The 54,761-nt window shown below is 42.0% G+C and overlaps 2 protein-coding genes across 6 annotated transcripts; one reads left to right on the top strand and one right to left on the bottom strand.

The window, feature by feature from the left end:
* Window positions 1-745: 745 nt before the first annotated feature.
* On the bottom strand, window positions 746-10,574 carry tmc5 (transmembrane channel like 5). Of its 5 annotated transcripts, none has more exons than XM_028400348.1 (21): window positions 10,529-10,574; window positions 8,672-8,839; window positions 8,194-8,402; window positions 7,957-8,034; window positions 6,305-6,415; window positions 6,084-6,186; window positions 5,697-5,772; window positions 5,362-5,622; window positions 4,904-5,046; window positions 4,680-4,824; window positions 4,415-4,567; window positions 3,988-4,154; window positions 3,754-3,829; window positions 3,574-3,671; window positions 3,392-3,487; window positions 2,910-2,985; window positions 2,310-2,443; window positions 2,039-2,212; window positions 1,875-1,953; window positions 1,701-1,793; window positions 746-1,614 (listed from the first exon to the last, which is right to left on the bottom strand). In XM_028400348.1, the coding sequence occupies exons 2-21, from the start codon at window positions 8,743-8,745 to the stop codon at window positions 1,081-1,083; spliced, it is 2,880 nt and encodes a 959-aa protein (XP_028256149.1). In that variant the 5' UTR covers window positions 8,746-8,839; window positions 10,529-10,574; the 3' UTR covers window positions 746-1,080. The 5 variants fall into 5 exon arrangements, with proteins under 5 accessions (XP_028256149.1, XP_028256144.1, XP_028256136.1 ...); XM_028400343.1 differs by lacking the exon at window positions 10,529-10,574 and adding an exon at window positions 10,225-10,369; XM_028400335.1 differs by lacking the exon at window positions 10,529-10,574 and adding an exon at window positions 10,108-10,241.
* LOC114432366 (nodal modulator 1-like) lies at window positions 10,152-30,890 on the top strand. Its single transcript, XM_028400360.1, is given in 48 exon segments — window positions 10,152-10,284; window positions 11,114-11,375; window positions 11,460-11,608; window positions 11,720-11,875; window positions 11,949-12,034; window positions 12,124-12,269; window positions 13,083-13,230; window positions 13,381-13,560; window positions 13,744-13,889; window positions 14,037-14,151; window positions 14,239-14,336; window positions 15,008-15,191; window positions 15,271-15,401; window positions 15,510-15,665; window positions 15,753-15,831; window positions 15,934-16,125; window positions 16,758-16,826; window positions 16,828-16,986; window positions 17,532-17,621; window positions 17,699-17,744; window positions 17,838-17,938; window positions 18,177-18,283; window positions 18,401-18,473; window positions 18,980-19,132; window positions 19,325-19,462; window positions 21,355-21,444; window positions 21,539-21,644; window positions 21,756-21,906; window positions 22,007-22,178; window positions 22,661-22,802; window positions 22,899-23,030; window positions 23,539-23,675; window positions 23,776-23,863; window positions 24,059-24,122; window positions 24,220-24,315; window positions 24,406-24,627; window positions 24,836-24,918; window positions 25,010-25,169; window positions 25,783-25,909; window positions 26,567-26,680; window positions 26,835-26,962; window positions 27,092-27,233; window positions 27,375-27,458; window positions 28,252-28,362; window positions 28,476-28,577; window positions 28,714-28,833; window positions 28,917-29,009; window positions 29,605-30,890. Coding segments are annotated over 48 exon segments (5,979 nt in total). The 5' UTR covers window positions 10,152-10,265; the 3' UTR covers window positions 29,737-30,890.
* The last annotated feature ends 23,871 nt before the right edge of the window (window positions 30,891-54,761 follow it).

Genomic DNA, 54,761 nt, shown 5'->3' with positions numbered 1-54,761 from the left:
TTCAAATAATGAAGTTTCTGTATGAGTTGGACAATGGTTTCTTCATTGGCTCATGTATCATCTTATTTACATTCATTTTCTTAAATGACAATGTGTTGACTTCCGTCAGCAACTATACAAAAATCATCAAGCAAAACAATCAGAATGCTTTTTTCATTTTTATTAGATTTTTCTGCTCTAATTGGAAGAAAATAAAAAGTCAGTGCTGTGGAAATTTATTCTTTTCTGAGTGTTTTAGGCAGTTATAGTGAATGTTAAAATCAATATTAAAGTTCAACCTTTTGTAAACTACTTGTAGAATTTGGCTCCTCCTCCTCTGATGAACAGAACTGATGAAGCCTTGCTTCAACTTTATGAATAAAAATGACCCGGATGACAGAATCTTCATCAGCACCCATTGAAAATGTGTTCGGATTCACTGTTACTACTCCCAGTGTACACAAACATATTCCATGTTTTAGAAACTCTTTCCAGAGTAAGTTGAGGGAAATGTAGATTTTACCATGTATTTTTTTAACCATTTAATGGAGTTTATGAACCAGCAGAGCATTGAATGAATGGATGATAAAACTCATTAATGTGCAGCGGACCACCACTAAAAACCACCCTCTAAGTATTTATTGAAATGTTTATGCACCAGTTTATAATATTTCCTTCGGGCCTTTGGATATTTTTATGCATAATCCTACAGAGGGCAGTGTTGTACTTAGGGATTACGTTCACAGATTACATTTTACTCTATTAATTGTGGTAAATATCCATTTATTATGATCATTTTCTCAAATGTATTTACATTTCACAAAGAGTACAATATTAACAGCTTACATTACAAATGGCACAGTGTTTTTTATATTAATCATTTCTCATGCACTGTCAAAGATACAGACTATATAACAATATACACGTAAAAAGATCTAACAAGAGGTGGGCCTGCACTCTCTTTTAGCCCAGCAACAGTATTTTCCTCCTTACCTCATATCTGGATTTACATGAATCCATTATGAGTGATGATATGAGTGTGTTTTCAGTCTTAAAACCCCATCCTGAAGTTCTTTTCCAGTCTGACCCCCAACATGTTGTTCAGTAACCATCATCAAACTCATTCTGTGCCTGCTGTCGGGCCAACATGGCCTGAATCAGAGCACTGGACCCTGAAGGAGCCAGGTTCTGAGGTGGAGCAGGGACCCACTGAAACCTCTCCTCTTCTTCTGCTTGCTGTCTGGCGTCCATGGCCTGCATCATAATACTTGATGCTGGTAGGTAATCTAAATCTTCCGCCTCCGCTCTGACTCTAGTCCTGATGGCACTGGATCCATATTCATCCGTGCTCCTCTCCCTGCCATCCACCCTCTGTCTGGCTGCCGTGCTGGAGGATGAGACATGTTCACCGGGCGTCTGGTACAAACCTTCACTGTGTGTCTCAGCTCTCTGACGGGCCATCATGGCCTGTATCAGGGCGCTGGAGGTGGAAATGTCAGAGGGAACAGGCACGCCCTCGATGCTGCGTCCTTCCTCCTCCTCCTCGAGCTGCTGCCGAGCGAGTAAAGCCTGCACCATGGCGTTGGAGTTGGACTGTCCGCCAGAGGGGTGGCCGTCTGAGCGTTGTTTTGTGAGCTGAAGAACAAAGGCAAGTATTGGGTGAAGCTGACAACAAATGCCTTGTGTGTGTGTGTTTTTTTAAACTAAAAAGCAGAACAAACCCCCTTTTGTTTCTTCTGTTTAGGATGTTTTTCAGGGTGAGATTTCTGAAGGTTCTGTAGTTTGTCTCGCAAGAAGTTTTTGTCTTTACCCTCCTGGTGAAAGAAAAATAAACACAGAAGCATAAAAACCAGACACAAAAACGACAAAAAACAAATGTTTCCAAACACACTCACGTTAACAATCTGTTGTCTCAGTAGGACAATCAGCTCCTTGCGACCCTGACTGACTTGCCAGAAGATGTAAATGATGACACTGAGTGGCAAAAACATGTTTTAGTACATTAGTACATAATTACACAACACAGTTGCACACGACACTAACTAATATTTGCACTTACAGGATGAAGAGAGTGAGAAGGAAGTAGAAGATTTCGCTCCTGATGACGTGCTGGTAGATCCAGACGGCCCACTCGGATCCAGGGATTTCCCTCAGACCGTCTATCCACTCTCCAACCACCTCAAAGGTGTTGTTGAGGCCCCGAAAAGGACCACACTGCTCTGAAGGAGTCAGCCTACAGAGAAGGGCGGGTCAACAAAAGTGTGTATAGAATACAGCATGCATTGTGTAGAAGGATTGTGTTGTTTTTTCTGATCCTATAGTCCTCTCACCTCCAGGCTGTGTACGCCACCATTGACAGGGCTCCCACAAAGAAAGGGAAGAAGAGGAGGAAGATGAAGATGGTTTGCATCTGAGCTGCCCTGCCTGATCGCCGCGGAGGCTGGCAGTTCTGTGTCAGGCTGACCTTTGGAGGTGCAACAACACACACATACACACACACATGAACAAACACACACACACCATTTAAGAAATTACTCTTCTAGTAACCACTACAATGCCATGTACAGTATGTTTAGTCATTTCAGATCCCTTTCTTTCTGTAATAGAAGCAGTGAATAGGACAGAATCTTCACACAGCTTTCAACAATGGATCCAGCCTGGATCAAATTACAAATCGTGCTGAAGCCATTTCATTTTTTAGGATTGATGACCTCATCTCATTCAACCAGAGGTCTGAAACCATGGCCGTCTTTTCCATAACACAAATAAAGCATGCAGTCTGCAATAAAAGGATTTGAATTAATGATTGACCTCGGTGACCAAACAAAGTAACACAAGCCTTAGTGGCACTAGCAGCAGTGGCATCGTATGTCCCTCTGGAAGTGCGTCATTTTGATTACAGTCTGTGTGGCATCTAAACCTGCACTTACCTTCTTTAAGTAAAATAGGATGAAGAATTTGAGAATCTGAATGGCAGGTAACAGAGGAGAGAAGTAGATTCCGATCCTGTGGAGAGACATGAGGATAATCTAAGGGTGGGTTTTGTGTCTTTGCAGAAAGCAAAAAATGACACCACTTCGGTCTTCAGTGACCACACACTGACATTTCAAGCATGAGCCACACCAAAAGGCATTCATAGATCCGGTCACAGCCTAACTGGATTTCTTTTATTCGATTCATTTAGATGCATTTGGTCTGACCGCACCAGAGCTCATTTGAAAGCGCACTTGTTGGGTCATCACATCACGGTTCAGATGGCAGCCTTCACCATTTGTACAAATGAAGCACATGAGAGCAATCACACCAGAGTTCATTTTAATCAAATCTAACCTGCCAAGTGGTAAATTAGAGACCAAAAGAGTGAGACATGCTCCACTGAGCCACTGTTAGAATTCAACTGCATTGTTCTTACCAGGCCAGAGTCTGTGCGTAGATGAGCTCCAGGACATTTCTGGCTACATCAAACTCCGGAACCCCGAGACCTGGCAGTAATCTGGTCCCAATTACACTGTTACACAGAAATTAATCATATCATCTAAGGTCAGCTTTCCCCATTACAGTGATTGTGAGGAATATAAACAAATTGAAACTCACTTGCTAAGAAACTCTCCAAAAAACGACCCCAACATCAGAAAAAAGAAATCGAAAATGACCAGGCGGTACAAAGACTGTCCAACCATAGACTCCCAGCACTGACAGAACATCACAGATCCATCAGTTAAATTCCATGTGTAGTGGTGACACTTATTAATGAGTTATTTTTGTCAAACATACCGAAAAATTGTCAGGCAACACATTCATCCAGTAATAACATAAAACCCCCAGAATGGACATCCTGAGTATGACATTCCTGCAAACACAGAAAGGTTCAAATATTACTGATGCTTACACTGAATTATCACCATACAGGTGGCTCTGCTGCCACCAGGCTTTATGTCTTTATGCTAGGCTAGGCTGCAGCTAGTACCATACAATATGAGAAAAAAATACATGGCCCTGCTGTCTGACCTGAGCACCAAAGCGTAGATCTGCCTGCGCTGACTGGAGTAGTGTTCAAACTTGTTGAAGAGGGAGTAAAAGAGCGGGATGACCAGGTTCACCAGAGACACCACAAAAGGAACCAGGAGGGTCTCTGCCTCCTGCAGCAGAGACCAGGAGGCAGCGTCTGTCGCCCGCTGTAAAGATAACAGGTCGAATCAAGATAGCGCTCAATGACGTGTGCAATGAATCAGACCCTCACTGCCGGTAAATGACCTGACACATAACACAGAGAGTTTATGACACACAACGATGCGGACTTTGGAGAGTAAATACTTTAACATGCCATAAAGTGTTCATCATAGTTCTCTACACATTCTTACACACAGAAAGATAGAAGATATTAGCTGTTTCCTTTTCAACATTCCATCTAATTATTCATTCTGAACTGGTGTACCTGCTGTTCATATTGGCAGAGGTAGTAGATGCTGGCTCCGCAGCCGACAGCCAAGCCGGTGGAGAGGAGCCAGGAACCCAAATAAACTCCAAAGTGCATCACTTTTTCAGAGAGCGTTAGCAGCTCCCTCTGGCCCTTCTCTGATAAAGACTCCTGGAGAAAAGACAAGAAGATAAACACTCCAATATACAAAACAATGACATGTTTTTAGGATAATAAAGCAGCTTCCACAGATTCCACCTGAGTGTAATAGCTTTGACGTTACCTTGAGTTGAACACTGAGGTTGTTTGTGCGTTGTTTTACTGCTCTCTCATTGGTCACACTAAAATCCCAACTGCACAGAAGCTGCCATGCACTGTTTGAAGCCAGATCTGCCAGTGTGTAGTTTTTCTTGAAAGAGCTCGCCATGCTGCAGTAGGACAAAGAACATTACTAGAAATACACCGAGAATAAAACATGGTGTAGAGACCATTCAGTTATGCACTGACCTGAAGATGAGTGCAATTCCACACAGCACCATATAAACTGCGATGGTGAAGAAATAGGCCAGCTGCATGTCATACTCCACCAGACCAACCAGGGTTTCATTGCTGTAGCTTCCATAGTACATGACAGTATAACTGAAATAACCCTAAAGAAACCAAAGCACATGCAAAACCACGTTAAACTGAAATGTTTGCTCTTCTTTTAGCCGTGTGTTGGCCTTCAGCATCATATCTGTTTTTAGCTGCTAAATGCTCTGTTCACATGTTGGTCACTAACTGTGTCTGACAGCTGTCTGGTGCTTTTATTGTGAAAAACTGTGGTGGCTCAAAATAAGGTTGGATGAGAGTGCAACATGAGTTCTAGACCTTAAAATCCAAAACAATGAGCTAAAAGAAGCTAAAATACAAAGGTAGGTTCCAGTACAAACATCTTGTTTAAAGGTGAAGATGCCTCCACTTACAGCCCCGGTGAGTATCTCCAGTCCTCTGAAGTTCACATTTGGAGGTACGTTTGGCGTGTGGTTGTACACGAGCAGAGGGATGGTGATGAAGCCAAAGTTGATCAGGAAGGAGAAGATGTTAAACATGAGAAGCCACTTCAGGAACACGAAGTAGGAGAGAACGCTGGAGCCGAACTTGCCGCCGATCTCCTTCATGATGCCATGCCACAGTTCCAGGGTCTGCCTGGTTGACCTCACACTGTAACCGCACCTTCGCATGGACTGGAAGAACACACGAGCACAGATGGATCAGAGAGAGGGGCAGCTTTTTGATTTATATTTAATAAAACACTCACCAGTGACACATTTTCGGAGCACCCCTCAAAAATTGTGAAGTGGTGAGGTTTCCTGGAAAACGCCTGCACTTGGTTCCTGTGTAATTTATGAGACACAATTAGTATGATAAGTCCACAGCTCCATTAGAAGACAGTGACACGGTCATGCAGCATGCAGAAAAAAACCTTGGACTTTCATTTTAAGACCTTCTAAAACCAGATCATGGTGTATTTCTGCTCACATGTAACTCTCCCACCAATATTACAACATGACTAGGCAGCTCTCTGAACGCCTCAGCCTTTACATGTTGCTTGTTTTATGATTCCAAGCAGGATGTAATGATTAACTAGACACATATGCCAAAGTATTTGCTTATCACTTCTAATTGTTGGTCAATCTAAACCCACCGAATATGTTTCTTCTCTTCAAAGCTCATTGGAAGTTCCCGAATGGCCCGGATTCGCTCTCTAGTTGACATAGCAACAAGTTCATTGACCCGGTCCTGCTCCTCTGTCAGAGACAAGATGACAAGACAAGCGCTGCCCGTTACCTTTGCAAGGATGCGTATCAGGTGTCACTTGTGCGCGTATACAACAGGTATAATCCGACACCCGTCACGGGCGCTTACCATTTTCCATCTGATTCCTGATGGCATCTTCTGTGAAGGCCACATGAGCAGGATCAGTGTTTGGAAACATCCTCCTCATCGCCAGTCCTCTCCATCTCATCGTCATGTTACCTGGATATACACAAAAGAAAACAAAAATTACACTGGCAGCATTATCATTTCTTTTTTCCATTTCCTTATTATTGATGAGGTGCTTTTATTTGTTTCTCTAAGCTCCATAGAATAGAATAGAATAGAATAGAATAGAATAGAATGGGTGTTTATTGTCATTGTAACATGCCACATGTACTATGGTATTTCAAAGTGTAGTATAAAATAAATACATAAATAAATATAAGAAACAGAATTAAAGATGGCTAAAATACGTTTGCCTGATTAGCTGCACATTAACTGAGATATGAGTGTTACTGTAAGTATGCTGACCTGATGGGAGAACTACTGATAGCGGTACAACACAGCACAGTAGTACACATTATCAGCACTTCTGACTAGGACACTCAAACACTTATACATACAGATCACTACAGGAAATCTTTCCTGCCTCATGCCATAAGACTGTACCTATGTTTTATATTCTTATTTGCTGTAAATAATGATTATACTGTTATTTCTACTGTTAGAGGTATATTTTTAGTATGCTGTGCCTGTATTCCCCAGCCTCGGGGAAATAAAGTATTTCTATTCTATTCTATTCTATTCTATTCTATTCTATTCTATTCTAGTCTATTCTATTCTAAATGTTATCACATTAATCTAAATTTACCACAATCTTACCACAGCATGCAGTTGTATTTTGAGCTAAACCTCACAGTCATATTTCATGTTTGATGTGTTAGCATGTAGCATGCTACCACTTGCTGGATGGATGGATGGATTTATATAAAATTCATGAGAATATCCTTCTCAGATTGTGCACAGATAATCCCTGTTTGGAACTAGAAAAGCATTTCCTGAAGAAAATGCAAGTTTGATTGCTGCAGCTGAAGCATTGCTTTGAATGCTGATGTGAAGGATTGCTCTGAATTGCTGGAGAATCTGAGCAATTCAGAGCTAACTTAAAGAAGAATAAAAACGAAGAAGAAGAAAGAAAGAGGGTGAATAACAAGAGTTTGATTGCCTAGCAACGGCAATCAAACTAATAATATTTAAAAACCTCAAATTTCAACCACATAGAAGTGGTCCATCCTCTGGACACCGTGAATACACACGCCAAAATCTGCTTCAATTCAAACTGTAGATGTTGATTTAATCACTCAGAAAAGCAGAAAACATTTCTAGCATCTTGCATTTGAAAGACTGAGTGCTGTTTGTCTTCCATTTTTGCTTTTAAGCTGTAAGTCCCTCTGATTCTTTGCTTAAGTCCTTCAAATGAAGATAAACACCAATCCCTCTCTTACATATTCTTTGCCAACTTCCTTATCCTTCATGCCTTGTGTTGTTGTCTGCAGGCTACATTAATAATTATCCGGTATGATTCCCCAAGTTGGCCGATGCTCTAAGTCGTGGGATCAACAGGAATATTTATTCTAAATGTCTTATAATCCACTTTACAGCTTTATATACGTGTGTTTAGCTTTACGAGTACATTTAAAAAGACTGCATGTGTGAAAAGAAGCTTCTGTCCACAGAGTAAAGTTCGGTTTAACCATTACCTGACATGGAAGAAGGAAGTGGAATAGATGGTGATCCATCATACTGAGAGTCCAGAGCGATTTGAAATGTACTGTAATCTGGATTAAAAAAAACAAAAACAAAGTGAGCGAGAGAGGAAGTATCAACAGAGGCGTCACTTAGCAACAGAGACACATACGAAACAGGCATTGTCTAACCAGAATGCTGTTTCACAATAGCAGTGAATAAGTGTGTGAATGACATGGAATTTAACTCACGGAGGTCATGCTGGTGAGTGGAGACGGGGCCCATGGGGATGCCTTCGCCCCCTCTCCAGCTCTCCTCCTGCCAGCCTCCTCTGTGCGCCGTGCGTTGTTGTTCAGCATCATATCTGGGCGTCTGATCCGTCAGCTCAGTCCTTGCACCCCAGTTCCTGTATGGATCTTCTCCCGCATAGGGATTAGCATGGTGGGGTTTGCTGGAAGACCTGAAGGGCACACGGAGGAATGCTTAATCATTCAGGTCATTTATGTTTATGATACATAAGAGTGGCTGTGTTATCAGCTGAGAAAAGTAACCGGAATCCCATTGTGAAGCTTGTCTGCACTGTAAAAACCTTAAACTACCTGGAACCCTTAAATTAAACCAGCCTAAAGTCAGGATCAATACCTCAGGTTCCCCGAGGACATCCGGTTTCTTTTAACAACGCATACTTTAAATAACTGTCGCTCTCTATTGTTTTTTATTGACACTAACCTTTTATCGATTTCCAGCGTCTCACTGTCATGGTAGGCAGGGTTGAAAAATCCTCTGTTGCTGTAACTTGTCATGTGAGCCTTCAAATGTCTCCTCTGAGAGACAGCAGCGGTCCTTCAGCTCTCCTCAGTGTGTTGATGCTTCGCTTCAGGTCCGGCACAGGTAATCCTGTCAAAAAGCAGCCATTAAATAAACAAATATATGACCAAGGAAAACAGGAGCCTTTGTTTTTATCGTTGATATGCCTTCATTGAGCATGTTTAGGGGTTTTCTCTGGAGTGACATCTATATTGTTGAAGGCAAACATGTGTAACTTAATCAGCTGCTGCCTTCTTCACGAGTTCATCATTTATTTATTCAGGAGTTTTTAGTTTCCACCTCCTGTAGTAGCAGAGCTGTATGACTGCCACATAGAGAAATCTAATAAACTACAATCACAGAACAAAAACCACACATAAATCATATAATAAGTGTGCAATATTATATCTATATCCTGCTTTATCAATCATTTCTGCTTACCTGAGTACCGTGCTGTAATGAAAATATATACAAGTCCTGACAAAGCTACAGGAAAATAAATGTCCTTCCAGTAGTCCGTGTAATGAGGAGTAGCTGAGAATCAGCCTGAGAATCAATGAGATAACACGAAGGACTGTCTGCCTACCAGGAAGTGCACACTGTGCTCATAAAGGTAAAAGTCCACTGCTTCCAAACAAGCCAAGCAAATCCTGTGTGGACACTTTGTATTGTGGCATAAATAATTAAACCCCCAGAGGCAACATTTAATTGGCTTTCTTATTAAGATTTAAGGCGGCTGTCAAAGTGTCCATGTTGCACTTAATGCAGGTGGACTTGAGGTGACTGTTCATTGGAAGACAGCACAAACAAAATGATGCAACACATTCCTTAGATTAATGAGCTTTTTGCAAAGTTAGATTTTTTTAAATAAATTTTACAGGATACTGTTAATTTGAGCACGTATTGATGACTTTCTCCCCATTATTTATTTATATTTTTCTTTAAAAATAGATCTCTTTAATAGGCCTACATTTAAAATAACATCATAAAAATTTAATGAATAAAAATAAGATCATTCCTTCATCTATATTAATTAAAACCTAAAAAAAAATTACAAACAACAATACATTTTTTACCTATGTTTTTAGGAAAACTTTTACTTTTTTAAAAAAGTGTGATAAAACATTTCAAATAAAATAAATAATGCATTTTGTTTTGTTTCCTGTTTATTTATTTATATATTAATTTAATTTAATTTAATTTATATATTTTTGTTCATTTTAAATCATTTAAAAAAAATAAATGACTACATCTTGACTTACTACGCATAATTATAATAATTAAAGTAATAAACCAATGAAAACACATGTGTAATATTTCCATCATTCACATCAATAAAGCGAATTAAACTGGAGGACTTGCTGGGAGTCTCTCCTGGAGCTGGATCCAGGAAGTGGCCTCTGGAACAGGCTGCGGTGTCTGCCTGACAGCCGGGGAGCTCTGTCTGCGGTTGACGAAGTTACATTTTCGCTCACATTTATCTCGCTTCTGTCCATCGTCAGCAGAAAACGACAGGATGGTGGAGGTGGACTCAGGTAAATCACAAGTTTGCGTAGCTACATTTTTAGTAAACTTACTTTAACGTTAGCTAACCTGCTAGTAATGCTAGCTGTTTTAAATGTAGCCACCGCCGCCGCTAACAACAGGCTAAAAAGTTTGTCCTGCTGGTTAATTATTAGAGAAAATGTCACCGAAGGACCACAGGGAGTCAAGTTTTGTTTGTGTCTTTATGTCAGAGTCTCTTTAACTAAATGAAGTTGTGTCGTTTCTGTTTTTTACCTGCTGAACTTTTGTCGGTTAGCTGCATACAAAAATGGTCAGTTTGTTGTCGACCAGCAGTGTCTCGTCTGACTGATTGTTCATTAAACAAATAATTTATTCATTTTTTCCCCCCCTATTTATTTCGAATGAGAGCTGAAAAATCATAGGAACGTATTGTTGCAGTGTGTTTGTTGTGTTGTTTAATTATTTTTAAACTCATTAGGTACATTTTTTAGGTACATTTTGTCCAATATTTCTGTTCTTTTGAAAGTATGAGGCGCAGATTTAGCCATTTAGTACATGTACTGTAAAACTACTAAACCAAACAACAGTGTAACATCTATATTTCCATATTGACACGGTGTATGGTCGCTTTTTAGGGTTATGATGGTTTTATTGAATTAGATAAGGAGTTGGTAGATGTATGAATTTTTTATTAAAGGCCACAAAATAATAAATACTCATAGAGACAAGCAAAAGAATTTCTTCATTCATAGTCACACTCTCAATGACTGTCACATAGTTATCTATAGTTATTTTGATATTTTTCCATACTGTAAATGTTGCTTTCATCCATCATTGTTTTTCCATCTTTTCCTCAAGTGTTCTACACTGACCGCAGTGGACGAATCACCAGTAACCCACTGCTGGATCAGCTCCCCAGCTACCAGTCCCTGCTGTACCGCAGGAAGTCCTCAACTGGTGGCTCCAAACGAAGAAACAGCTCCAGAGGTCGGCGCGGCTCCTCTGGCAGTGGGAAATGGGGCATGAGCACCATTAGATCTGAGGAGAAACAGAGGATCCAGGCTGAGCAGAGGCCCATCAGAGAACTAGCCGTGGACATGGCTGAAAAACGCAGAAACAAGTATAAGAAAACACCCTCACAGTGGTAATCAGATCTGCTAAAGTGCGAGTGAAAATGTCCTGTACTACTTTATTTGACTGTTAGAGCTCAGCGCCTGGAAGAGGCTCGAGACTTCAGCAGCTGGAGACAGTGGAGGCGAAGCATGCGCAGGTATGTCAGGAGGCTCCGAGATGAAGCCAACGAATGGTTCAGCTCCCTGCAGCTGTGGAGGGGAGACATTCACCTGATACAAGGTGAGAGGACAAAACTGCACGCTGTGTCTCATGTATTGATCCCTATTTGGGAACACTGACCAGTTGTGGTTCTGGTGTGAAGTTCTCTTCTGTCTCTCCTTCATTCACCAGGGATGTTTGGCACAGGGATCCTGTCTTACTTCTCCTTCCTGCGCTTCCTTGTTATGCTGAACTTGATCATCTTCCTGCTCATGTTCGGCTTCGTCATGTTGCCCATCATCATAGCCCCTTATGCTTCAGGAAACGCCACCTACAACCAGAGTGATGGTGAGTGGATGTTCGGCCTTTTAAAAAGAATAAAGTACATTTTATTTCTTATTTTCTTCACGTGTTACTACAGGAAGTGACTGCAGCAAGTATCCAAGCAGCGCTCGCCGAGGTCTTGTCATCTTTCATGAGCACATAACAGACCTCCTCTCGGGTGGAGTAAGCCCTTCTGCTTCATGTTTAGTGCTTTTTCTACAACAGCTGTATGCATGTGGTTTCTGCACTCACCTGTTGTGTTTGATCTGCAGGGCTTTTTGGAACAGACCTACCTTTTCTACGGCTACTACAAGGTGGAAAAGATCCACTTTCCACACATCACCTATAATTTAGCGCTGGCGTACCTGCTCGCCACGGTGGCATACCTCTTTCTGAGTCTTATCTGGATTGTTAAAAGGTACAGAAAAGTCAAAAACCACCAGTCACTGAAGGGAACTGGTGTACAGCTCACATTGTTCTTTTGATTTTGAATATTATCAGTTTGATTGCTGCTAGGCCTCTTTCTTCTTCTTCTTATTATTCGTCGTATCGTTTTTTGGCGCAGCGTATCTTCAGCATACATTGACCGATTTCAGCCATTCAACTATCAAAATGTTCACCTCACAGAGGACATTCTGGGTCAACTTCAAGTTCTTTTCAAAAAATTATAATTTCTCAAATATTAAGCAATTTCTGCATCAATTTTAACATGGGAGTCTATGGAGGAGCCTTCAAAATCATCTTCAAATTTGACATGTAACTAGTTCCACATGCTTTCAGCTACACAAACTGTTCAGACATCATTCTGTTCAGCTCTTCAAGGGCTATTAAACTTGTATTCGGATTTGTTCAAATATGTTTCGTTTTCAAAATATTAATAAAAATTCAACGACAAGCCCTTCAACGAGGGTCATCTGCCAAATGTATCTCCTCCTATTAATATTTTCTACTTTTCAAAATAAGAGCTTCATCTTTCCAAATTCTTAACCGTGTTTCAGCAAATTCAGATTGCAGATTCTCCAGCAATTCAGAGCAATCCTTCACATCAGCGTTCAAAGCAAAGCTTCAGCTGCAGCAATCAAACTTGCATTTTCTTCAGGAAATGTTTTTCTAGTATTTTATTCATACTCTGATATTTTAATGTAACCTGTAACCTCTGGCAAAATAATTTCCTCTGGGGCTAGGAAAGTTTTATCTTTTCTCTTATCTTGAAATGTTTCTGCTCTTCAAGGTCCGCCACAGGATTTAAGCGTAACCTGGTTCAGGATGAGGACCGTTTTCAGAGTTTCTGCAACAAGATCTTTGCTGGCTGGGATTTCTGCATCACCAATGAGAACGCAGCTAAGCTGAAGAGAAGCAGTCTGCTCTATGAGCTCAAGGTGAACAGCCGACAACATTTTAGTGTCTTTTTAAAAAGTTCTTCTCACTTAATGCTGACTGATGCACAGTTAATGTAAGCAGTGTGTGAATGGAATAGTTAAAGCGTCCACTGTCTGGCCTCATTTTTTGTGTGTGTTTTTACTCTCCAGACTGATTTGGAAGAAGAGAGGATCAAACAGAAAATTGCAGATCGCACCCGCAAAGAGAAATGTCGGATTTATCTCATCCGCTTCATCCTCAACCTTTTTGTGATTGGTGTACTGGCTGCTTGCTTCTACAGCATTTATAAGGCCACCATCTTCTCCCAGGAAGCACAAATGAAAAAGAATGTAAGAAAATGTTTCTCATGTTGTAACTTCAAGTGTTCTTTTTCTCACCATCCAACTGTTTTTGTGTCAGGTTTGTCTCCTCATTTAATAAAGCTCCTGGCTGTTTTTTAAGAGAAAAGTAAATTAACTGTAGCCACAGGCTTCAGTTAACTCCTAATGTTGAACTGTTTTGGAACGTTACAGGAGAATTTCATTGTGGATCTGATCTATGAGTATCTGCCTTCAATCGTTATCACCTTGGCCAACTTCATCACCCCGCTCCTCTTCTCTGTGATCATCAACTACGAGGACTACTCTCCTGCCTTTGAGATCCGCTTCACTCTTATGAGGTAGAATCCCTGTTTTGACCGATCACTCATCCTGTTTATTGATAGCTTAGTGTTAATGACAAAACTCCTCTGTGACATGATAACTTAATCCACATATCCACAATACACATCGCTGAGCCTTTTCTGTCTCTGTCCTCTCTTTCACAGGTGTGTCTTCATGCGGTTGACCAGTATCGGGGTGTTGCTCTTCTCTCTCAGGACACAGATCACTAACTGTGAGGACGGGCCTTGCAAATGTGGCTACAACCATTTACTTTACTCTGTGAGTCAGTTCGATTGAGTAGGATGCTGCTGTTGTGATTCTCTAGCATTCTAACAACTTTCTGTTTGAACTTCTTGTCGTCTGCAGTGCTGGGAGACCCGTGTGGGACAGGAGATGTACAAACTCACCATCTTTGACTTCATCATCATTGTTGCTGTAACAATCTTTGTGGAGTTTCCCAGAAAGTAAGAAAAAGAAAACAATGATCATCATCTGAAATGTTGTGTCAGTTAATTAAAGTTAGGTTAGACTTTATTGTCCCCTTGAAGAAATCTGGTGTGGACACAATGCTGGTTGCTTCTATAGAAACAATCTAACATCATACAGTAACAGAAATACGAAGCAGCTTCATGATTGTCTTCTCTGAGTCTCTGAGTACTTTACATGCCTAAGCAATAGCAAAACACTAATAAGCACGTAAGCATCTGTCACCAAGCTGCTTAGTAGTCTGTGGGGCAAAGTGCAGTTTGTTCTACAGCTACAGTAAAGTGCAAGTATGAATATGTTTATTGCACATTGTTCTGTTGCACTGAAACCTAAGTGCTTATGTGATCATTGTATATTGTTCTACTACACCTATTCATCAGCTTAATAGAGGTTGGGACAAGTAATAATTGATTTAATTTGTGTTTTGGCACATGGAGCCTTCTTCCTGATGGTAGGGTTTCTCAGAAAATAAGCGGTGCTGAGGGTCACCGCTAACTTTTCTTGCCACTTACACGATTACTTGTGACACTTAAGTTAATTTGTGGAGTTTATGTGCATTTTCTGCCATGGAACACTGCTGTATTTTAATATATGTCATACCAAGTCTTACAAGTTGTATCATTTTCTCACATTGTCCTGTCCTACCCAGGCTGATTGTGAAGCATTGTAGCTGTGGCCTGGCTAAGTGGTGGGGCCAGCAGGAGTTTGCGATCCCTCAGAACGTCCTAGAGATCGTCTACGGTCAGACCATCTGCTGGATTGGCACTTTTTACTGCCCCATGCTGCCTGCCATCTGCACCATCAAATACTTTTTTATCTTCTACATCAAAAAGGTGACTTTGACCACTTTCTTCTTACAAAAGTAAGAATGGAACAAGAGTCCAATAACAGTTTGTGCTCTGTGTTTGCCAGGTGTCATTAGTCAACAACTGTCGTCCAGCCACACGTCCATTCAGAGCCTCCAGCTCCAACTTCTTCTTCCTCGGTGTGCTGCTGATTGGCTTGATTCTTGCCTGTCTGCCTGTCATAGTTAGTGTAGCACAGTAAGTAACAACCATATTATGTGTGGACTTGAGCCTGTCAGGTCATGTCAGCTTCTCTGTTGCTCTGATAGTTTGTTGTTTACATTCATACACTCCCTTTTTGCACAGAATACACTGTTCCCAGGCTTGTGGACCATTTGTTAGATTTAGTACCTCCTGGGAAGTGCTGCCCACTACAGTGTCCCAGCTCCCTGAAGGAGTGAAAACCCTCCTGTTTGCCCTCTCATCAGAGGCCTTTGCTGTCTCCTTCTTTGTTTTTACCTGGTGCGTGTTTTTTTTTTTTAGCATTTAGTTGTTTTTCCCTGTGTTATTGTAAATTAAAACAACATATTTTTTTATTTTTCCCTGCAGTTTGGCCATGTTTTATGTGATTGCATTAGCTGGAGCACACAAAAGGGTCATTAACCAGTTAAGGGAGCAGCTCGCCATGGTAGGTTTATCCCTGTCTTATTGCACAGTGTGATTGTTATTATTTATTACCTAACGCAGTGTGAGCTGAAACTTATTATATCTTAACAATTCTGTTACACAGGAGGGTCGAGACAAACGTTTCCTCATCCAGAAGCTGTGCCAGGCTCAGAAGCTCTCAGCCGTCAGATCTCCAGGGTCTAAATCGCAGCCCCGCAGTAGCAGCAGAAGCAGCCCCAGCTACCACACCAGCTTCTCCAACAACTTCAGCGAAGGGGTCTTCCTGGCACACCCACCTCCTGACTCCTCCACCCATGTGTGAGCCATAGATCCTGTATTACAGAACAAAACGTAGATGCAAGACTGTTCTTTTCTATTGTTGTAAAAACTCTACAGTTTTGACCTCTTGAAATGAATGTGTCTGCCTTTTTTCAGTGTTTTTGTTGACAATCCGTTTAGTGAAACAAAACTACAGCATTCAAGTATTTTAACCAAATTAGTAATTGCTGTGGAGTTTTTCTACTGTGTGTTATCATCTCTTTCCTTCTGCGAAGGACTTAAACCACTGGACTTCATTATAAAACGTTTTTGTGCACTTTAAATGTATTAACACAGTTTTTTTCTACTACTACAGCATCTTTGTTTACAATACAGTGTATTTACTGCATATTTGTTTTTACTTCCAAGACTTATTTCATTAGGAATCACTCTGTGACTGTCTTTTAGATGGTGCTTATATATGGGTGTGGACTACAATGTTTAATGTTTATACAGCGGTGTACAGTATAACCTTATGGTGTGGTGTGGTGACTGTATTTTGTTATAAAATTGGAAATAAATATTTGTATTTTGCTCCTTTTATTATGTATGTTCTGTGATTCTGGTGCAGTACCACCTCCCAGCCGCCAGGGGTCGCAGCTCGCAGCTGCTTTGACCGTTCATTGACAGCAGCTCAGCTGGTACGGAACCGGAGGCAGCGTGCTGTTGCTCGGCTCAGGGAGAGATCAGTCAGCCAGTCAAAATGTTGAGAATTACGATCCGGGCCGATATGGGATCCATATGGTTTTTATTCTGTGTCATATATTCTCAATTCTTGACCGTATCTTCCGATGACATCGTAGTGGCATGCGGTGGATTTGTGAAATCCGACGTTGAAATCAATTACTCCCTGATCGAGGTGAGAGTGCAAACGTCCCGGCTGGCTAGCTAGCTAGCTAATATGTAGCTGGTTTGTCGTTGGAAGCTAAAGGTTAAGCGAAGTTAGCTCTACTGAATGGTAGTTTGAATGAAATTACAACAGTAGCACTCTGTTTTAACACAGAATTGATCGTAGTTTGCTAACAAGACACTTTTAAGCGCATTTTGTGTAGTTTTTGGATCGTTTTGCTATGAGCTAATTTGCTAATTTTGTGATTTTCCTTTCCGAGCTCACAGCTGACTGAAAATTCAAACATTAGCGTTGCATTAATATACAGTATGTATCACACATGGCGTTCACTTCTAATCCTAAAACCTGTCAGCGTTGATAAGGAAGACGTTAAGTGCTCACCACCGGTCCTAATCCCTTCTCATTCACACACTCCGTGGGATTAGCCATTTGCTTAATTAAATAAATCAAATTAAGTAAATCCCAGGTAGCCTGGTCTGATTCTGCTAGTTTTTGTTGTAACTGTATATAAGTGATATTTCAGATTTACTAACTTTAGTAATATCTACTTGCAGATTAAACTCTACACCAAACAAGGTTCCTTGAAATATCAAACAGACTGCGCTCCAATCAATGGCTACTTCATGATTCCTCTCTATGACAAGGTATGACAACCACCTATCTTATTTATCAATAACTAAACATTTCATTGATGGTGACGAAGCTTGTGTTTTCCACACAGGGAGACTTTGTTTTGAAGATTGAGCCTCCTCTTGGCTGGAGCTTTGGTAAGACACACAGAGGCCTCAAGAAGCACAACGGATGGAATAAGGTCATAGGTTTTATTTGTTTAATGTGTTATGGTCTGTCTTCATCACCAGAGCCTACCAGTGTTGACCTACATGTGGATGGAGTCACCGACATCTGCACCAAAGAGGAAGATATCAATTTTGTTTTTACAGGTTTCTCCGTCTCAGGAGCGGTTAGTATTGTTTATTTTTTTGTTTGTTTACATCTACACAAACATGCACAAAGATAAGAAGGCTTAGATGTTATGTTATCTGAGAAACAAACTGTGGCCCATCTTCTCAGGATGTCAAACCTTCCCTTGTTTTTTTCAATAAATATTACATTTTTAAGGTATTAGACAGTTAAATAATGTCACAAATTAGCTCCCTAGCTAATGTTTTATTCCCCAAAATCCACTGTGTGCCTTTCAGGTTCTGAGTAAGGGCCACCTCTTGGGCCCAGCAGGAGTAGAAGTCAAGCTGACCCGAGCAGGAAGTGAAGAGAAACTGCAGAGTGTTGTCACACAGCCAGGAGGAAAGTAAGTGTGTCAAACGTACTTTTTTGTTCAGTTCAGGTATTCCTTTCCTACAGTAGGTGCCGATTTTGAATGCTTTGCCGTTTCAGTACCTTTTCCTCTTTGCTCTTGTTAACGCAGGTACACCTTCTTCAAAGTCCTGCCTGGAACTTACGACATCACAGCTTCCCATCCCTCATGGACTCTGGAGCAGGTTGGATTATTTGCTGTGTTTTGAATGTGTTTGTTGACTGTGTGAGATACTTTAAATGGCTTTACACTGCTGGTTTAAAAAAAATATGAGAGTCATTTTAGCAGCTGGATCACATCAATACGTTGTTTATTTGATTAGAAGCTGGATAAATGAGCAGGTTTGTAATTAATGACGTGAAGTGACAGGCAGATTAGACTTGCGTAATATCATATTCACCCCACGAGAAAGAATTAACATGCTGAATACTGCGCTGTCACAGTTTTTCATCCATGTAATGTCATTAATACAGTGGAGAATGCAGGCTCTCGGAAGGCTTTTTAATTCTGTATCACTCCAGGGCAGAAAACTTTATTATTCTATTGCTTGCTCTGCCAATAAAAGGTTCCCTGTCAGGTTAGCAGGGTTATAACTAACAACCTGCTGCAGTAATCACGCTGCTCCTGACAGGGCCATTATTCCATCCCTCACTGCAACTTAACGCTGCGACCTTTGCCGTCTTCCTATAGAGCACTACATCAGTGCAAGTCTCCACTGCCAATGCCCCAGTCGCCGACCATCTGGTGGTCGGAGGCTATGACGTCTTGGGGGAGGTCCGCAGTGATGGAGAGCCCATGAAGGAGGTCACCTTCCTACTGTACTCTGCCTCTGTCAAGAAAGAGGTATTCCAACATTATTATTTTTAGGACGTAGAACTAGTCCTCAAGCTGCTTGTGTCAACTATTGTAAAATATTTAAGAAGATCAGCATATTTACCTTAAACAATTTGAGGGAGGACCTATTAAAATATATTTAGAAAGTATTTTGAAGGGCCTTAATTCTATGTTTAATGATGACAATTGTGTGATTTCCAGGATATCAGTGGCTGCAATACATCCCCAGTGGAGGGTGCAGAGTCTGGGGACAGCTCCCTGGTCTACCTCTGCAGCGCTCTGTCCAGGGAGGATGGCACCTTCATCTTTCCGTCGCTGGCCAGCGGAGAGTACACTGTGGTAAGAGTTGGTTGCACTGCTTCCTCCTTGTTAATATTGTTACAACCGGCCTAGGGGAAACCTAGTTGTAACATAAAGTGACTCTTCCCTCCTGTTCCGACTCCCAAGGTAGATATGAAAAGGAATGACGAATGGAATTTTTATAAATTTATTTATAAACGAACCGAGGCAACAGAAACCTTCAGGGTGAGCAATGCCAAAATAACAAACAAAACAACTAAGGTTCTCAGCTCCTGGCTTTCCTGAACAAAAGAAAATAGATTCAAACAAAAATACAGGTGACTTCCCTGACTTCCTAACAAAAAAACAGGAGAAAACAAATAAACAAAAACGGCTTCTCACCCCTACTCAAATGTGCCTGGTATGTAATAATAACTTAAACTCAATTACTCTAGGTAAAGCCAAAATCAAACGACGAATCCAAATTACATAAACTAATATTCACGATCTAGTGTTCAATGTACAATCAAAAGTCGAGCGTAGTCTTCTCGAGATGTCGAGAGGAGGGCAAGAGCATCGGATGGCTGATGTGGAGGGTTTTTAAATTCAGAGCCCATCTGTGTCCTCCAATCCTCGAGCTCCACGTCATCCAGCTGTAGAACCAATAGTATGCTCCCCCCTGTTGGCGGGGAGGGAGAACACTCACACACACACACACACGCAAAATATGACTCTTGTCATAACAATATTGTCATCCTGGTTGACTCTGGAGGTGGTTGTGGGAACAACAAGTGTGGCTTCAGAGTGAATATTAGTCGAGTGGCTACTTTTTCCAGTCTTTGTCTAATAGGCTCTCATGCCTCATACTGTGAACAGCGTTGACTTCGTGCTGCACATAGCACGATGCACATCGAGATATGAAGTTGTTAATCTTGCGGAGTTGTTGTGCCGACACCCACAGCTCTTCATCTAACAACCACTGCAGCTTCCTTCTTATCCTATTACCCCACACAATATTTGAAACTGATTTGCAGTCAAAAAGGGCCTTATCTATCTTTTTTTTTTTTTTTTTGCAGATGCATTTTTAATAAATAAAAGTTATGATAATAAGAGTTGGCTAGCCTGGAAACCAGATACATCTGAGAGCACAGTTAATTTGCTCTGACAGAAAACGTCTGGTCCCCCTTCCTAATCAAACAGATTTCCACTCAGCCTCTCAACTGAACAACAGAGTGCCACAGAGGCACTTTGATCAAGCATGCTCTCACAGACATATCAATCCATTTGCCTTTTCCTCAGCAATACACCACACAATTTGTAGATCCAGTCTAATTAGTAGCAGTCTAAATAGCTTAGACATGCCAAAAACTTTACTAAGGATTAATACATATTAGTGATATAGTCCAAAATAGTATATTAAATATTGGGTACACTTAATATATAGCTTCTGCAAAAAAAAGAGCAAGAGTTTTTACTTTTACTCAAGAAAGTAAAGGAGCTTTGGCCGTCAATATAGCCTTAATAAAACAGATGTTATAAGAGTGGCATGGCTTTAAGAAACTGAGCAGTGAGTGTGTATGTGCGTACCTGGGAGGGGGTGAGCGTGCATGAGAGTGCACAAGAGTGTGTGTGTGCACGAGACGAGAGAGAGCGGTCGTGTGCCCGTTAGCGGCAGGATTTAAATGCCCCAGTGTGCCCTTGTATTACTATAAGTCTATGCATGTGTGGACAACCAAGGCGCTGTGGGAAACCCTGTAGATTTTTCCAATCAGTGTTATGTCATAATATAATCACCACTACAGACTACATCTCTGTCTTTTTCTCTAACTCTTGACACTTTTAAATCCAAGAGAGACTATTTTAAATCAATATGACTGTAAAAACTGCAGTCCTACAAATCATGTCATAACATGTTACTCTTTCTACATATAATTCTTCATATTTCTCTTCAGGTGCCGTTCTACAGAGGAGAACGGATCACATTTGATGTTGCTCCTTCAAGGATGAATTTCAAAGTGGAACATAACAGCTTGAGACTTGAGGTAAGTAGTTTTCAATTTTTTGGTAATATGTGTCATTATCTTGCAAACATGAATACAAAGGCAAAGAACTACAGGCCACTGTTTCTCTGTTTAGCCCGTCTTCCGTGTGATGGGCTTCTCTGTGACGGGCCGCGTTCTCAACACTGCCGATGGGGAGGGTGTATCGGATGCTACAGTCTCCCTCAACAACCAGATCAAAGGTGTGCATGCTTGTGTCTTAAAAAAAACAAATGAGACCACTGTGCTGATGATGGTTTGTTCATTCAGTGGCTATCTGTGTGTATGTTGTTTTTGCCACCCTGGCCTCACAGTTGTCAGCAAGGAGGACGGTTCTTTCCGGTTGGAGAACATGACAGCTGGTACCTACACCATCCGTGTCAACAAAGAACTCATGTTCTTTGAGCCAATCACAGTGAAGATTGCCCCCAACACGCCTCAGCTTCCAGACATCATCACTGCAGGGTATGCTCTGAAACAAATTCCAGAGATGTACCTTCACTGCTGTAAGCGTGGCGGAAATACTAACTAAGCCTAATGAATTATTAATGTTGGTTCAACACAGGTTCAGTGTGTGTGGCCAGATCTCCATCAGTCGCCTGCCTGAGGGCATGAAGCAGCAGGGTCGCTACAAGGTCACTCTGACACACAAGGGCCAGATTTCCAGCCGGACCATCGACTCAGACCCTCAGGGGGCGTTCTGCTTTCAGGCCAAACCTGGAGACTACAGCGTCCATGTAAGACAGAAGCATTTATTTATTAATCTGCTTGTGTTTTAAAATGATTGAAAAAGACATTAAACACTTAAAAGAGAAGTCACCGTTGTCATGCAGCTCAGTTTTAGCCTATTTGGCTAAATTTGAGCCAGGCCCTTATGTAAGAGGAACAGCTGACATGAAGTCTAATCCACAGATGGTGCTTTTGCTCATATTCTGGGATGTGCTGAATTACAACACATGTTCACAGAATCTCATTTCAATGGGCCAGGCCATATCTTAAAATTTTATTAGCCCACAGTTTGTTTCATTCACTATTTAAGTGTACCATAAACTATTGATGCTCTGAATGTTTGTCTGTTTATGTTAATCCACATTCCTCAGTCTTCAGAAATACTTCAAACGGTCTCAGTACAACAGGAGTTTACAAATCAGGAAATTATTTCAGTGAGTCAAACTGTACTTTCTTCATGACAGCTTTAATTATACTTGTGTGTGTTTAGGTATCTCTTCCTGAGACAGAGGTGAAAGCAGGCCTGGCTCTGCAGCCTCAGGCCCTGGAGGTCTCCCTGGTGGACCGGCCCCTCACAGACCTACTTTTCACACAGTTCATGGCTTCGGTCTCTGGAAAAGTTTACTGTCTAGGTGAAGGCTTGGAAATTTTAATGATTGTATATATATATATTTTAAAGAGAAAAACATGCAGCCTCAACACGTTTTTTTTTTTCTTCCAACTTCCAGCTTCCTGTGACGACCTCTCAGTAACCCTGCAGCCAGTGAGCCGGCAGGGGGAGAGAAGGGCGGTGGCTCTGTCTGGCAGCAGCGACATCCTCAGCTTTTCTTTTGATAACGTCTTACCTGGGAAATACAAAGGTTATTCATTCTTCTATGCATATATATACATATTCTTTGTCATGGAAATCCACATTTGCCAAGTCAGCATGCCCCAATTTCAACAAAAATCATGCTAATTGTTCTGTAACGATTGTAGGGGAAATCAATTGGTAATTACCAGCTTTCATAACTTGCATATTACAGTAGCAGCTTTCAGCAGGGACCACATTATTCAGTGTTTCTGTACCTTCTGGTGCTGCATCCATCTCCCCTCCTCCTGTTCAATACACACAATCTGTTAGTGTGCCTGCAAGCTAACTGCACACACAGCATCTTTTGAGGCATGTTTACTCAGCTTATAGTGTTGCCAAACCAGAGTAAGTGGAAGAAGTTTACTTTTCTAAGCATTTGTTTAAAGGTTGAGATAATTAAACGATCCTTCTGCACCATCGACCTGCCCGCAGCTTTGACAGATTTAATCTGTTTTGACAAATATGAATGTTTTTTTTTCCGTTTATACCCATTTGTCACTCTCTCCCATCTTTAGTGAGTATTTCTCATGAGGAGTGGTGCTGGAAACACAAGTCCGTGGAAGTGGAGGTTCTGGACTCTGATGTCTTGGGGGTTGAGTTCAGACAGATCGGCTACATCCTACGCTGCTCCCTCTCCCATGCCATCACTTTGGTTAGTAATCTCACTCCCATTGGCAGCGTGGGTGTCATCTCCACTTCTTAATAAGCATATGTGATGACAGATTTCTGATCCAATGTGTGTCCCTGCACAGGAATTCTTCCAAGATGGCAGCAAACCTGAGAATGTCGGCGTGTACAATCTCTCTAAGGGAGTCAACCGCTTCTGCCTCTCCAAGCCTGGTAAGTGTCCATCTTCTCCTGACCTCGCGTTAGCTAAACATAGTAGTAATTAGCATATTGAGAAAATATCAGAGTGTACCAACTGTTCCCTTGTGTAAAGTTAGAGAACAGTGTTTGAGCCAAAAGGCCTATGTCAGAGTTACCTAAATATAAAACTGGATCAAGTAATTAATCATCTAAAAATGGCTTGTCCAGGTGTTTACAAAGTCACCCCGCGCTCCTGCCATCAGTTTGAGCAGGACTTCTACACCTACGATACGTAAGTAATGAGATGCTGTTGCTATTTATTCATAGGTTAAAGAAACATTCCCTCAGTATGCACTTCATTCTAATGACTATTAACCTGTGTACAACAGCTCAGCCCCGAGTATCCTGACCCTCACTGCAGTGCGGCATCACATGACAGGACTCATCACCACCGACAAGATCCTAGACGTCACCGTCACGATCAAGTAATGAAGGCTGAGCACGTCACAGCATCTGCCTGTAAATGTCCAGTTTTAATGATTTTTTTTCCTTTTAATCATCCTCTCCCTGGTCAGGTCGTCCATTGAGAGCGAGCCAGCGCTGGTGCTGGGTCCCCTGCGCAGCCTGGAGGAACAGCGGCAGGAGCAACAACTGCAGGAGATTCAGCTGCGCCGCCAGGAACGAGAGCGCCGTGCAGCTGAAGAGGAAGGAGGTGTGAAAGATGAGAGTCCTCCCATCCAAGAGAAAGCTGATGAACTGACAGGCCCCTTCCACTATGAGTTCTCCTACTGGGCCAGGTCAGTGTACACTGCATCATAATTTATTCTCAACATTAATTGTGTTCAGTGGTGCAGAGCTAGATGAGCTGCTGGTTTCAAAATGATGTTCAAAGCCATGTTTCCAGTGTTTTGCTACCCTGTCATCCATAAGTAAAAACCATCTGTTCTGATAGGCTCATTGAGTCTTAATGCATATAATCAAGCAGTGCTCAATATGATTGGACAGGGCTGGCGAGAAGATCACAGTGACACCTTCCTCCAAGGAGCTGCTGTTCTACCCTCCTGAAGTGGAGGCAACCATCACTGGTGGTAAGAGACTGTAATCCTGACATCCTTAGCATAATCAGCACATTGGCACAGGCCAATTGTTAAATGACCTCTACTCCCTCTCTGTTGTCAGAGTCATGTCCTGGTCGGCTGGTCGACATCGCCGGGCGTGCAGGTCTCTTCTTGGAAGGCAAAGTGTCACCGGAGCTACAAGGCGTGGAGATATCCATCACAGAGAGAGGAGCTGCAGCACCGCTCATTACTGTGGCCACTAATGAGATTGGAGCATACAGGTGTGAGAGCCCACCGATAAAAATAGGAGGATAATGTTGCCTTTGGGTTTTAGTATAAATGTTATGGTCTTAGCAGCTCATTAAACTAACAGGATCGTTCTTAAATGCATTAAAAAGCTTTAAAGAGATGCAGCACCAGACGGTCTGGTAGAATTACAATTTGCAGTTCAGGCCCAGACACTCAAAAAAACAAAAAAAACATCAGTGTTATTACAATATAACGGAACATTATACCATTGCCATTGCCATGAAATTTGGCCCAGATGTCATTGGTGCCCAGAGGATGAATCCTAATGATGCTGGTGTTCCACTCACTCTTCCTTTTTTCCTCAATGGATAAAAAAACAAATGGACTGTCAAGAATATGGTTCACACATTGTATCTGTTTCAGGACACAGTGCGTTAACATTTCACCTACTCTGCACCTACACAAGTTCAAACTTCAAACTGTGCTTTGTGCTAATTGAAAACATCCATTGGTGCACGTTTACCGAGGCCTTAAAACTTTAGTGGATTTGCCCTCCACTGCTGTGGTCTGGCCGTGTGATCCTTAGTATGAAGAAGATTCTCAAGAAATTCTGTCGTCATCCTGATTTCTCCTCTTTTCCTTCAGTGTGGGTCCACTCCACAGCGACCGGCAGTATGACATCAGTGCCAGTAAGGAAGGTTTTGTCCTCAGTCCTGTGGAGGGAACCCAGGGAGACTTCAAGGCATTCGCACTGGCTGGTGTCACTTTCAAGGTACATGTGACCATCCTCCTCATGCACACAGGACACCACACTGATCAGCAGGCTCTTTTTTTTTTTTTTAAATAAGCACTCTTTTAAGGTTCAGCCACAATAAGTTACAATTACAGCACTTTGTCCACATTTGATGATTATTATGGTGGCTTAATGTGAATAAGAAATGTCATGATGAAAAGCCTTTGTTCATTCCTACTGTATGTTTTTGTAAAGAGTAATTGGAAGAAAAAATCATTAGTGGATAGTTTGTGCTTTGCTGTGAGCTGTCGGTGCGTCGCCTTTGTTCTGCCAGCGTTAAAAGGGTCCGAGATGGGATCCTGACACAAATGATCAGTCCCCTTTAAGCCTGTGTGGTAAATTGCTTTGAAATCTTCTGCACGGTGTTTACAGAGTTCTGTGCCCTTGTTTATCCTTTACTCGCACATCCTCTCTGAAATGGAACATTAGAGACTCTGTCAGCCTGATTACACCCGAATTTTCACAATTTGGTGCTCATTCTTTGAGCCATGACCGAGTGATTTCACAGATTTCTCTGCATTCTTAATCACAGGAGACACTCTGTGCATGTGATCTTTTATTGTGAAAGGATTAAAGGAGGTAAATCTGTTTTCTTGCCATCCAGCCAAGAAATTAAGTATTCTGTTTGTGCTGTAGATCAAATCAGAGGATGGCCAGCCCCTGTCAGGCGTCCTTCTGTCTCTGAGCGGAGGACAGTTTCGTTCCAACCTTCTGACTCAGGACACCGGCCTCCTCACCTTCAACAACCTGGTAAGAAACCAGCAAGCCCTTCATTCATCTCCATCCCAGTGAAGCTGTGCTTCTGTGTTGGTGTAGAAGCTGTTTGTAGGCAAGCTGTGACCTCAGTTTATTATTATATTTTCTGCTTTCCATTTCACATAATGCCTGCTTTGCCTCTCTTCAGAGTCCTGGTCAGTATTACTTCAAGCCCATGATGAAGGAGTTCCGCTTCGAGCCGGCCTCTCAGATGATCACAGTGGAGGAGGGTCAAAACCTCAGCATTGACATAACCGGCATCAAGACTGCATACAGGTATATATTAGTGTACTTTAATACCTTGTTTAGCATGAAGACAGTGTGAACATGTACTTATCTGCTCGAGGGTTATGGAGAGAAGAGTTGGCTGTGTAATTGTACATTATGTGGCACTTTTGTCCTCAGCTGCTACGGGGCGGTGCAGTCTCTGAGTGGGGATGCAGAGCGAGATGTGGCGGTGGAGGCGGTGGGTCAGGGAGACTGTAGCCTCTACAGCGAGGACACCGTCACTGATGAGGAGGGCCGCTTCAGACTCAGGGGTCTGCTGGTGAGGGCACTATGAGCTGTAAAACACATTGTATCTGCAGCCTTGGAGTAGGAAATATATACTGCATACGATTGTATTGCATGTCCTAAGCTGTTTTATTGTATTTCTTTTATGATGGAATCCATGTTGTTTTTTTTGCAGCCGGGTTGCAAGTATCTTATTCAGCTCCGAGCTGAAGGCAACGACCACATAGAGAGAGCCTTACCTCAGCACAGAGCTATAGAGGTAAGATGTAACTTGCAAGCGAGACATTTTCCAGATGCACAAGATTGGCAGTTGTTCTGATCTTCCTATGTCTTCCTACCACATTTTCCATCCACATGGCCCATCCCTGCCTCTGTGTGAACCCTGTCTTTATACTCCCTCTGCTCCTGATTACGTCAGTCTTTCTATAATTAAACTCTCTGTCCGTATCGGCCAGAAGGAAAAACAACCGTTGCTCATTCAGACGTGAAGCTGACCTGCTCGGATACCACGTGATCGATAGAAAGATGTACAGCTGTCAGAAAAGCAGGGACTAAAATGTATTTAGTTATGTCTGTTTAAGGTGATGCCAAGTGTTGTTTGTCAGTTGTTCAAGGGAAAATAGAGACATTACGAGTGTTGACACAGTTTCCCTTGCCATCACCGATGCCATACTCATTCTGACATAGAAAGAAGCAGGGCATGGACAACTTTTATAATTGAATTGTAAAAATAGCTGTGGGAACTCTGTGATTATTATGTCTTATCAGCCGCCTGATCACATTGGTCCTTTCTATACGCAGAACAAAAGCAGTGATAATCCCATTGCCAAAGTTTAAACCTCTCACTTTATAATTTTGTTTTAGCTTGTCTGAAAAGTGACCGTCTTCCTCTAATCTCTCTTGCAAGGCCGGAAATGCCTTAATTCCATTTAATTCTCTGTTATTATCACACCGTGTGACTTGTACAAAAGCCTTATCCACATTTCTCATTCAGTGTTTTCTTTATGAGTTCAAGGTTGTATCTGTACAATAAGCTCTGTGTTCCCTCTCAGGTTGGCAGCAGTGACATTGATGGGGTCAACATCATTGCCTTCAGGCAGATCAACCAGTTCGACCTCAGTGGAAACATCATCACGTCTCCTGAACACCTCCCAACACTATCGGTTTGGCTCCTCTCGATTTTTGTCTTTATGATAGAACTTTACAATGTTAGCATTGCACATGTATATGTGTAAGTACTACTAATTACTATGTTGTTCCTCTTAAATTTTGCCAGGTGAAACTATATAAGAGTGACAATCTGGACAATCCAATCAACAGCGTCTCTCTAGGACAGTCCCTCTTCTTCCACTTCCCTCCTCTGGACAGAGATGGAGAGGTAAGAGCTTGGAATCCAGCCTATACTTTAGGATATTTTACTAAATTTATAGTCTGCTTGAGACTTAACAGTGACCCAGAACGTACTGTAGTTGGATCTGCAGTCACCTCTCTCTCTCTCTCTCTTCCTTTTCCAGAGCTATGTGCTGATGCTTTACTCCACGTTGTCCCGGTCTCAGTACGACTTCACTCTGCCCCAGGTCTCCTTTACCTCCACGGGCTACCACAAGCATGTCACTCTCACCTTCAACCCTACAGTAAGACACATGATTTGAAATTCTTTTTGTTGTTTTTTTCCTTCAGGAAATTCACACAAATGTGTGTACTTTTTTCTCCACAGCGTAAAGTGCCTGACCAGGATGTTGCCCAAGGCTCTTACATAGCTCTACCTCTCACACTCCTTCTGCTGCTAGCAGCGTACAACCATGAAAAGGTAAATTCAAACAGCTCAGCTGTAGAATTCCTGAATCTCTTTAACTGGAATATACTTCACTGGGTTTCTACCTTGTTGGGGTAAAGACTACAGTTCCCTGTTTCATGTGCTTCTGTATTAATTCCTGCAGTTACTGGGTGTTTTTCACCTCTCACATTTCAAGTCAGTGTGGGCTAATTCTTCACTGTAGAGAGAGCTCAAACTTGACTCATTACAAAGCTATTGAACATTAGAACGAAAAAAGTTACATTTCTTTTTCTATTGATTTTACCGAACTAGAACTAAACAAAGATCAATGTGCCTCCTCTATCCAAGTGCCCAGAGGTGCTACCAGTTGCAAACAGAAACATTTTGAGCCTTCATAAATGTATGTTAATGTAAATAATAATATGAATATGTCCATTGCTGACTGGACTGTGGATGGTGCAAGTCTGACAGTTCTTTCGGTTATTATAATTTCCTTCTAAAATGAACAGTGTAATTTTTGCAGCTTCTTTTGAAACATGCATTTTAATCTCTCTGCCAGGTGAATCCCATTATCGCTTTGCATGGATGCTGCATTTGTGTAACACCATTCTCTGACCTGTTCTTGCAGGTTATTCCCCTCCTGTTGCAGCTTGCCAACCGCATCCAGGGAGTGAGGAGCATGGCCCAGGCCAGCAGTGACAGCGCTGCTCTGGATGAAGCCAAACGTCAGCCCAAGAGGCAGAAGGCCAGGCGCACATGAGGCGCGTCTTCAAACCACATCTTCACACGCTAAACTGAACGCTAGCATCCGTGATCCCGGGCCTCAGAGAGAGAACTCTCTTTAAGTGCATTTTGTGTGTGCTAGTGAACCATTTAGCTTACCAAGGGGTGATTTGAAACAGCACTCGGGTGAAGCCAAACCACTTACCGCATTATCATCACCACCTCATCAGCCAATCAGATCAGTCGCTGGACTGATAGCTGACTTTTTTTTCACAACAGTTATTAAGAATTTGTGAATATTTGTAACAGAACTTGAGCCATTTTTATACGTTTGTAATTTATCTAGGTCAACTAAAATCTTGCGTGTGTGTGATATATAACTACCAATATGCTGTTTTAGGACTTATAGACTTTAACTGGGGTTAATGGAAACAATACATAAACAGAATGTGGCTGGAAATCTATAACAGTGCTAGTTTAAAGATACAAATTTATCAGTCTGTGCTCAAAAGACTAAACATTATTTCACAAGCTCAACATCATTTGACCATAATGTGACCCCTTGTGTCAGATATTAAACTGAAATAACCCCTGTACTGCCACCTTAAACAGGGGGTTCTGTGTGGCAGCCAAAGACTTTGATGAGCTTCTAAGTGGTTCATGTTGTCATCATACAGCTTAAATGTACACCACTGAGTTATTGCAATGCACTCCACTTCTGATGGAAGGGTTAAGGGTATAGTACAGAGTTTGTTTGTTTTTTTGTTTGTGGGGCAGACTGGGGTTAATGGGGGGGGGGGGGTAGGGAACTACAGAACTAACTATTAGTTGATTAATTTATTAACCTGTCAAATCAGATGTGAATGGTAACGTAGTTTGTATGCCAGAAAAGAAGTGTGGTTGATTTTTACAAGTTATGTCTGATAAAATTAAAGGAGACAAATGAGGAAAATCTACAAAGCATCTGCCACAAACTTTAAAAGAAATAAGGCAGAATGGAAAGTTTATAAGCTTATTGTCTTACTGTGGGAGCTGTGTGATGCACTGTGAAAATTAAGGACCCCAATTATTTTCTGTATTTAAGTCTTCTGCTCTCTGATGTGGCTGCCTTTTCACAGGAAGATGAATAGACCACTGAATATTTACTGAGCTGAAAGATGTACAATTAGTCCACATTTAGGGGAAGTTGATTAGTTGGGGTGGGGGGGGTGGGAGGGGGAAGCTGATGGGAGGTTGGGTGCGTGATCGTCTTTTTGTCAGAATTTTTGAGATGATGAATAAAGTTTGGCTGGAAAGATAATTAGCATGCTTGTTCCTAGCTTTGCCTGTAGGGGGCAGTGTGATTCTAGACTTGAATACAGTATGATCGTAAAGATGGCATCAACTGGACATCCCCTCATCCACTGTGAGTCTGACCTATCTCATTACCCCTCTTCACCCAGGCTGTACATGTTGGAGAATGTGTGTTAGAGTACTTTAGAGTGCAGCTGATGTTGCACTAAGAGATGTTAAAGAGCTTTAATATCACAGAAGTGGCTGCATGGGACCACTTTGTACTCTTTCAGCTTCAGTCTTCATGTTGTGAAAAGGAAGTGAACCAATGAAACACGAATACACTCTCCTGTGACTTAAGAACTGCCCCGCCCTCTGTCCTCCACCCGCTGGATAATGTCAGACGTGTCGCACATGCAAAGGTCTCCATGAACTAAGCATGAAAACGGGCACTGGCTCTAAGACCTGTGCAGTATGTGATGAACACAGACCATGTCATGTGTTAGATAAAAACACATTTTATTGATCTTATTGGAACTGAACATCATTGATGTCCAGTATGACCTCAGCACTGATCATTTGACTTGCAGAATTACATTACGTTGTCACTGTTCCACTTAGGTGAGCGGTTAGAAGCTGTGTGGCGGCCTGCTGGCTAGAATGTATTAACTGTGCAATACAGTTATGACACCAGGCATCATCTTTTATCAAAACACAACATGTATGTGTACAATTCAGTTATTACTTATGGTGGTAAGGACCTAATTGTCATCATGGGGACAACAAAAAGGCAAATAATGCATTTTTAATGTCATGTTGAAGTTTTGTGTGACAGTAATTATAAGACCTACATTTCGTTAATGGGGTTTAAATGGACGTGTCTACATTGAGGTTAACTCAGGAAGTCAATGAAATGTCCCCTGAAGTCGTGGTTACACAACAGTGAGTGTGTTGTACAGTAAGTGTGAGTACACATGATGGGAGGGAAGGAAATGAAAAATAAATGCAGATGGTTGATGTATGACTAACAACAAGGAGCCTCTCAGAACAGTTAGTCGATTTATGTTTGAACAGGATACCACAGCAATATATTGTCATTACGCTCATTTGATCTAAACAGTTGAGGCCATTATCTCTTATCCCTCTCTGTCCGTTCTTTTTTTTTTGACACTTTTGACATTGGCTCTGCAGATGTGGATCTTTCTCAGGAAGGGCTCCCTCCATCCGCTTCCCTGTTGGTGCCCTGTCACTCAATACGCAGCCTTGAGAGTATAAATACCGTCGGCTCCTCTGCTGGCATTTCCACTCGATGCGATTGAGATGCAGCCAATTAGTGTGAGCCGCTCTGCGTCTGTCTGGAGCAACCTGAGAAATGAAAGCCTAAACAACAACAACAACACACACACACCAAAGTCAACAGATCAGATAACCTCTTCACTCCGCTTCATAACACAGTGCAGCCTCTTCTAGACATGAGTCATAGCTTTTTTTTTCTTCTTCTCAGCTTTATATTTATTAGAAGATTGTTTCTCTTGCAGGCACTTTTGCCAGCAGGGATCATTATGGTACATGTGGAAGACAGTTCTGGTGTGATTTTATGTGCAGGTATCGCTCATTGTCATTACCTACACTTACAAAATGCAGCCTTAATCTGTCCCACAGCAGCTCCTAAACCACATTCTGGAGATGCAGGAGAGAATTCTTCTTACAGAATAATGGCTGGAACATGAGTTTGCTGCATTTGCATCAGCATGTCACCTAACATAACCCTTCTCCATTCATGTCACCCCACACTCTGGTGGCTTGCTGCCCAGCCTGAGTCACCCCTACCAGTCATAATGCATTGGCCAGGACACAAGTCATGGTGGAGCAGAGGAGAGAGGAGGAGCAGGCGGAGAGGGGCGCAGGCAGCGCACCGTCTGTGGCACATTAATACCAGACGTTTGATGAGAAGGCCAGAGTGAAGGGGGAGAAGGGGTGCTGGGATTAAATATTCATAGGGGATGATGACAAGATGGGCAGCAGTGAGGATGATGTGTAATAGTATCTACTGGCGGCTTTTTGTGGGCACTGAAGTCTGTGTGTGTGTGTGTGTGTGTGTGTGTAGACCCAAACCAGACCCACTCTAAGTGGCAGTTTCTATCAGTACAAGAGGTGTGTCATGTCAAGCTTTTATGAGCACTAATGCCTACTTACTGCATGCCAGATGCAATGACAGCTGAGGTGGCTGCGTCCACACTAATGTAATGAAAGGGAGAGCCAGAGTGCACAGAAGGCATTAAAAGTCTCACATCATTCATGCACATTATGAGTCAGAATATGAATACTATTCTTAAGGTTTAGAAGCAGCTGAAAAACTTCAAACCCAGCCTATTTAAATCACCATATTCAGAGGTAGCCCTTATAGTATAGAGGTTAAGTAAATGAGAGCCACTTCAGCTTCGAACTGTAAAACCTGAACTTTCAGCTCATTCTCTTTTTAATTATCTGGACTGCGATCTTTAATGTTGTGCTTCAGACACACTGCGCTCATCGTCAGTGTTGTTTCCAGTCACAGCGGGGAGCTGTTTTCACTGAGAAGTGAAACATACAGAGAGTGAAGCATTTAGCAGCAAAAGTGTCGAAGACTCTTCCTCCGTCTTCTCATTTCTTGATGCCTTTCCTTCTCCATCCTACACATGGAAGCATGTGGAAAATCCATATCATCTTACTGCTGTATTTATGATCTCCAAGTGTTTATGATGATATATATCCAATTCACAACATGGCATAATATTACAGCGGTGTGCTATAGGCCTCATCATGGGTGCCCCCATGAATCCTCCACTGCACAACAGAGGATGGAGGATAGAGGAGACAAGGAGGCACAAGACAGACAACCGAATAAATAAAATAATGCACATTTTGTACACATGATTATTTATTTTTAAGTATTTTAGGGTTAAACGAACATGCAAACATTTGCAGAATGTGTGCATGTATGCTAGCTAGCTGTCCTTTGCTGTCCCACCTGTTGATCAGGGTTTACCACACACATAAGTGCTCCAGAGAGCTACCTGTGGTTTACATGATGTAACTCACTCTGGTCACGTGGTGGCAGTGTTGCGTACCGTCTACGTCACTCCACCAAAATTTCGACCGGTGCATCTTGGGTCAATGTTTATGTTTGTACTCACTCAGCGGGATCGTGGATGGTCCCGAGTAGTAGTTGGTAAATAATAGTTGAAATAAAGTTGTGTGCGTAGTTGCAACACCAAAACGATTATAGTGTAGTTATATAACTGAGCATGTTGCTGGTCTGTAGTTACTGCAGCCGCCATGTTACTCAGGTGTGTAGGAAGAGGAAGAGGTGCGCATGCGTGCAGTGTCAAACGGAGAGGATGGAGGGAAACGCGCAGGAAGTAGAGTAAGTCAGTCTGTTGACGATGTTTTAAGTTTAAGCAGACGTCTCTTTGTGTTTCTTGTGAATTATAAGTGTAGTCATGGCAGTCAGGGTGCCTTTGTCACCTAGCTGCAAGCACAGTTTAGCTTCTTTTACACCGAACCCATTTAAATCTGGCTTTTAGCTGCAGTAAGAAGAATCAGCGTCCCCTCTCTGGCCAAAGCAATAAAAACACACCGTACCTACACAGTGTTTACCTGTCTGAGGTGAAAGATGATGAAAGATCAGTCACCATGGCTTCCATTCTGCTCCCCGGGTTTTATGAGTATCTGTGTTTGTTTTCCACCAACAACTTCATGACACACTAAGAACCCAGACATATTTGTTTTGCTAGTGCTAGGAAGAAGTCAGCTGTGTTTATTAGGAAGTGTACATACACACATACATGATAACCTCAGTGTTATGAAGGGGAAATAATGAATCACCCTCATTAGTAATGTTTTTGCAGTTCTTCCAAATTAATAATTCAATGTGCTTCACCCAGCATTCAGCAACACTTCAGTGAAAGGAGGCATGTCCAGGTGGACGCCCTCATGCATTTTTATTCAATGATAAGACGTGAGACAGTAGAGAGAGGGCAGGAAGTGATGGCAGAGGGGTGACACGGGTCTGTAGCCGGACTTGAACCGGAGATGTCACGGTTCACAACACAAGCCACCATTTCATGTATGCTATGCAAATATTTAAACTGTGTGGATTTAAAGAGCAGGCTCAAGGTTACTTTATTTTATTTTAAGTCTTTCTTTGTGTCCTTTCCTCCCTTCTCTCAGGGGCCAGTCATTCCATTTTTATCCAGAAACCTCATCTGAGCCTCCATGCCTCCTTCCCAGCAGATCCGAGTGTAAGGTGAGCACTGTTTTCCCATCCTCCATCTGTCTGCAGTCCTCTCCTCATGTCTGTGACGGTGAGCCGTCTTCAGCATGTTGCACGTCGTTTCTCCATCGTCTGCGTCAGATGCGGCCTGCTCGCCGTTCAGTAAGGTCTCCATATATCTGCCGCCCCGTTGGCTTTTAAGAGATTTTTGTTGGCGGGTACTGTGATAAAAGCACAGACATCATGGTAATAAAAAGGCTGACAGGCTTGGGAAAGGACTGACTCTCTCTTGCGCTCTTCCTCTCTATCTATCTCCTTTTGTCTCATATCTCCTCCCCCTTCCCCCTCATCGCTCTCCTCGCCTCTTGGTTCCGGCACACTGGTGCTGCAGTCTATATGCTGTCATGTGTATGGTCCATGGAGCCTGACAGAATAGGAGGAGGAGGAGTGAGACAGAGGGATGTCTATTGTGTGTGTGTATTTGGCGGATAAGTTGATCAGTTGTAAAAGTCCTTGAGCAAAGTCACGTTACGGTGGAGGACATAAGAAGCAGGCCTGGCTGCTGCCACCCTGGAGGAAGCCTCGGCCAAGAGGCTTCCATGTACTAAGGCCTTTCTTTAGTGCATCAGCAGGATGAGCTGTGAATGTTAAAGATGTAACATCAGCTTGCAGTGCTACTACTAGTATTGATTAGTGCCCAAGTAGTCATTAAAGCTGCCCTTCCAGGACAGGTGTGGGCTTGACTTAATTCAAACCGAGTGCAAAAGTTTGTTAATCCATGGACAAAGTGATTCATCGTATTCCATTGTGTCCAGTGAAAGGTTTGCTCTGCCTTCATTATCTGTGTTCTACACTGACAGTGAAAATGAAAGCAGATTTCTAATGAGGTTTTTCATAATTATCTTCAAGACACAGCTACGCCAAACAAACAAACAAACAAACAAAATGCCATTTCTGGATTCAGTTATTCATGCATCTGTCAGCACTGTCTGATCCAAACAAGCTATAGAATCTGCAGCGTCCGCCTGCAGAACATGTCATGTTTCAGCATGATTGAGGATAATGAAACCGGCGGAAAAACCAGAATTAAAGTTTCATCGTCTCGTCTCACCCTTCACACTTTGCTGAGCATTGGTGGCAGGATACTGATGATGCTGCCAGATACGACACACATGTTTTGATTAGGCTGATATACCTTTTCTGATTAATTAGATTAATTAAGTGGGTGAATAGTCAGCCAAGCGATAGCATAAGAGGGGTTTGTCTGCAAATTTAATTTGATAAGTGTGTGGTGCATGCCGTCAGGAGGGCTGTGTAGATGTGTGTGTGTGTCTATATGCAGCATGGAGGGTGTGTTAAGGAGAGAAAGAGAGAGATGGACGTGAGACAATCCTCACCGACCTCCACTGTTGGTCAGCCTGAGGATGAAGAGATGACACAGTGGGAACCGGTAAACTAGTTTGGGCAGTCTGTGATGCAAGAAGGGACGATACAGGGATGGAACAGTGTCAGACTTTCAATGCATTGTGTGAAGCTTTTAACATCAAAAACTCAATAGCACATTCATTTAGAAGCATTAATATATAACAGAGCGAACACCTGCTATAGAGTCCAAACAGAAAATCAGTTGGAAATCTCTCACACACAAAGCTTTACTGAACAAAATCTGTGGGAGCAGAGGTAAAAGCCTCTAAAGTCGCTTATAGCAGCAGATGGTTGGAACCAATTGAAACTCCCTCTCAATGTAACCTCAGTGAGGAGAGATCAGTTAGAAATGTATTTATGGAGACAACAACAAAGGCTTTGCCAATTAAACTGAGTCAATATGAAGCATCTTCACTAAACGTTGGCCCGTGAATAGGACAGAAATTCCCACACCGATTGGTGATGAGTGAGAAGTGCAACACAGAGTGGACTATAAGCTAACTTTTCCTTCTTTATGTTCTGCTACAATGTTTAAATTGTAGCTGGGTGGCTCATAGACAGTAAAATATATTTTCCATCTGATCAGCTTTATTCTGCCGGCACTGCTCTCTGGCCATATTTTGCTGATGATGTCATGTATGTGGTGTGTGTGTGATGATGAACACCCACTTTTAATGGGGACACACACAGAGAGCCTGAAGCAGGAAGCCTGCATGGGTTAACAAAGAAACTTTATTTCCACTGACGTAGAGTTCAGGGTTTGTTGAGCTGACTCACACATGGAAAGCCTGATTCCATTGAAGTTCATTGTAAAGCCCTCAGCCTCCACGGAATGATGATTGAAACACAGTCATCAAAAGGATCACTTGAAGAGAAAGTAAGAAGTCATTCATGATTTTATGGCTGGCCTTTGTTGTCTGGAGCAGCTCTCGGAGCTGAGGCAGCACAAAAAAATCATTTATAAAACATACATATTACTTATTTAGAAGTATATTATATATTATATTTCATTACAAGACAGTTGACTTGCAAGGATTAGAGTGATTTCAAACAGAAGATGGTGTGTTGCGCCAGTTTTAACCCTTGAATTGTTGATTTTTGCTTGAAAAACTGTGTAGTATGTTAAAGGGGGTTACAGGTGCCATTTTATCCATGTAATATCAATTCAGGCTGTGATGGACGCTGTGTGTGTTGTGCTGATCTTGTTGTGCTTGTTCATAAAAATAAGACGCCGTGGGAAGCTGAGGTCTGCAGCATGTTGTCTCCTCTTTAACAGCCTTAAGGCGAACAGTATATCATTATGTATAGCATCAAAGTATAGCTACTATAAATGACAGAGTTTCAGTCTTTTATTTTTAGCTTTTCATTTCAAGCTCTGGAGGAAACGTTTGGCCCTTGAAATGCTAAATACTGACTAAAGATAAACTGGAAAAACAGCATAAATGAGAACTCTTTGTACAAGTTTCTTCATGAAGATTTTGGAGGTTGAGGTTTGCAGAAAGCTCCCACATTTTAGGTCTGAAAATTCTGTTTACACAGGATCTGGATAGAGCCACGTACAACAGCAGGTGATTTCACTGATTAGCTCCTCGTCTCTGTGTAGCTGTGCTAATCGCAGATATCAAACACTCAAGTGTTCGTGTTGGATGCATGCACAACTTTTCATACAACCAAGCTATCTTCATCTCACTTTTGGATCTTTTTGATCCCTTTTCCTATCAGTTTATCTCATCTCCACATGTTCCCCTGCCGTCGTTCTTGCATCTTCATCTCTTCCTCACTTTCTTCTCATCATTCCTCATGCTGAGGTACATCCCTTGTCCTCCTGTGTGAATAATGCATTGGTCTCTGAGACTTTGGATGTGGAGAGAGAGAGAGTCAGAGAGAGAGAGAGAGAGCAAAAACGATCCCTGGCCTGGTCTGGCCTGTTTTTCTGTCTCCTCACCTCCCAGAACCCTCACGCTTGCAGCGTCTAAGCCAGCCACTGAGAGGAATACTGAGTGACCTCCCATAACACACACCGAGTCCCAGCATTATTGGCAGGTCACAAAGTCTATAGAGAAACACAAAGAGCCTTTTATGTGTGTGACCAGAAAGCAAATAAAATGTATAATGGCACAGTTTTATCATTGTATATATAATAGGCCATCATCACTTGTAGTCTTGTCTGGGTAATTTATTGCATGAATCCTGAAACCTTTCTCTGCATTGGGAACATCTGCTCACAATAAAACAACCCATAATGGAACACCGGCTCGTGGGCTCTAATGAAGTGACAATTACAAATTCATACCTAGATTCTCTGCCCCTGAAGCCCTTTTTGAAAACACAACATCATAACAGGGACAAACGCGAGCAAGTCTCCCTCTAATTGATAACCTCATTACCTACCATAACCAAGCTATTAACAACCCCCCGCTTTGTACTGCCCGGGTCACTGGGTCACCACTGGGACTCGCATATGAGAGCAGCCAGCATTAAATTGGTACAAGCTGGCCAGGCCTCTGTGTGCTTCACTAGCTGTCTGCTGTCAAATGGCTCTGCCGGACAGACACACATCTCAACGGGACACCGCCTGCCACCAGCTGCTCTTTGATGATACAAACACAGAGAGGGAAACGCAGGAATGTAGGATGGAGGGATCTGGCAATGGAGGTGTCAGGTGTCTGAGATTGTTATCACCAAAAGCTGACAGTGTCTCTGTACTTCCACTTTGTGGAGACGTGTGGATGCGCTTTAGGAAAAGTGTTTGAAAGAAAAAAAAAAGACTCAATAATTCATACAACTTTATGTCCCATGTGTCTCCAGGTAGTCCACTGATGTGGGATAATAACGTCTGACCAGCTGCTTGTGTGTTCAGCTTCTGAGCTCTTTGGGTCTTCTGTGAGTTTAAAATGAGTTTGACATGAAAAGCTGTGTGTAAAGCTGCCAGTAAACAAATCTATCAGATTTGTTATGTTTACAGACTCAAGGTACCAGCAAGGAATACACTGTGGAATGCATATAAAGTTAGAAATGCTGACAGTCCAGACAGACGTGAAAACAAATGCACTAAAATTGAAGAAATCGTTGTCACACCTCTTGGAAAACAAAGCGAGAGCACAACACATTTATCCAGGAAGGAGATATTTTATGTTGTTAGAATACTTTGTTGATAGTTATCTATCTAAAACATGACAGAACTGTGAAATATCAAACAGGTTACCTAGGACATCTCTGCTGCAGAATGGCTGCATGTTGGCTTCACATATGTCTATGTTTGAGGAATATATATGTTATTTTCTACATTATTACATTTTCACCGTGCCATAATTTATTTATCAAAAATGAAGCCAAAAAGGAAAAAAACATGTAGGCAATACATAAGTACCTCCAAGATTTAATAGCTTGTAGATGCACAGTCAGCAGGAATAACTTTGAGTAATGGTTCCTGGCATGACTTTGACAGCCTCTCAAACCATTGTGAAGGAATGTTGGTCCATTCTTCTTCACAACGTTGCTTCAGTTCATTAAGGTTTTTGGACATTCACTTATGCACGGCCCTCTTAAGGTCCTGCTACAGCATTTCTACTGGATTTTTCTACTGGGGTTGAGGTTTGGACTTCGACTAGGTCTTTCTTTTTTTCTTTGTCCAGCCATTCTATATAGATTTACTGCTGTTCTTTGGCTCATTGTTCCGTCGCATTACCCAATTTCCACCAAAGCTTTAACTGTCCAGTTAAACTCTCTTTGACCTTTGGGTGAATTTGCTGGGACGTCCGCTTCTGGGAAGGTTGACAGCAGTTTTGAAACCTTTCCACTTGTGAATAATCTCTCTCGTTGTTAAGCGTTAAACTCCAAATTGTTTGCAAATTCTCATTATTACATATAAGGCTTTACATAGACGAGCTCCACTATACCTTCAGGATCTTATAGTCCTATATGTTCCTAATAGAACACTCAGATCCCGGAGTGCAGGTTTACATTTGGTTCCTAGGGTTCATAAAAGTAGAATGGGGAGGACGAGCCTTTAGCTATCAGGCACCGCTGCTATGGAACCAGTTACCAATCTGGGTCTGAGAGGCAGACAGCACCTCCACCTTTAAGACCAGGCTTAACACTTTCTGTTTAGTAAAGCATAGCCTATACTTAGCCTCAGCAAAGTGTCTCGGGCTTCTTCCTGTTTAAAGGGAGTTTTTCCTGCCACTGTCTGTCTGTGGTTCAGGCTCTGGGCTTCTGTAAAGCACCTAGAGACAATGTTGATTGTAAAAGGTGCTATATTTTAAAATTGAATTGAAGATTTTATAACCTTTTACAGATCGATGTGCAACATCAATTATTTCTCTTAACACCACTGCTAATGTTTTCCCTCTTGGCAATGTGTAGACACACACCTGAATGCTCCTGAGCAGCAAACACCAACACTTTTATATGATCAATTCACCAGGGGCTGATGATTAGATTAGTAGCACCTACTTGCAGCTCATGTTAAATCCCATGGAACCAGTAAGGGCCTACTTAATATCGCCCATATTTGTTTTTTTTTTTTGATGTGCCAGATGGTTTGTTATTAAGACACATGCTGTAGTTGCTCCTTGGATCTTTGTCAGATTCATGTTTGTTTGGCCACAAACTACAATGAGCTCCTGACCTAATGATTTACCTACATTTTAGGTTTGTTCTTCATCGCAACTCTTCAGTTAAAGACTGTATTTGCCTGTTGTCTGGTCCTCAATGCTAATGCTAAAACAGCACAGTGAGAAGTGGCACGCTAGAAATAAGGTGATGATAGAAGCACACAGCACTATTTAATTAATGCAGCAGTTACAGGTGGATTAGGATAACCTCACATTAAATTCAGTATGCAGCAGCTGAACTAGATATCTTAATCCAACTACACTTCATTCTGCTGTTTTCAGAGCAGTTACTCAGCCTTGTTATGTCATGACACTACCATTGATGATCTCTCAGCCAGCACCTAAATTACTCAAGCATGCACATCATTTCACAAGCCCTTCTGATGTTATTAATCCTTACTAGAGAAGTCACAAGTCAATTCAGTGAAATTGATCTAAGCTGGAGTACAAAGTCACACTTAATGAAGCATGACTTGAATCGATAGGTGCTGGTTTTCTTTGCAGACAACCAGCAAAATGCTTAAAAAAAAGAATCTATCCAACCATCTGTGAATAAGTATATAAAATTGTTCAAATAATTATTTTTTCAAAATATTCTGGTTGTCAAAATCTTTGCTAGTTGTATCTTTTTACATTTCTTTGTAGTACAGTATTTTATTAGAAACCTCCACACAGTGCTCCAATCACTGAAAATTGTCACAGTCTACAAAGCACTGTGGAACATCTGTATGTAGCCCTCCTCCTCCTCACACGTACTGACAGCTGTCCAGCCAAGCTTGATCATCACTGGTGCTGACAGTTTATTGGTTCTCCTCAAAGACCTTAAAATACTAAAAGTCACGTGGGAATCTTTTAGAGTCAGAGCTGTCATCAGTGATGATCCATTCAATGTCTCTCCTATCTACGCTAAAACTTTCAACTCATCCCAGGATTTTAGTTTTATTTTAACACTTATGCTGACAGACAGTTTGACATAAGAGATTAAATTAATCACCGTTAAAAGAAATCCTCTTCTGAAATGCTGTTGACAGGAACCGTGGATCCCAGTTTTGGATTTGTGCAAAAAAAGATAAGAATGAAAGCTGTGAAACATTGTTAAGATCAGCCTCTGCAGACATTTCACTCTCGCAAAAAAACCTTCAAACCACAAATCTGCTCTCACCAAGCAGGTGAATACCGAAGGGCATAAAGGAAGAATAACTTTAATCATATATGTTAATAAAGCTCCCTTGTCCTCTGTGCACCGACAAGTAGAGGAAGTCCATTACTTGTTTAAACTTCACTCTTTAGTTGCTGTTTTGATAAGTTTGCACAAGCTCAGGAGGGTGCAGAGCAACATAAACCCTGCCCTCTCCATAACTTTTAAAATCAAGCACTGCTCTGGTTTTTCTGCCATTGATCAGCTGAATTGGGACTTGTAGCAGTGTCATGTCTTGCCAGGAGCAGTTACAGCAGGGCCGTCTCACTCCGCATCACATGCAGAGAGGTCGCAGTCTGAGTGTCACATATATGAAGCTGAAGGCTGTTTTTTTTTTATAGATGCATGACACCCTGTTGCTTCCACTTTCTTAGTCTTTATATACACACTAAAAAATAGTGGTATTGTGGTTTTTTTGAACCTTTACTCTTACTCAGTGGATGGTTAAAACAATGTAAAACGGTAAGATGCATAACATACGCGTAGCGACAGGTGCTGTTAAACGCTTCCATTTTAGTCAATGAGAGTTTTTACACCAGATGCGTAGCAGCGTGTTTCAAAAGTGTAGCTACACGCTGCTCCGCGAGAGATACACACTAATTCTATTTTGGATCTGTGTTGTGCCCAAGACACGACAATTTGCACCAACCACATCGAGCAGGCAGGAAGTCAGGCACCAGAACACCATAGAGTTTCCGATGGATTTTCAAAATAGAAAGCTGTGAGACTGAACTCTCACTGATTTAACATTGCAACTGGAGAGATTCATTTTAGAACTAGAGAAACAGCATTTTATAAGATACAACATGCTTTTTTATATTAAAATCAGAAATGAAATAGCAGTTAGAGAAGCAGCAGCAGTTTTTTTTAGAGAGGAAGGTTAGAAGCTGCCCTGTATGTACGTGTGTTGATGGAGTAAACTGAGGTTTCAGTAACGTGCTCTGTAACCCAGACTGATACATGTAGAGAGGACATTAACCATGAGGTAAACAGGCAGATTACTATGTGATGATGTGACTCTCTGGGAGCTCGTAGTATGCACGGGTACGCTACACTTCAGAAACACGTCTCATGTGACGGTTGATGTCACAACCAAAACATGCTGGATACATTACGTGTCACTGATACAAAACAAGTGAAAAAATAATACCTCCACCAGCCTGCCTATCTCCCATCAGTGGTTTTGTAGTAGCCCTGATGACTTCTCATGGGCGGCATCAAGCGCTCTCATCATAAATGTAAAGCTGACCATGCATCCAATCGGACAAATGGATGCAAGAATCTTATGGTAGTAATCGATTCTGCTACATGCCGCTACTTTTTAATGGTAACAAGTTTAGTCCATTTAACACATAGGGCTAACCAACACACACACTGTACACACACCATCAAACAACTAATGTTCAGCTGTCGCTGCAAGTTATCCTCCACAGGCACCAGAGAACTTACTAGAGCCGATGTTGACGGTCTCATGGACATGCGGTCAGACTTGAACTTGAAAGGCTGGTGCTTATATACAAATACGCTGATCAACAGGATGCTTCGCGAGTGTTTCCTGATGGACGGCCACAGGAAGGTGGACCTGAGTGGCAGCTTGGCAGGCAGTGGTGGAGAGATCCATCATGTCATGACAGGAAGGAGAGGGCTCTGACGTCTTGGCCTGCCCTGACAGGCCAGCGCCTGTCAGCTTAATGAGGCTCCCAGTGACAGGTGATGTGGTTGTTGGATTGTGTGTGAATGTACGCTGTGTGGGTGTGCATTTTCACAGAGTTTGAACAAGTGCCTCGTTAGCGCAGCTCTCACTGTTGAAATGTCTAGTATCCTTTCTAGTACACATCTAACAGCCTTATGTTTCCTTTTATTTTGAATCAAAGGAACAGATGCTTTTATCTCTGCTTAGGTACGTTTGTTTTGCTCGGGAGTTCTTCATAGTTCACAGGTGATGTTTGTGCAGCCGCTGTCCGCTTGCATCTAAACCTAGAACTCTGTCAACTTCCCCAAAGTCACTCTTAGTTACTCCAACTTGTGTGAGTGCACCTGAAAACTTTGTGTATAAATAATTCTTTGACCTCTCCAACTCGAACTTCCTTTTACCCTCCAGTGCATCCCCTGCCTCTGAAGCTCCCTCACCTCTTTCCCCTCGAACCACCCACTCATCTTCCTTTCCCCATGTGAGGGTATTAGGTTCACACAGTAGAATATAGATGAATCCAGCATGGACACCTCTATTGATTTCTCCCACACCGCAGACACAAGGGATAATGAAAGGGTTTTCCTTGTTTCCCCCCCAACTAGCCTTGCGTCATATTTCTTCAAGAGGTCTGGAAGTGAAAGACAAATTGAAAGAACTGGACTCTATCCCACAGAATGCGGCAGACGGTTCACTGTAATCAGTATATACGGTGTGTGGCTTCTACCGTAAACAACAGTACAGAAGGAGATAATGAAAAACGAACTTTCACAAAACCAGAGTCACTGCAGCTGTGTCTGTCTCCTCTTTGTACACAGATGTGCCCACAGTGTTTGGTGCAAGTAAACAGTCCTATGATTTATTGCTTATGACTGTCAGTTCAGTTTTCTGCAATATGGTGACTTACTAGTAAATATTTATCGTCTGTGTGTTTCAAATTACATGTTTCCATACCTCCAAACACAGCCTGTCGTACCTCAGTGCTGTTAATGCTGTGGATCATCTAATGTTAATGTTAAAGGTTAAATGTTGCTATTGTCATTTCTGAGTGCAGCGCTGTTACTGGGCTTTCAGACAGAGTGTGTGGGTCATCTGCGCTCAATGCTGGGTTCAGTGTCGTGTTTACAAAGCAGAATGACAAGGTCACACATCCCTAATGATGGAAACGTGATGTGTTTCCTGTATTAATAGAATGTTCTGTGTGAAAGGTATACATCAGTAGTTCTGTTAAAAAGGTCTGGAGAGCTGTTGATGTTGAAACATATGAACCGCAGCTCTATTTACAAATACTGCCTCTCATGACAAGCTACATTACTCTTACCTGAGATTGCTACTTTTATGGGAAACTTTTTTTTGTAAAGATGTATCTTTCCTTTAAAAACAAAAGTGAACTTCTTGGAATTCAGACACATAATACCAGCTTTTCCTTTGCCTGCCTGGGTCTTTTGGCCGTGTGGGTATTCAGCATGTTGCACATTGGTCAGACTATTTAAATTCTTTTTTTTGAATATTGACCACAGCATGTGTGTGAGTTTGCAAAGCAGTATGCTATATGTGCACTTTGCTTGTGACAGTAACAAAACATCGGTGGGCTGTGCAAGTTATTGCTGCTGACAGCTTTCAAACAGCAGAGATGCAGGTGAAAGCCATTTTTATTATATCACATTGTTATATAACCAAAGATTGGCCAGCCGCACCCATTCACTAGACAGCAAAAATTTTGTCTATGAAATGGGACTGGATTCCTTCCCCTTCACAGCTAGGTCCGCTTGGTACAAACGTTTCTGTACCAATCGTATCCAAGTTTTTTCTGCTTGCTTTGTTCAAAAATATTTGCAGATTTAAAATGAACACATTGGATTTTTAATTTTTTAAAGCAATACCACAGAAGTCATCCATAGGTGTACCTACTCCACTGCACACAGGTCCGGTTGTCACTCTGCTTATGTCACATGGTTCTGATTGGTTGTGTGTCTTTCCAGTTGCGTCCACATGTAATGTCACCTGGAACTCAAACCCACAGAGACCAGACTGATTCTAGGATTGCTAGCCAGGCTGGAGGCTTTCCTTTATCAGTAATATACTCAATGCATTTATTGTAGGAAAAAGTGCCAACAGTGCAGTTCTTTACTGGTTCTACTGGTGTTAAAACCAAGTAAGAAATATTAACGATTTGTATTATTTTTCAGTGTAACATAGTGTTGTAATTGCTCTGCTGAATCACTGTGATTTATAAGCTCCCCGAGTGTTTTAATAGGCACGAATTGTAGAATGAAAGAACAAAAAGTGCAGTAATTCACTTTGAAAAGCAAGTGACACAGATGTTCTAAATGTGCGCTCCAGTGCTGATGATCTGGTAAACAGTGGGTGTGCTTCTCATGAGTAAACCTTTTCTGCACCTGTGAGAAAAGCAAACTAATTTTGATATGCTCCTGGCCTTGTATGTTTGTACCAAAGTATGTTTGGTTAGCGCCGTGGGCAGAAAGCTTGCAGCTTTCAGCAGATAAATACTGTTTAATCTAGTATTTCTCCAGGCTCTTGTATTTTGGGCTTGAAAAGTGATTTAAAAAAACAAAAAAAACAGTGCTGCTTTTATGACAGCTGTTAAGTATTAAACACTTCACGCAGGGGTGATATTTGTTGCTAAAAAGTGATGATACCTTAAAGTTTTTCTTTAAATAGCTGAGAAAATATTTTTGGTTGTGAGCGGCTTGGTGTAAATACAGTTATATGACTGCTGTTAAGCAGCCAGCTGGGGATTTTATGTCAGCTCCATACTGTTTGAAGGGGGGATACAAGTCATGCATTGTAGACTGATGGCCTGCCCGAAGCAATGGTGGCCATTTGGGAGCAGCAAGGGGCTGATTTCTCTTCTTTTAATCTGGTCACACTGGGCTGGGTGTGTCCTCATTTGGTTGCACAGAGTCTAATGGCTGCAACACTCTGGAGGACTTAATTACTACCCAAGCAGCACTCAGAGATGCGCTCAGAATTTGTTAAAGCCACTTGCCTTTTAATTGTTGGCATTTCTTTTGCTCTAAGAAAAGAAGCCGTTTTTTTGTGTAGGTTGGAATAAAGCAGAAAAGAAGACTCGGCTCATTCAGCAATAACAAATAAACATTCTTACAATTATTCTTCTTACAAGATTATTTCCTAGATTTTGTCTGGAGTCTGTTGGTGGTATTGAATGAGAGACATCAGTTGGAATTTTCCCCGCACTGTCTTGAATAACATTTGTTCTTCAATATGTTGTGTCTTTATTGATTTCTTCATGAGACTCATCATCAGATGGAATATTGAGCCATTCAGCCTGAGCCCATGCTTCTTCGTGACTTTCTCTTTCTTCTACCCAGAGGGGCGCCTTCTTTCCACAGCAGTGAAGGAAGAGACATATACCATGGGAACATGACTAGGGGGTGCCTGGAGCTTGTGAGTGATTGTTGTTGGTGCCTGCAGGGCTTGAACTCTTGACCTTATACGCCGTGAGTGTGCATTGAATTTTAGGGTGAGAGCCAACAAGACCTGACAACCAACCTCAGGTTAACGCTGATGAGCTCAGATTAAATGGAAAGATGGATGTTTAAAAGAGACATTTGTTAAAAATGTCTAAAGTAGGAATGGTTAAATAGGTGTAAAAGCAGTGTAAACAGCCTATGTACATGGGGTTTAAGTGGAAACTATATAGGATATAAGTCAAATTAACTAAAATGTAGCGCATTGTTTTCATGATTTCAACATACTACCCAAAGCTGCAAGCCAGACTACATCTCTGTGACAACACAGATACAGGATGTCAGATGTAGTCCAACTAAATGTCAAAGGAGCAGGCACTGGAGGGAAGGATGGACAGGAGAGCAGGTGTGCTGGGGTTCATGCACCGATGCCTTTCGCTGCACTCCCTTGTGACTTCCTTACAACGGCGCTTTTCTCCATGGTCAGCATTGGGAGACACCAGTGACAGCAGGCATATATAGCTAATTGATTGCTTTTCAAGCAGCTAATCTTTCAGGTTCTTGACTAATTGCTACAACATATGAACGGTATCAGCTGCTCCATGTCTGCACCTATATTTGATAGAATGTAGATAAGTCAGAAAGATATGCTGTTAAGTTATGTCTGTGGTTGACTATTGTAGCTTACAAATACACAGGTGATTCACATAGATTACTAAATTAACCCTTTGAACCCCACAGCCCCCATTTTTGGGGGCTTTTACATGCACCCAACAATAAAAGTCATAAAACACTGTACTAAAAAAATAATCAAATTGCGTATCAAATTAAACAAGAGAAACTCTACTACAAGCACATATAAGCCTTATTTGTGGGGTTGAAAGGGTTAACCTTTTGATACAGTTAAATCTTGTGTTTTGGGAAATGAAGCCTATGTGGAAGTGTCACACGCTGCAGTTCCCTCTACGGACTCTGGGGGTTGGGTCCAAAACATTTAAAGGCCCTACTTCTATAGTGACATGATAGCTTTGACTGCCCACCTGCCTCAGCTCCAATCCATAGACATAGAACCTCTGACAGGGAGGTCGTTGGGTTTTCAGGGTGTGACGCTGGGCATTCTGCTTCTTCCCCCTATGTTGAACTTACTATACAGTACACAAGCTACATTGACGCCCTGCAGCTAGCTGGTTAGCAAGTTAACTTCAATAGATATTAGTGCAATTCAACATGTCTTGGTGATTGACATGGTTTGTTATTTGAATAGGAAGCATCTTACAAATTGCTTCTTTTGTAGGTAGGTGTTTAACAGGCTGGGTTTTGGTGCCACAGTAATAAAGGTCAAAAAACGGTCCCTACCACCTCCTACTGATTCTCACCTGACTGGCGCTCTGCATTTCAAGGGTACAGGAAACTCATTCTGCATGTTTAAAAATAGCAAAAACTGTCTGCGTAGCCTCATTTTAAGCACTCCTGTAGGGGCTCTGACATCATAAAATGATTTATCAGAGTTGACACATCAGTTTCTTCGCACTTTAAAATCTTTCTGTAAAAGCCTTTGGTCATGAGATTATTTTCTTATGAACGCCGTCTCTGATGTAAATTTTGACAACTTAACTACAATAATGTTGTCACTTTTAATCAAACAAGCACATTTATCAGTTCAGGGCTTTGAATACAAATTCCAGTCCTATCTATTATTGAACACTGTACATAATTTTCATGTGTAAATTAATATTCAGTGAAGTACAGTGAATCTGTCATCGAGTCCCCTCCTTCATTGTAACTGTATCACTAGTCAGACTGCCTCCAATACTGTTAATCCACTTTGATTCTATGATGGCTGTGTTTTCTCAAGACTGCTGACATGTATATGACAAGCTTGATAAAAATCATATTTGCAGCACTGTAGGACACAGAGTACATGCATTTGAAGGGACTCTCTTTTACAAGGATATGTGAGTTAGTATGGTAATATCTTCCAAATTATAGGGAACAGTGGAGGACTGTTACAAAGGTTTAATTCTTCCACTGCTTTTAGGCAGCTAACTGCCCACATCGGAAACCACTGCCACAGATTTTGTAAATCCCCGTCCATAATGTCAGGACTGCCATTCCAGGAATGTGGGATTTTGCTGGGAGGTTCCCCTGGCATTTTCTGAAAAGGTCACCTGAGCTGTTCACTGTTCACTCATACTGTATGACTTTTCAGAGTGTGCTTTTTCACCAATATGCCTGATAATATTGGCACCTTCTAGGTGGACTAGGCCCTTAGGTATTACGGTTATTGATTAGAGTGAGATTGCAGGTGATCTGTATAGTATGTGCCATTAAAAAGCTGCTGTGCTTGAACTAAATAGTTTAAATGATCCACATTGCTGTATTTGCACAGTAATATTAATAAAAGAAAAATTCTTAATACTTCAGATGGCACTGGAGGCAGTGAAATTAGATGACCCAAATCAGTGTAATAGCCTTACCTGATAAGCCACATTAAAATACATTAGAAAAGGGTTAACCTGGAAATAAAGGCAGGAGACTGTTCATTTCCAGATCTCTGCTCCATAGATTTTAAATATTTGTTGAACTTCTAGTCTACTTCCAGTCACAAGCTTGCTGAGCTTCAACTTATTCTAACCTAAAGCTCAGTTCTTCCCTAAAGCTTGAAACATACTCCAGAACAGAACATCTGACAGACACAGACGCAGGGTGGCAAGAACGTTTTGGTTGGGACTTCTCAATGTGCAGAACTCCTCATACGGCCCTCCCACAACAGTGCATGTTACGTGCGCACACAGGTTTGAAGAGGTTTTGCTTAGGCGAACATGTTTTATGGTTTTGCTTGTTTGCCGAATATCTGTTTACCTGAATGAGGGATGATAACGAGCCGATAATGTTCACTTCTCCCTGCACCTTTTGTTGTTTTTATGTTCTTTGTGGGCCGTCTATATATACAGTCATTTAAGTACAATGCAGCATGATTTCCCCTTCTGAGCGTGGATTATAGTGTAGGTATATCGTGTAGATAGAGTATTGAGACATAACACTGCAGCGACCCAGCCCTTTTCTTTGCAAAAGCAATAAGCCATGCGAACATAAAAGTTGAGGTGGTGCAATGAGCTTGTATTCATACATTTTCCAAGAAATTATGTAATTTTTTCACCTTTGCTGCTGTCTACGCATACTCAGTGTTAAGAAAATGTTAACAAGGTGTCGTTTCAATTTGACTCATAGATATTATGTCTGCTAAAATCGTTGGGTAATAACATTGTCTGAATCTCACTTTACCTAAATGCCAGCTCTTTTACCCTTCTGCAGACTGTTGGTAATTGGCAGACTAAACAGAGAGCTCAGGTACGTGCACAGAGATGTTTTGTTTATCCCTGTGTGTGCGTGAGAGAGAGAGAGACTATACCACTGCCTATTTATATGCATGTGTGTTATTTCTCCCTTTTCAAGCTGGATTGTGAACATGTGCGACTGGTCCCACTGATGTGAATGTGTGTGCACATGAATGGATGTGCCCAGAAGTAATTGGTTTGGTCTGGAGAATCACCAGTGGAACAGCAGAGGACAGGGGGAGAGAGAAGGAAGGAAGGGAGACGATGCTTTGCTTCAGCTCATTAACCAACGCCTGTTAGCTTGGAAATAAATTGGGTGAGATTCCACCACTGGAGAGGCTGATTAGTTCATTTTTCTCCTCCCCCCGACTGATCCGTCGTAGGTGTAGTGAGGCACGGCCGCGTCTCTCACTCTCTCCTCACTCTGTCTCACTTACACACATGCCATATGAGTCCAAGCACGCGTACACTAAAAATCAGCGGCCCATGGGTCCTGGAGCAGATGTGAATGAGACAGGTGTCAGATGACTTGCAGCCTGCCACAGCTCAAAGGTCACCTAGACCTACGGTATCTCTGTCAGGCTGGGCTCACAGCCAGTGGTCGAGGCTCCATCCGGTGGGACTGATGGCTGACAAAGGTGGGCAGAGTGATGGGGATACCTCTGAGCCCCAGGAGGAAAAAAAAAAACAACATAAAAACTTTCCTCTGTGATGCCGGTGGCTCCTCAGAGTAGGTTATGGTCTACTGATCTCTCCAAAGATATGATTCTGGGTTATCACCCTGTCATTAAGGAGGCAGTGGAACATGCAGCGTTACATGCATCATTGCAGAAAAAGCATATAAAAGCTGAAATTGGGAACATAGCCTGTCATTTACAGAAACCTCAGCATATGGTTAATATTATTAGCAAAACACAGGCTGAACACTTAACCAGACCTGAAAGGGCCATCGTCATCCAGGATGAAAGCACCTCCATCTGCAAGAAGTGCAATTCAGCGTGGAGATGATGACTATTTGCAGCAGTAATTCACCAGAATATGTGTTTATCTGAGAGAGCCTTGGCACTTCACCGCCGGACATTGCACTGCTGTTTTGATGAGTTTGTCAATACACACTCTTGTGCTTTTACTCTGTCATATCCACTTAAGGGGAAAAAACAGATACCAACAGACAAGCTGCATGCATGAACACACCAATGAACAGAAAGTCACAATCAGGTGCACATTAAAATTTTAATTTTCCGTACTGACACGCGTGGCAGAATGGACATGTTGGAAACTTCATGCACTAATGCGCAGGCACACCCATTAATGGTAAATGTTTTTTGGGCAGCCACAAAATGGCTTGTCATCCCGACATCCAGGCCGCTCCTCGCTTCTTAATAACATCATTAATCAGAGAGTGTCAGTGCTGAGATATGGGTCGATAAACAATTTGGTGCAACATGCCTAATGGAAACCGGAGTCATTTAATATATTCACCTGCTTATAAATCCTAAAGATTAGACCCTCCCACCTAAACTATACTTCAGGTAGTATCATAGAGAACTCTGTTCTAGGCTCTTATCATCCTGGACTCTAACTGATGACCTAAGGCAATGATTTGCTGCTACAAAGATGGACTTAACATAAGAAAGGGGGGTGACAAGAATGAATTTTGTGACCAGAGATCAAAAAGGTAGTAAAACTTTTGACGTTTAGAGGCATTAAATGAGGTAGACAACATGTATTTGTTATAGCTAGTACTGATTTTTGCCCCCCTTGCTAGTTCGTATCTGTAACCAGCACTGACATGACCATTTATAGGGCAATGTCAATTTGTTAATTCATCAGTGTTTATCAGATTTATCCAAATGAAAGTGGTTGGAACAATGGTATCTTAGCTGGCTACTTCTTCCAATTTATTGGCACATTGGCCTCAGTATTTGGGACAGTATTTAAGATATTGTCATTAAAGCAAATAAATGTGCATTATCCTGACTTTTGAGCCTCATAATATATATATGTGTGTATATCCTAATCGACCATTTACCAGCAGCATCTGTGGTTGTTGATAAATGATTGATTTCAGACACAGCCACCAGCCAGTATGGGGATGAGATCATATTTTTATTTGCACACATCACACCCTTCAGAAAATGGATGCACAATGTTGTGGACATAAACTAAACTGGAGGCTATCTGTTCTGTGAATGGCCAATATCACACACACAAACACAAGCAGAGCACAAGCAGTGTTGTGGGTCACTGGATGACACTGATGCCAGACTGCTGGGGGAGAGTGTTAATTGTTGGGTTAGTTGATGCTTGGTTTACTCACGCATGTTTTATCTTATCTTAGCGTGTGTGTGTGTGTGTGTGTGTGTGTGTGTTTGGAGCAAGCGGCAACCTTCGGGGCTCAAAGTTGAAGCCCATGCGGAAGTGTCAAAACTTGTAATTCACGCTGCAACAGCTGGGGGTTGGCTCCAAAAGCGAGTAATTTCCCATAGACTCCCATGTTAAAATGGCCGATTTCACAGCAGAAATGAACATGTTTACGGCCTGGTACAAAAAATCGCTGTGGTCTCAGATGATAGGTTCTCTTCTAGTGTCAATTGTAGGGAGGGTGAATTTTTTTACAACTCACTCGTTTCAATTGTATTCGGACTTAAAATTACGCCTAATTATGGGCGTTGCCGCTTGAGTGACAGACAGTTGACGTATCACAACGTGAGTTTCCTGCTTCCACGATCGCCCGCCCCCCTAAACCCCGCTCGTGCTCCCCCTCTTTGTCCATATTCGGAGTTTTAGTTGACGTGACGCTGCCAACATGGCGGCGATCATCACGTCCCGGAACCTCCCACTGAGACTCAAAACGGCTCTTCAGAAACAAACGGGTGACGTCACGGAGGCTCTGTCCATAGTTTTTACTGTCAATGGTTTGGAGTCTGTACGTACACATGCTGTCCCTCTGTCACTGCATCCTGCTGTGCTGCGAGGCTGCTGCATTCAGCACCACTATGTTTTGATAAAAGCTCTACAATATCTCCCTCTCACACTGATGTCATGTTTTTTTGTTATTTCTATCAGCGTGTCCCCATTTCTTTTTACTTCTGCTTGTGTTTGCTAGACCCTATTATAGGAAGACAAATGTGTGCCTGTGTCTCTTTACACGCACTACACAAGTAGAAAGAGCTGTATTCCTGACCGAGGTGTTGTTGAGCTGGCCGCCTCTCTCGTCTTTCTGTGTCAGCCCCCCTGAGTGACATGCAGCCTGAGTGGACATGGCACTGTCATCTGACTGGGACCAAATGAGCCGTCAGTAACGACAGAGGACACCCAGCCCATTGGCTAATTGTCCTGAATAATGAGCCTGGTTCTCCTCTCTGATTGGTGTTGGAGATGGGAGGTTGGCAGTTGGGAGATCCATCCACAGCGTACAGTCAGATGACTGCTAGGGTGGCAGGAGTCAAAGCTCCATTTTCCATCCACCCACTATGACATGTTGCCTATATGAGGAATAAGCCCTTGTAGCCTGCTGCTTGGTTTCTCTGCAGTACAAGAATATCCCCTAAAAGACGCCTTTTGTTTCAGGTTTGGCTTCAGTGGATTTTTTTATAGAGCTGAGTTTATTTAAAGCTGTTCTGGGCTGTTGTTAATGATGTTGTTTATTCCTTCTGCCCACAGGAATTGCTTGTACCCTTACCTGAACCACCTGTTCATTTTAAAAATAATTTCTAGAAAAATAGCATGTGATTCTAAAACATTATTTTTCAAAACGTGCAGCCTAAGAATGGGATTTTAGGCTAAGAAATGCTGAAATAGTAGAGGTACCTT

Source organism: Parambassis ranga, chromosome 1 (genome assembly GCF_900634625.1).
Source record: "Parambassis ranga chromosome 1, fParRan2.1, whole genome shotgun sequence".
In the NCBI taxonomy this organism is placed as follows: domain Eukaryota; kingdom Metazoa; phylum Chordata; class Actinopteri; family Ambassidae; genus Parambassis; species Parambassis ranga.
Note: the sequence above shows the minus strand (reverse complement) of the source record. Positions and strands in the feature narration are given on the sequence as shown.

Excerpts from the sequence above, each read along its gene's own strand:
- tmc5 (XM_028400348.1), bottom strand. The coding sequence starts at position 8,745 with ATGACAAGTTACAGCAACAGAGGATTTTTCAACCCTGCCTACCATGAC. Across the intron at positions 2,444-2,909 it reads TCCTATTTTACTTAAAGAAG|GTCAGCCTGACACAGAACTG; the intron begins GTAAGTGCAGGT and ends GCACCTCCAAAG. Across the intron at positions 1,954-2,038 it reads CTTCTCACTCTCTTCATCCT|TGTCATCATTTACATCTTCT; the intron begins GTAAGTGCAAAT and ends TTTGCCACTCAG.